The sequence below is a fragment of the Panthera onca genome, chromosome C2 (assembly GCF_046562875.1).
Source record: "Panthera onca isolate mPanOnc1 chromosome C2, mPanOnc1 haplotype 2, whole genome shotgun sequence".
Taxonomy (NCBI): Eukaryota; Metazoa; Chordata; class Mammalia; order Carnivora; family Felidae; genus Panthera; species Panthera onca.
This window is the reverse complement of record NC_138347.1, coordinates 108,834,241-108,904,590: the sequence shown is the minus strand read 5'-3', so window position 1 is coordinate 108,904,590 and position 70,350 is coordinate 108,834,241. Positions and strand designations below refer to the sequence as shown.

The window sequence follows — 70,350 nt, the reverse complement described above, 5'->3', positions numbered from 1 at the left end:
TCAGATCATAAAGCTTTTTCTGCTAAGGAAAGGAAAAAATATCCATCCGTCTGTAGAAAAGAAGCTCATGGGTTGAGTCATATATTAGAGAATTGTCAAATAAATATGTTGTACACCTGAAACTAATATAACATTGTATGTTAATTATACTTCAATAAAAAATTTTGATTAATGAGAAAAAAAGGAAAAGCTCATTGGATAAGTAAGAAGGAGGCTATGACATAGAATTCCTTCCAGAAGGGAAAGTTAGGTAGAAAATCCTTCTGGTGCTGTCAGAAGAAAGGAGCTGAGAAAGAGAGGAGAACCAGACAAGTTTCTTGGCTCTCCATATCCTCAGGGCTGAACAGGGGTGGGTGTGGTTAAGCATCTAAACAGGTTTGGGGCTGTCAGAGGGTATCCAGGCTGGGGAGACTATATGTTGTTGAGGGAAGCCTTGAGTTTGTTATGGCACCTTGTTCAACACAACGCCATGGCATGGGCTCAGTTTAGAAGTAATGTCAGGGAGGAGTCCCTAGGCAGCTCAGTTGGGTATGTGTCTGACTCTTGATTTCAGCTCAGGTCATGATCTCAGGGTTGTTGAGATTGAGCCCCATGTCAGTCTTTGCATCGACAGTATGGAACCTGCTTGGGACTCTCTCTTTTCCTCTCTCTCTGCCCCTCCCCTGCTCATGCATGCTCTCTCTCTCTCTCTCTCTCTCTCTCAATAAATAAATAAACTTAAAAAAAAAGTAATGTCGGAGAGAGGTGCTTTTATGGACCAGCCTGAAATAGTGTCCGTATTCCCCATGGCCTGTATCATGGCCACTGAAGAGTTAGAGTTTCTCCCCAGTCCTCTTCCAACTCTACGTCAATGGCTATCAGCAGAAATAGAGCCAGAGCAAGCTGGTGCAAGATGAGACCAGGTGAGCAGTAACTTCTTTTAAAAACAAACTGACCAGCATGACCCCTTCGGCACAAGAAATTCCTTTAGCTTTGAGCAGATGTCAGTGGGCAGTTTCTGGCTACATTTTCCTCTTCACTGGAAATCAGTGGAGTGGGAGACCAACTGGTGATGCCTCCTACTTTTTGTCTTTACAGACAAATGGGCAGCCGGGATATGTGTACTCTCATGGGCAGGTCATTGGCTAGAAAATTCATCCAAGCCACTCGGGACTTTTGTGACCTTGAGAATATTGCTTAACCTTTCTGAGCTTTAGATTCTGCATGTATAAAGTGGAAATGATAGTAAAATAACATTTTCTGTGTATCGTTTTTGTAAGGGTTGATGAACAGTGAGACAAATATACTGTGGAATATAACGCTATTATTATTAATACTATTATTGCCATTACTGTTATTAATTGATATATTTTGAGCTAACAATTGGAGGATCTTATATGTATAAAACAAGCACATGCAAAGCTACGTGTATGGTTTTGTGAAGCATTACAACATCATTCTTTTAAAATCCAAGCTGTATACCTTAACATGTTGTCGCTTATTGCCTCATTTTCTATTTTACTTAGTTTTGTTGATCCTCTCCATCTAAGTGATCGTTTCTAGGCAGGCACTATGTCTTATGGTGCATAAATAGTAGGGGTTTTAAGATGATATGTATAGTACTTACAAAAGCTATAAAAAGTGTGAACTGGAGATCAGAAATACTCATTTTCAACCAATTTACAAGACAGTAAAGTTCTTGAGAGCAATGCCGAACAAATAATACAGGAAAAGCTGGATGCATAGAAATTAGAAATTAAGAAATCCAATCCAATCAAGCTTTAAAAATTCCAAATCTTTTTTCTTTATTTTCTCATTTCTTTCATTTCTTAAGTTTATTTTATTGCCTTTTCTCCCTTATCTTTACAAAACTGATGCAGCCTTAGGCTCACTGCAGATAAAACAAAAACAAATAAAAGGATAAGCATAATGAATAATAATTATTCTATACACTTTAATAACTTGATAGATAGCCTTCCAGATAATTGTTAATTCATTTTTTAAAACGATCAAACCACACCTGTTCTTTCAAAAATTATCAGAGGCTATACAACCAATTCCATCCTGTGGACATTTAGGTTGTTTACATTTAGGTTGTTTCCAATTAACTCTCTTGGATATCCAGATTGTTTCCATGTGGTCCCTTTTGTTGGCTATTAGATCTTTTTTCCAACTCATTACTATTGTATTCTCTTGTATTACTTATTGCTGCTGTAACATATCACTACAAATTTAGTAGCTTAACACAACACAAACTTACTCTCTTACAGTTCTGGAGATCAGAAATCTGAATCAGTTTCATTGGGCTAAAGTCAAGATGCCAGCAGACCTGGTTCCCCCTGGAGGCTGTGAGTGGACAATTCATTTCCTTGCCTTTTCCAGCTTCTAGAGGCTGCCAGCATTCTAATCTCTGCTTTTGTCACATTGCCTTCTCTTTGGTATGGTATCTCCCCCTATTTTTCTCTTATGAGGACACTTGTGATTACATCCTTGGGCCTACCTGGATAATGCAGGCTACTCTCCCCATCTCAAGATCCTTAATCACATCTGCAAAGTCCCTTTTATGACATAATGTAACATATTCCTAGGTTTGGGGAATTAAAATATGCACATCTTGAGAGACCATTATTCAGCCAACGAAAGACAAACATTATAAACAATGTGAGCAGGTAAAATAGTCTGGGGAAAATTATAGGAAAAATCACCCTGAAAATTTTATGAAAAGTGATAACAATGTTTAAAGACATATGAGCGGTCATAAGCCTTGCAAAATTTCTAATACTGCCTAAAATAGGGATCAGTGGTGTCCATTTTAACCAAGACATTTCAACCAGTTTGAGGTCTTGACCAGCCTGTTTCCCACAAATTCCCCAAAGTCCATCATGTGAAGACAAAATAAGGTAGAGTGTGGGGGGTTGTGCATCTCACATATGAGTCTCAGAGGAAGTGAAAACTAAGCAGAGATATGAAGGAAAAGAAGTGGATCAGGTAATGTGGCCTAAGGAAGAAAGGTCCTGACATGGGGAATGTGGTGCATATGTGAGTGAGAGAAGACCTGGAGATGGGAGAGGGTCCTGTGTTTCAGGAATTGATGGCAGGATTATGTGGCTAGTAGTATATTTTGAGTTGGCAGTGGGAGGAGGATGCTGTAAAAGAGGAAGCTGGTTAGTTAACTAGGAGCTGGATCAAGATGGGCCTGTTGTGTATGGATTTTATCTTAAGGCAACTGCAGAGCCCTTGAAAATGACCTGGATCTTCTAATACATGAACTTAATATTGCTAATATGTCAACACTCCCCACACTGATCCATATTAGCCTCGCTGTCTTTTTAAGTTCGCTCTATGCCCAACGTGGGGCCTGAACTCATGATCTTGAGGTCAAGAGTTACATACTCTACCAACTGAGCCAGCCAGGCACCCTTCCACATTGATCTATCGACTTAACACAATCCCTATCAAGATTCCTCCTTTTTTTTTTTTTCCTAAAAATTAACGAGCTGATGATTCTAAAATGAAATGGAAAGGGCTCAGAATTGTTAAAACAATCTTGAAAAAGAACAAAAAGTTTGGAGGACTTAAAGTTCCTGATTTCAGAACTTATGTCAAAACTAGAGTAATGAAATCGCACAACAGTGGAATCAGGATAGCTAGACATAGAGACCAATGGAATAAAAGTCCTTGCATTCACAGTCAATTGAGTTTTGACAAGGGAGCCAAGATAATTCAATGGGGAAGTAAATAACCTAATGGTGTTGGGATAGTTGGTTATTTAAAATTTGAACAATGACAGCATGAACTTAGGCCTGACTATATATCATACATAAAAGTCAACCCAAAATGTGTCGTAAACCTAAATTTAAGAGTTAAAATTTGAAAATATCTAGAAGAAAATGTATAGTTTTCTTTGAGTCATTAGCTATTAGGGACACACAAATCAAAACCACAATGAGATACCACTTCATATCCACGTTATAACACCCACTAGTGGCTATGATAAAAGAAGGCTAATAGTAACAAGTAGTGGCAAAGATGTGATGTTGGGACTGTCATACGTTGCTGCGGGCATGGTTCAGCCACTTTAGAAAAGAGTGTGGCACTTTCTCAAAATGTTAAACACACAGTTTAACCATATGACTCAGCAATTCCACTTAGGTATCTACCCAAGAGAATTAAAAACGTATGTCCACACAAAGCCTAGTACAGCAATGTTTCCAGCAGCATTGTCCATAGCAGCCAAAGAGTGGAAAGACCCCAAATGTCTATCAATTGATGAATGGATAAATAAGATGTGGTGTATCGATACAATGGAATGTTATGAGTAATAAAAAGGAAATAATAAAAAAGAGTAAGTACTGATGCATGCTAAAAATGGATGAACCTTGAAAACAATGCTATATGAAAGAACCCAGTAAGAATGATCACATAGTGCATGATTCCATTTATATAAATATCCAGAGTAGGGAAACCTTTAGCAGTAGAAACGTAGATCAGTGATTGATTATATTAGGTTTGAGAGTAGAGGTTGGGGAAAGTGGGGAATAATTGCTAATGGTTGTGGGCTTCTTTTTGGGGCGATGAAAATGTTCTAAAATTAGATTGTGGTGATGGTTGCACAAGTCTGTAAATATGCTAAAAACTTGAATTGCACGCTCTAAGTAGGTGAATTTTATGGTATGTAAATTATATCTCAATAAAGATATATATATACTTTTTAAGAACGTCCTGGGGATTGACATAGTCAATTTCCATCAGTGTGGGAATGGATTAGAAGGAGGACAGGATTGGAGGCAGGCAGGCATGTTAAAATTTTCAGGTGCGAGTTACAGCTGGCCATGCTGTTTTAATTTCACATTTTATTAAAAATAGATGCTTATTCTCTAGAAGACTGTGATTATAACAGTTTCCCAGCTCTAGTCAATTGCTTACCGTCATCACAATCTTTGTTATAGCCACAGCACACCGTAGCTATGTCACATGTGATGCATCCAAGGAGAAAGGATGCTTTAGGTTTTATATGGTAAGAGTTTGCTGCTTAGCGAGTCAGCTGATTTAGAGGCAGGGGATTAATCAGGCTGTCAAATTGTTTCCCTGGAAATAGATGCAGCAGAAGAGATAGTAACCTGTGGCTTTCTCAATTCAGCAAGGCAGCTGTTTAAAATTTTTTATGCCTGCAGTATCTGAGTGTCTCTCTCCTTGACTATAATTGAGGGCTTTCTCTATGTAGGTGTACAGGAGGCTCTCTGTAACAAGTACTTAGTATTGGCATATTTAAAAAGAAATCCTGAAGCCTGCTTTTTATGTACCCCAAGGACACTCATCGATAACTAGCACTTCACATAATAATACACTTATGAAAACTAATTTATTTTTAGTCTTCCTTTCTTCTCATGATAAAAATACAGGCAAACCATAATTTCCTAATGTCGCAAAATTCAATACAAGTAGTAATTTTTTAACTGTATTTTTTTACATTAAAAAACACTAGTATATATTTCACAAAGCAAAAACAGCAATTTAAACAAATAGTGTTCATTTCTTGACTGTTCAGAAGGACAACTCTGGATGAGATATAAGAAAGTGAAGTAGGATTCATTCATCATGAATATCCATTCATCTGAAGGTACGGCATGGATATTATCTAGGATTCTAAATGATTATAATGCTAAGGGAAAGGCAGAGAGGAATATAAAAGCCAGATATTATCTGACAAACTGTATGTGACCAAGTGCCTGTAATCCAGCTGTGAGTTCACTGATTGTTATGATGCTTGGGCTTTTCAGAGGCACGCAGAAGTGTCATCTGCAGTTGGTTTGGGATTTGAGCTTTTCCTGTAAATCTCATAACAGCCTTTAAATACTCTTTTAGCCTTTTTAATAAGATGGTTCTCATAAACTTTAGAGGCTCAGGTGTTTTCCTTTGCTTGAAGCCAGAGACAAGTCTGGACAGAATGTGTTATTATTCCTGGTAGGGAGCCTGACCTTCACCAGTGCCCTTGGAGAATAGCTAGAATCAAACAAGTCCAGGGGTGGGTGGTAAAAACATACAGACTTAGATTTAGGAGTCTCTGGGTGTGGACACATGGCCATTTGCACAAACTTTCATCTGGTGCCTTTTGCTTTGATGGAGAGTTCTCGAAATCAGAGTCCTATGGAAGTGGTACTTAGGTTCAAAGTATTCTTGAAGGAACAATCTCATCTTGACAGTTAACAAAACAACTTGCTACTTCTTGCTCTGGCAGCATATTGTTAAGCTCTCATTGAATATGAGCCTTGGAAAGACTCACCCAGAACTAGAACATCACTGACTCCTTACAACTCATGGACTCTGAAAAACGCCATTGAGTCTAAAGCCCCCCTGTTTCAGGATGAGGCTGGTAGTCCAAAGAGATGAAGGGAGGGCTGGGTAGTGAAGAAGCTGGATCTAGGACCCACCCTTTTGGACTTGGTCTGTGTCCTCTCTACCACAAGGGCTTTGCTATCTGCATGCCATCATGTACTAGCTGTGAGAACTCACATTTCTCCATGTGTAAAATGAACAAAAGAAAGCCAGTCAAGTAGGATGTTATAAGGAAAAAATGAGGTGTTGAGCATCCATCACTGCATTTTAATAAAAAGCCTCTGTGCCAGAGCACTGATGTTGTTTTCCTAGTCTTTGCCTCATCTTTGATGAATTCTGCATTTGGAGAATGTAGTCATTGTGGCCCTGGTAAAATATACTATCACCCTGGGAATTATAAAAACATTGGAGACCAGATGCTGCTGCACAAATCAGAAGCCTCATCAACATTAAATCTTGTTCCTGACCTAGAGGAAGAATAATGTATGTGGAAACAATCTGCAAAATGTAACATGCTATAAAAATGCTAGTTTTTGTTATTAATGTAAATTAATCTATTTTAGTGATTTTTTTTTGGTTTTTTTTAGTGGTCCCTAGCACAGCTTTGCCCAGAGGATTAAGACAAATCAGCTTTGGTGATAAACATATCTTTGTGCAAGGGGTAGCCCTTGGCAACAAGAGGGGTAATTGCTTAGAAACAGCTGCCTTCTATCTGGTAAGAGAGAGAAAGAGCAAAAAGGAGTGAGGAATACTTCCAAATAGTTCCCAGAAAGGCCATGGACTAAACCTTTACGGCTCAAGAGGGGTATTCTCAGACTATTGGTGAGGAGTGGTCTGTCACCCAGGGGGCCAGTTTGTTTGGACGAAGCCAGACTCTGAAGCCTATCAGGGAAGAGAGTCCTCTGGAAATGTGTCTTTTTCCTTAAGTCTTTTCAGTATCCTTTTGAAAGAGGGTAGAACCCGTGGACCATCCACATTTTAGAAAGCTGAGACTAGTCAGACATTCAGCAGATGTCACTCAAAGGCCAGGGGTATGCTCACTTGTGAGGCTGTGGGGAGACTGAGGCATGGGAAGTAATAATAGGAGAAACTCTCTTTTGGGATTCCTTGGGTAGGGTAGAGATTACACTTAACCAACAAATATGTGCTGAAAATCCTTCAGTGGGTTGAGGTGAAGGAAATGACTTCTGTGTGGAAGTTGGTGGGACCCACGTGACTGATAATGCTAATGATATGAGGGTGGGGTGGGTGGGTGTGTGTGGCAGGGACGGTGTTAGAGTTGAATGTGCATGTGTGGAGGAGTTACAAAAAAGATGTGGGAGGGGTGTTTGGGTGGTTCAGTCCGTTAAGCGTCTGACTTCGTCTCAGGCCATGATCTCACAATTCGTGGGTTTGAGCCCCACGTCGGGCTCCGTGCTGACAGCTCAGATCCTGGAGCCTGCTTCGGATTCTGTGTCTCTCTCTCTCTGCCCCTCCTGTGACTGTGCTTTGTCTCTCTCTCTCGAAAATAAACAAACATAAAAAAATCTTTTAAAAAGATGTGGGTTTTTTTTGGTATTATTTCTTTGTTTATAAAAGAAATATAAGAGTATTGTTGGACATATGGGAAAATATAGAAAAATATAAAGAAGAAAATTAAAATCACCCACAATCTGCCACCAAAAAGTAATTAAAAGTTCTATACGGATGTCGATATGGACTGGAAATGCACACGAAAATATGACAACTATTGGTTTGTTAAAATAGTGAGGAAAGGGATTTTTTTTTGTCCTTTTTCCTTTTTTTGATTTCAGTTTGCAGTGTTTTTTTTTTTTCCTAGTGTTTTTAATGGGAATATATGGGTGAAAAGAACTATAATATATTGGTAAATTTTACAAATTTAGAACGTGGGCTCCTGGGTGGCTCAGTCGGTTAAACGTCCGACTTTGGGTCAGGTCATGATCTCACAGTTTGTGGGTTCGAGCCCCACATCAGGCTCTGTGCTGACAGCTCAGAGCCTGGAGCCTGCTTCAGATTCTGTGTTTCCCTCTCTCTCTGCACTTTCCCAGCTCGCACTCTGTCTCTCTCTCTCAGAAACAAATAAATATTTAAAAAAATTATAAATTTAGGACGTAACTGTATATTTCTATACAGAACTGTATACTCTATACTGTATAGAACTGATTTGTTTTCTGTTATCTTCACTTTTAGCATATTGTGAGCTTTTCCCTTGTGAGTAAATATTTTTTTTAAATATGATTTAAATAGCTCCTTTGTATTTCATTATGCAAATATAGATTATAATTGATCTTAGGAATTCTCTATTGTATATATATAGTTTCATCTTTTATAAATAAAGCTTTACTTAATATCCTTATACACAATGTTCGTGTGGATCTCTACTACTTCCCTGAGATAACTGTTTCAACGTAAAATCACATTATCAAAGGGAATACACATTTTTTATGCTCCTGATACATTTTATTGGGTTTTTCTCTGAAAATATTCTATGAATTTACACTCCAAAAGGAGATGTTTGAGAAGCATCAAAGGTGGAGGCTGGGGATCTATGATGAGTTGAGCTGAAGAAAGAAGAAATTGGGAGACATCTCTCAGAGGGGCCTAGCAAGAAAGTAGGAGAGGAGTTTCTCATGAAAGAACCCTGGTATTCTCAGGCATTTGTGTCTGAACCAGTGACAGAGTCAGCAAAGTGCACTGAGGGCCTTACTTCACCTTTAAGAGGGGGTTCAAGAAAATGATGTATGTGAAAAATGACCTCTTCCTTGAACTCTTATGGGCTTTACAAAATTGTTCTAGGGTAGCTTACCAGGAGTCACTGAGGAGGACCCGAGGCCCAGAAGTTAGGCGACTCTCCCACATCACACTAACGCAAGTGGCAGAATGCAGATTCAAAACAATGCCTTCCAAACCCACCATGGTTTTCCACTTGGCTTTTTCTACACCTCTAAGTAAAGAGGTTGGCCTGATGTCAACTTTTTTCTTTCTTTTTTAACGTTTATTCATTTTTGAGACAGAGAGAGACAGAGCATGAATGGGGGAAGGTCAGAGAGAGAGGGAGACACAGAATCCGAAACAGGCTCCAGGCTCCGAGCTGTCAGCACAGAGCCCGACGCGGGGCTCGAACTCACAGACCGAGGGATCGTGACCTGAGCCGAAGTTGGAAGCCCAACCGACTGAGCCACCCAGGCCCCCTGATGTCACCTTTTTTTAAAATACTTGGTGATGAAGCAGAATGCCCTTCCTCATCTTTGGGGCAAGAGCTGCTCCCACAGGGGTGGCTGAAGTGAGAGTGAATGAGGCTGACACATGACAAAAAGAAAGGGACAATTTTTACAAAATGAAATCACTCTTTCAAACTCAAAACCCACTATTTTGTCATTATATATTATTGCTAAGCATAGAAGAGATTTTTATGAGGCTCATTTCAAAGGGATTACTCAGTGTCTAGTCCAGATTGATAAATTGCAGGTGAGTATAAGGCCCGGTGATCGATTGAGGCCTGACGATTATGTAGCAAGTAGTGGTAAGCCGAGCCCACTGGGACATAGTATGCACACACTCACTGAAACACTCTATTAAAGTGCCTCCTTAAAGCTTCTAACACTGGTCATTTCTCCCAAACTCTCTTTATTAAAATGGACAGCAGAAAGAAATGCTTGGTTCTAGGATTTCTTGCTTTTTTATGGGCTGAATTAGGCATTGAAGGCAAAGAAGAGAAAGGAAGAACACACCTATCGTTTGCTGGGCAAGTTTGATCTGAATGGGTATGTAGATGCCAAAAACCATTCACCTGTCATTAGAGGACTGTTTCCTATTCACTATAGGGCCATCCTATCAAATGAGTCTGTTTTGGAGCCAGTATCAGCAAAATGTGAAGGGTAAGCTGCTTTTCTTGTCTTCTTTTTACATCAAGCACAGTGGTAGGGATGAAGGAATGTGGGGAAGGGGGGTGGAAGTCAGGGTCTGGAGCTGGCACCATGAAACCAGCCCTGACTCCGACACTATTTATTTGATACAGGAGAGGTACTATCTGTTTCTGTGCCTCAGTTTCTCCAGGGTGGACACTCTAGGATTGCTTAGAAACAAGAAAAGCTTGGTCTCTAGTGGGTCCTTTCCCACTTCCGTACCGCAGAAAGGACAACAACAGGTTTTGTGTAATGTAAAACGTTGCTTTTCAGAGGGTGGTCTGTGGACCAGCAGCAGCACCTAAAAGCTTGTTAAAAATGTGGAATCTCAGGCTGCATCCCACATCTGCTGAATCAGAATCAGCATTTTGCTAAGGCTTCCCGGGGATTCACGTACGGTACAGTTTGGGAAGCACTGATGCAGAGTTATGCAGTGTTATAGCTTTAATGTGAATTGTTAATTAGACTAAATTCTCCTCAAGTGAAAATACACAGTGTGGGATGCCAATTTTATATCGGAGCTAAAATTCATAGTAAGATTCCTTCCCCTGGAAGGTTTCTGCCCTACTCTCCTCATGCCGAAATTGCCATGTCAGGAAATGGGACCCATGATGGATAATCTGAATTTACTAATAATGCTTTGTAAGAAAGGCAAACAGGGCTTAGATTTGCATGCATGCATGTGAGCACGCACACACATACACACACTTTAGTTATGAAAAGTGCCAGAAATTGAAACAAAGGAAAACAACTATCCACTATATTACTACCATAACAAAGCAGTCCTTTCCCTATATTCTTTCTCAGCCCTTTTATACAAATGCAACTATAATTTTTGCATAGTTGTGACCATAGCATGACCACAATTCATTATATAGTAAGCATTTCTATGAGGCTGGATGGTAATTTCAATTATAAATGAATGCTATAAAAATTTTAGCAACTTCTTATACAATTAAATCTTTAATGATCACATCTCTTTTCCTTTGATCTTACTTCATGCTACACATTTGAAATATCATTAGAGGAGTAGATAAACAGTAATGTTGTTGGCAAAGGAAAGGATTGCAATCCATCCCTTCTTATCTCTTTCCTGGACCTTCTAATTCTTTTCCAGTCTTACAGCTAAGCAAAGGAAAGAGGGATGAGAAGGGCTTTTGCTGGCAGCTACATTGTTGTAGAGTCACTTCATTATTTATCACGGAAGTTTACACGTTCAATCCCTAAAATATAAAATGAAAACTAGAGTTTGTACACTAACTCTTGTTAGTAAATGGAATTTTGTAAATGGAATCACTTAATTTGTTCCTCACCTTTCATCAGAATTTTTGAAGGTTATCTTCCTAGCAAGGCTAACTAGAAAAAAAGCCAATATAGAAGTTTTTAGTAAAAATCTACCCCTTTCATTAAAAAAATAATTTGGCATGTCCAATGTGGTTGAAACAGTGGTGAGAAGTATGTCCCATTTACAAAGTAATTCACTATGTCAGGGATATTTTGATTTTCCTATGTAGTGCACGTGTTCTTATTTTTTTAAGTGTTTATTTTTTGGTGGGGGCGTGGGGCCGAGAGGGAGGACAGAGGATCCAAAGTGGGCTCTGCGATGACAGCAGAAAGCCCAATGCGGGGCACAAACTGTGAGATCATGATCTGAGCTGAAGTCGGATGCTTAACTGACTGAGCCACCCAGGCACTCCCCCTTCCTGTTCTTATGTAAGTTTCAGAGTAGTCTAATAGTTGCTTTATATGTTCTGTCCAGCAGTTTTAATTGTAATCAGTGGAAGAGATAAGGTGTGTATTTATTCCCTCTTTAACTCAAACCTGAGGAGTCTCTGAAAGGATTTCTTCAGTCATTTTCTGGCTCTCAGTGTTGCTGCTGAGAAGTCTGTGACACTTTGATTCACGACATTGTGTGTGAAGCTTCTTTCATGTGATGCAGGGCCTCTAAAAAGACAGTTTCTCATCCTGAATGTGACTCAGCAATGCAAGGCATCGTTATGAGTGTTCAGCTGGTCTCCCCGTCTCATTTGACTGAAACCCATATTGCTCATCTTTATGCTATACAAAGCTAAAACTTTCCTTAGCACCTTAGTCCATCTTGAAAATACCTATATATTTTGGATATCAAAATTCCATATTTTTAAAATTGACATATGTTCTTCAAGATTATAATTCATTTTCACCCACACCACCAGCAGTTTCTTCCAATCTCCGTCCAACACCAGTGTTCTCCAAGACTCTTAACACTCCTTCTTGTGATGCGACTTTCCCTTTCAGTGGGACAGTCGCATTGAGACTGGCCTGGCCTGGGACGTGCTCAGGGGCCAAGCCAGGCCTAATCTGGTAGTACTTTGATTTTAGCATCATCAACCCACCTATACCTGATCTAGAAATTCAAGTTGGGGTTTGGAGAAGTCTCATGCTCTAATGTTACCAAGATACTAGTTTTGCTTGGCCATCAGCTTAGGCATACAGAAGAGGAAGACTTTTCTGTTACTTTGAAAATGTCGTTCAGGGAAGACAATGGCAGTGAAATGGGAGGTGAAAGTGTATTTTAATTCTTGTTTTGGTTGATCTAAATGAGGTTAGGATTTAGAGAAATTTTCTGGGGGGGAAAGGTATATGTTGCACAACAGTACTTGAATATCATAATGGAAATCAGAGAATGAAAGAAAAATCATCCCAAATCTCACCCTTCCAGTAATTATTCTGTGTTCATTTAAAATATTTCCCTGTTGAGGAGCATCTGGGTGGCTCAGTTGGTTAAGCGTCTGATTTCAGCTCAGGTCATGATCTCACTGTTTGTGAATTTGAGCCCTGTATCAGGCTCTGTGCTGACAGCTCAGAGCCTGGAGCCTGCTTCAGATTCTGTGTCTCCCTCTCCCTGCCCCTCCCTTGCTCACACTCTGTATCTCTCTCTCTCTCAAAAATAAATAAGCATTAAAAAAATTTAAAAATTTCTCTGTTGATACTTAACCAAATGTTCACATAATTTGTATGTACGTTTTAATTATAGTATGGAAGTAACATTGCATATGGCCTGTTTTACTTAATATTATATACATGCTACTGTGTAATCTAATTATAGTTTTTTAATGATGGAAAATATTCCCATCAAGTCACTATACCATAATTTCTTATCAGTGAACATGTAAGTTCTGGTGTTTCAATATTATAGATAATTCAGTAATGAATACTTTGGGGGTATACGTACCTTTTTCCTTCAGGAAGAACAATTTGATCAGAAAACTTCTCAGGGGTAGAATTATTGATTCAAACTAGGTAAACGTTTTCCTAGCTCTTGAAATAAATTGCTCTGTTCCCTTAAAGAAGATATTGCTACAGATACTGGGTGGCTCAGTCAGTTAAGTGTCTGACTCTTGATTTTGGCTCAGGTCACTATCTCGTGGTTCACGGGATTGAGCCCCACATCGGGCTCCGCGATGACAGTATGGAGCCTGCTTGGGATTCTCTCTCTCCCTGTTTTTCTGCCCCTCCCCCATTCTCTTGTTCTCTGTCTCTCAAATTGAATAACTAAATATTAAAGACAGATATTGCTATATTTATTTCAAAAACATGTATGCCAACTTACATTGCTCCCATGTAGATTTGGAAGCCAACTATCTTAGGATGATGAAGACTTTCATGTTCTGGCACCTCTGGTTGTCCAGTTTCCATTTCCCTGTGCCATACCCACTTCCACTTTTATCCTTCGAATGTACTGATCTTTCCATCCCTAGAACGTATTAGGTTCTCTTCTTGAGAACATGCTTTCACACACACCATTCCCTCCATCTGCAGCTTTCATCCCTGTTTTTATGTCATTCTTCAAGCCTCATCTTGGCCATTATGTCCTCCAGGGTGAGGTGTCCATCTTCAGGGCCCCTATGTGTATCTCTGTCACTATTTTTATAATTTGGTGCATGAGTTGGCTATTTTTCTGTGTCTTCACCTGTGCACTGCAGTTCCTATCTGGTTCTGTGTTATACCTATAAGGTCTAGCACCGGTGGAACACCCAGTAACTATTTATTAAACAAATAAAAACAAAGTTAGCCTTAACTAAAAAACCCAACTAAAGAAATACTCATCTGCTAGCAGGGCTATTTGCTATTAGACGTTTAATCAAAAACATTTATTGAGTAGAAGATACAGAGTTAGGTACTATATAGGTGAGAAGATATTAAGACAAAAATTCTTGAGATACTTTTAAATAGGTTAAAGTTTAGCTAAAACTGGGGAGAACAAGAGTTGGGAATAGAATAGATATTTTTCAGTGGAGAAGACCCTGAAAAAAAAAATGTGGTGATGGATTATAAGAGAAATATTTTTCCCTTTAGTGGCTGGGGGATGAAGGGGGAAATATCTGAATCATGGTTTTATGTGAGAATGGTGGGAAGGAGACAGTTTTCAATTAAAAAAATTTTCAGCATTAACCATCAAATCATGGCAGAAAAAAATGATTAAATTGGAGTCATAGGATATATGGGGTACATAAACTTTATATTCCTCTTTGATATACTTTTATCACATTTTCATATATTTACATCATTTTTATTATAATTAATAGGAAAGTAAAGAGGAGGGAAAGGAGAGTCATATGGCATCAAGGACTTCCAATGAATGGCGAAAATGTATTGACGGGTTATTTAGTGCCCTGTGTGGTAGAGAGAATTGAGAATATGAAGATAATTTTGTGAAAAGACATAATCAGCAGTTTGGGGAGATTATATCATATGAAAGATATATAGAGCTAGAAAATGTCCCAAAAAGGTACTTCTCAGCCCAAACCAGTCAACAGTGAATACAATTCATATGTGAACCCTTGAACTTTGCTCTATCATTCATGCAATATTCACATGCTCACGCAAGTGAGGTGCCTGCTGATATTCTGGCAAAATGCTCTCGGTACCACCCTCAGCTAAAGGTTGCTCTCCCGGACCCCGAAGTTCCACCCACTGACTAAAGCCTTACAAAAGCTGTTTCTTTTTCAGGTTTAACTTTTGGGGGTTCCGCTGGATGAAAACCATGATCCACGCAATCAAGGAGATTAACAAGAGGAAAGATATTTTGCCCAACATCACTTTGGGCTATCAGATTTTTGATACCTGTCTCACCACCTCCAAATCTGTAGAAGAAGTGTTGGGATTCCTTACAGGGCGGGAAGAAAACAAGCCCAATTTTAGAAACAGTACCGGAGCTTTTCTGGCAGGAATTGTTGGAGTATGCGGATCGTCCTTATCATCTGCTGTGTCAAGAATTCTAGGGTTGTATTATTTACCACAGGTAATACTCAGGTAGCTCAGAATACTGTGCTGGGTACTAATTTATAAGCAAACACAAGCTGTGTTTGTGGAAACTGCAGTAAATAGTAAGGTACTCAGATGAGGCCGAGGTAAATTGCAGAGACAAACAGGGATGATGGTGAAGTTACTGCCCCTAATTACTCTGTCCAGTCTAGCCTCAGCAGGTATGACTTGGTGACCATGTAGAGGTGATTTCAGACTCTTCTATACCCTTCAGGATACTACTTTAATTTTTGGCTTGAGGCTGTGAGTTATTGATTTCTTTTTTTTTTTTTTTTTTAAATTTTTTTTTTTTCAACGTTTTTTATTTTTTTTGGGACAGAGAGAGACAGAGCATGAACAGGGGAGGGGCAGAGAGAGAGGGAGACACAGAATCGGAAACAGGCTCCAGGCTCCGAGCCATCAGCCCAGAGCCTGACACGGGGCTCGAACTCACGGACCGCGAGATCGTGACCTGGCTGAAGTCGGATGCTTAACCGACTGCGCCACCCAGGCGCCCCTGTGAGTTATTGATTTCTAAGTTAACATCTCACTAGGCACAACACAGAGGCACAGAGTAGGTGATGGAGAAATACTAATTGGTTGGTTGTTTGCTAGATGGTATAACGAATTCATTTTGTTTCTTGCCTGTATTAAATATTCATGACTCTTTTTGTTCCATACACTAACATAGTGAAATGAGCCTGGGAATTTCATAAGATAGCTAGAGTTTTGGGATGCTAATTTTATGGATTATTTTATTTTTGACTTAAAAAACTTTTTTTACTTTAAGTTTTTATTTTAATTCCAGTTAGTTAATGTAATAGTGTTCCCTTAGTTCCAGGTGTACAACAGAGTAATTTAACAGTTCCACGCCTCACTCTGTCCTGATCACAGAGTGTGATCCTTAATCCCCATCACCTATTTTATATATCCCCCCACCCACCTCCCCTTTGGTAACCATTAGATTATTTTAACTTCAGAGACAGATGATATGTTTCTACTTAAGAATAAGATGACATAAGGGAGAATGGATTATTAAGAAAATATAAATAAAACTCTAATGATTTCTAAGGATGGGTGATTGAAGTATAGTCAGGATTTATTAATGTGAATGATGATTAAGCCTATTTGTGTTACTAAAGTAATGGGAAATTTGAAATAATCATAAAAAATAACATTTACATGGTATTTCTTATAAAGTTACAAATGAAGGAGGAACAGAAAAATACTGAGAAACAGGCCAAGTGGGTGGGGGTGGGTGGGTGACACAGCTAACGCCTTAGCCGTGGGCTTCATGTAGCTCAGTTGAACGGTTACTGTGAACTCTATTTTCTACCAAAACCCAGCTGCAGTCCAGGCACTGGCTAGACACCTCTAGATTGATTTTCTTGTTTAAATCTTTGCAGTAAATATGCAAAGAAGGTAAAAGTAATCTTCTATATGACACTTTCACATTGGCTGTTTCATTTAATATACTGATCATATTAAAATTTTTATATTATATATTAACATGTATGATATGTATGTTATTCATTATATTATACTGAGTATATATTAGGTGTACTTAATGTACTTAAGATGTAGATACCATTACCCTGATTTTGTTCATGAGGAAACCGAGGTTCAGAGGGTTTAAGTAAATTGTCCACAGTCTTACACTAATTATGTAGCCAGAATTAAAAATCAGGTGTCTCTGCTTCTTAAATGAGATTCTTTCCTACATATGACTTCCATGGTGCTGCTGCCAATGAGTTTCCAAAGACGAATGTAAACTTTAGCTAAGAGTATAAGAATAGGACAAATGGTATAGAAAAGAGAAAATAGGAATATTTTGTCACTCACAAAGGCATTGACAGTCATGGAGCTATGGAATTATAATATAGGGGGTCCTACTGAAGGTGACATATTAATAACAAGAGATGGGTTGGGCAAGAATGTAGCGTATGTTCCTCATTGCAGAGTCAGTGAGGCTGGGGATAAGGTACAGCAGAAATGCATGTAAGATTGTCAGGAATTCATGGTACTGATGGAAATATACACGAGGATCACTGGCAAAATGAAAAAAAAAAAGTACTGTTTAATTTATCTGGACAAGTACCTATAAAATGAGGCCTTCTAGAACTTTGTGCAGGTGCTGTAGAGCTTCCTACAACCTTCCTCCAGTAAGTCTCAGAACCTAAATGCTCACAAGTCCTGGCAGAGAGAAACAAGGTAAGAGAAGAGAAAGAGGGAAAGGAGTGGTGGTAGAAAGACACACACACACACACACACACACACACACACACACACACACACATGAGGGGCAGAGGGAAGGAGGGAGAACAAGAGAGAACTGAGCCTTCCAAATAGACTGTGAGTCCACTCACTCCATCATCTGTGTGGATGAGAAAGCAGAGCTGAGGAAGGACCTTGACCCTCACACCCAGTGTCATGAGAACATAGATGAAATGTCAGGTGACCTGTTTTTCAGTGTTGTGACCCCAGCTCTGAAAAGTGGTGCGTTGAATGTCATTATCTTGATAATTGGCTTTTCTGACTCCCCTGGGGTGGAGTGAGGAAAGGGTGCACAGGGAGGCCAGTGTTCCCTTGCATGGTCCCCACCCATGAGATAGGGAGCGGAGTACAAGGTTTTATCGTGGAAGGATGTGAGAATGAAGGGAGAACTGATCAGTCCCTTCTTTCTCCAATAAAAATATTCAGAGGTTGTGTAATTTGAATTTTTTCTATTGCTTTCTAATAACTGCACGCACATTTTCAATTGTAGGTGAGTTACACCTCTACCTGCTTGATTCTTATGACAAACACCAGTTTCCGTCTTACCTTCACACGGTAGGCAGTGATAAGATCCAGTCGGAAGCCATGGTATGACTTATCCACCACTTTGATTGGATCTGGATAGGCACAATAGCAACTGATGATGATTATGGAAAATATGGAGTGAAAAATTTTAAGGAAAGAATGGAGAATGCCAACCTGTATTGCAACACTGAGTGCCAACAGTACAACCTGTATTGCATTCTCTGAAATTATTCCCAAAGCCTCTTCCAATGAGAAAATGCAGAAAACTGTTGATGCGGTTGAGTTCCACTGCCAGAGTTGTGCTTTAAGCATCTGATACTGACCTCAGTCCTTTTGTGCTGGAAATGGTTCACCATAACATAACTGACAGAACATGGATAGCCAGTGAAGCCTGGATTACCTCTGCCCTCATCGCAAAGCCTGAATATTTCCCATATTTTGGTGGAAGTATTGGATTTGCAATTCCAAGAGCTGATATACCAGGACTCAAAGAATTTCTTTATGATGTACATCCTGGCAAGGATCCAAATGATGTCCTGACTGTTGAATTCTGGCAAATGGCTTTTAACTGTACTTAGCTGGATAGCAGTGTTCCTTACAACATTGACCATAGAGTGAATTTGACTGGTAAGGAGGACAGATTACATGCCATGTCTGATGAATTCTGTATTGGAGAGGAGAAGTTGGAAGATCTTAAAAATACCTATCTGGATGTGTCTCAGCTAAGAATCACAAACAATGTCAAACAAGCTGTATATTCTCTGACTTATGCCTTGGATGGTCTAAGTAGATGTGAAGAAGGACATGGGCCATATATGCCAGGAAACACCTGTGCATATATACCTGACTTTGAGCCTGGTAAGTTATTGGTTTGTTTCTTTTACTTCATGACAGAGTTTGACATTAAAAGAATTCATACAAATAAAACCTTTGACTTGCTTTTGTATTTAATAGATACAATTGTATCACATGTCTACCTAAGAGAAGAGCTTGCTTGTGTGACCTAAATGAGCATTTTTAAGTTCCTATTTGGTGGGATTTTTGAAGCCTTTAAATTTTTTCTATTTTTTAATTAAAATTTTTTTTCCTTTCAAATTTTTATTTAAATTCTAGTTAGTTAACATGCAGTGCAATATTGGTTTCAGGAGTAGAATTCAGTGATTTATCACTTACATACAACACCTAGTTTGTTAACAGAATTCTTATTAGGTTTGTTTTGAATGGTAGAAAATCCTCCCTAAACAGTACCTTATGCAAAATAGGTTTTGTTTTTCTTTTTCTTCATGTAAGTGAAGTTTAGAGATTAACATTCTGGGACTGAAAGACTGACTTAGGGATCCAGATTCCTTCTACCTTGTTTCACTGTTCTCAATATGTGGGTTCACTTCATAATCTCAAATGTCTACTTGGACTTCAACCATCATGTCCATACTGTAACCAGCAGGAAGGAGAAAGGGCAATGATGTGTACATCCCTCCATTTAAGGATATTTCCTGGAAATTACGTACAATTCTCCTTACATGCCATTAGCCAGAATTTAGTTAACATGGTCATAGCTAGCTGGGAGGGAAACTTTAGCCTTTATGCAGTGTGGGAGGGGCCATGCAAAGGCATGAACACTAGAAGAAGACTAATGGGGGTCATCCTGAGGATATGATTCTCCTCTTTCCTGTCTCAACTCTGATGTCCAAGAAATTCATGTTGGGACACAGTAGCCCGAATGATCTCAGCAGGATGCACGCCTAATCAGAGTGCTCCTTTGCTTACAGCCTTCAGCCCCTCCCCTCTTACCTGTAAAGGACAAAGCATGACATCTGTGGTCTGGCGCTATCAGTATCTTTGATTTTATCGTTCTTTCCATGACTCTCAGCACTTTATTCTCTAGCAACACCAAATTGCCTGTCACTGCCAACAGAGTCCACAGTAGTCTGAACCACCACATCTTTATTTTTATTTTCAAATTGATCCCACAATGCATTTTGATCTGTGTCTACTTAGTCTCCTCCAGTATGTGGTAGTTCTCCATTCCTCCTTGTTTTTCATGACTTTGATATTTTTTATAAGTACTGGCCAGTTATTTTTAAAATGTCTTAAATTTAGGGGCACCTGGGTGGCTCAGTCGGTTAAGCTTCCCACTCTTGGTTTGGCTCAGGTCATGAACCTTATGGTTTGTAGGATCGAGCCCCACGTGAGGCTCTGCACTGAGAGTGCCTGCTAGGGATTCTCTCTCCCTCTCTGTCTGCCCCTCCCCTGCTCATACTCTCTTCTCTCTCAAAATAAATAAATAAACTAAAAAAAAAGAATGTTTTACAATTTTGGTTTTTCTATTTTTTTTCTCATGGATACATTGAGGGTATGCATTTTGGCAAAAATATCATATGTTTTTGATATGATTTATCCTTTTAAAAATTTCTTTTTTAAAGTTTATTTATTTTGAGAGAGAGAGGGAGGGAGGGAGTGTGAGTAGGGAGGGGTGGAGAGAGGGAGGGAGAATCCTAAGCAGGCTCCTTGCTGTCAGTGCAGAACTGGATGCAGGGCTCGATCTCTCCAACCATGAGATCTTGACCAGACCAGAAACCAGGAGTCAGACGTTTGACTGACTGAACCACCCACGCACCTTGATGTATCCTTTTTATGTCTCATATCAGGAGGTACATGATGTCATTATGTCTTATTATTATTGTTGACATTAATTTTCATCAGTAATAGTGATGTCACCTTTTCTACTGTAAAGTGTGTTTCCCTTTGTAATTATCTTGTGGGGACAGTATTCTGAGGATCTGAAAATAATGTTTCTCATCATGCCTTTGCCCACAAATTTTAACATCCATTGATGATGGGTTTTGCTTGAAACAACCATTATTGTCTTGTTTAAAAAATGGTCATTTTCTGTTTCCTTCATTTCTTCTACACTTATTAACCAGAATTCTACTCTTCCCCCTCTGATTTAATTATATCAATATGGATGCAAGAATATTTATTTCCATCCTATGAGTGGAATAATCCACAACTATCATTATTTATTCTGCTGCTCAAAATTTCCCAGATTTGGCTGTTGGGAGCCACTTTGAGCTAGCTCTTTTTTCTTTGACACATCTTTATCATCTCTAAGTACTTCCTTGTTTTCTGGAACCCCAAGATGTTCTGGGCTCATCTTGTACTTTCTCTGCGTCAGGTCAGTAGTCAAGTCAGCCATTTCTGTAAAGACTCCTATTTCCATTTATTGGAGAATGGAATTTGTAAAGCAAGATCTGAGTGCAAGGTGTATTCCTTGGTACTGGGGAAATTGTGGTAAATTCAGAATAAGAAATTAAGTTATATTTTAAAGGCTTAGGGCAGTTCCTTTATTTTAAAAGAAATCCTTTGGGTACTTGTTTTGTAATAGAAAGGATACTATATGGTAAATAACAACCCTCTAATTCATTATTTGAATATTTCAATATTACAATTTAAATTTGCTCAGAGAACAACAAACATGTATTAGAATTGCAGAGAAGAGACTTTAGTGAAGATCAAAGGTCAACATAGTGTCAGGGTGAATGTTGGTGGGATAGTCCATGACAGGATTCATGCTCCTTGACACATACCCCATATGATGTCAGTAAGTTAAACCTGAAAAGCAGGACCTTACCCGAGAGATGGTTAAGAGGCTTATTGAGAATGCTTCATAAATGTATTGAAGTAAAAATTTTAAATTTATTTAAAACTAAAATGACAATGTACTCCATACTCATTCTTCTCAGCTTATCCCGTTAGCAGACTTGATCAGAATATGTATATTTGGTAAAACCCTTTTACTCTTGTGGTTTATTTGGACATATCTCTAAATTCTTTTGTATAGCTGGGTGATAGGGAACTGTATCCTACCATCCAATGGTGACAAACAGATGGAATTATGGCAACATTGTTCTAGAGAATGGTCAGGGACTGGTATTCTTTGAACATTTCCTTTCTTAACTCTTCTGAACATTGGAAAGGGAAAAAAAAATGCCTCTTCCCAATGGACTTGCCAGGGAAAGTCACCATGTTGTGAACTCTGATGTAGATTTTATGTTGTTTGAGAACAGCATGTGGTAAAAGGAAGGAGAGATAAAAGGGCAGGGGACCTGGAGTGGCCCTACTCCAGAGTGGATGGTGATTATTATAATACTTAACTTGGTATATTGACTTACTAAAGGCTGAAAGTTTTATTAATTTCTATGACAGAGATAGGGCAGGAATAATTTCCTTCTTTTAACAGACCAGGAAGCTAGTGCTTACAAGATATATGACTTGCCCAAGGTCATGACATTTGAAATAACCAAAATATGATGTCAGCTCATCAGACATCATAATTCAGGCTGTTTCCACCAAGTTGTTTGGCCTCTTTGGTTTGTGGAGGGACCTTTGTCCACATGTTATTCTCTTGGCTTAGAATCTCCTTGCACCAATGTTTGTCAGGTGAATTCTTACTAATTTTTTAAAACTCAGCTCAGATAGCCACTTCCTGGGGAAACCTCCTAAATTTTCCTAAGACAGTTAGCCACCCCCTTTCCCATGCCTTTTCAACACTTTCCACAACAGCAACATAGAGGCACATTGAATGTTACTATTTGTACCTGTTTATTTGTTTAACCTCTCTACTGGATTGTGAGGTTTTCAAGGTAGGGAGTGGATCTGGTTGATCTTCATGTCTCTACCACCCGACATGTAGGAAAGGGAATGGTTGGGGAGGTAGACTGGTATCCATAAGTGGAAGAAATCTGGGAGGGAAGGAAGATTCCCTAGATATGGAGATATTATTAGGCACCCTTACGCCTAATCTGTATGAGCCACACAGGTAATTTAAAATTTTCTAGTAACTAAATTAAAAAATAAAAAGAAACAGATAGAATTAAATTTAGTAAGTTTTATTTGATCTGGAATAGTATTTTAACATGAAGTCATAATCATGATAATATAATAGTAATATTATAAATATAAAGTAATAAATAATATTTATTTATTATTATAAATATTATACATATAAAGAAATAAATAAAAGTAATATAAAATTATTAATGATGGTTTACATATTTTTAAACTAAGTCTTTGCAAACCAGTGTGTATTGTATACTTAAAGCTCATCTCAATTTGGCCAGCCACTTTCAACTTTTCAATTGTCTCATGTGGCCAGAAGTTGTTGTATTGGACAGCAGAGGTATCAGGGAAAAGGAAAAAGTCCAATCACATGAATTAGATATGAGTTCTGAGATTCTTTTCTTTATAAACCCTGTTCTCTAGGCAACCAAATATTTACGAATTGCTTTTTTTCCTCCTCTTTTTCTAGTTAATGTACTATTTGAAGGGACTTAAGTTTACCACCCATAATGGAGAGAGAATAGAAATTGATGAAAATGGAGATGTGACTATGACATTCTAAACTGGCGATTAGGTGATAATGGAGAGGTTGCTTTTGTGAAGGTTGGAGAATATATATTCACAAACTCTAAGTTTGATCTCGTGATGAAAAAGAACAATGCAACCATATTTTGGAACAATGAATCATCAAAGGTTAGTTACTCTGACATCTTATTTTGTTTATATACACAGAGAATTATATGCCTATATTGTTTCAGGCACTGTGGAATATCAGACATCTAGAGTTAGCTATTCCAAGTCAATTTTTTCAAATATAGTACATATCTTTTCTATGTACAGATTCCAGTCTTTTGTTTTTGGAACATTCTCTTGGACTGTAGTTTTAAATATTAGTTCTATCATTTGGTTTTTCTTCTTCAAGCACTCCAGTCAAAGAGTTTGACTTCCTTGGTCTGTCTTCTGTTTTATCTATTTTCTCTCATTTTTGCTTTTTTTCTTTATTTCCTCCTTATTCTTTTGGTTATTTTCCTGCCTTTTCGATGTCCCTTATTAAATTTACACTCAGGTATATTTGTTTTTGAGTACCTTGTAACTTTTATCTTAATTTCTGAACTGATATTGTTTTGTCTTTAGTTTCTTTCCTGAACCAAAAAATGAAATTGTTTTCATTCTTTCCAGTTTTATATTTATTTAGGTTTTTAATTTTTAAATATCTGAATCAACATATTTTTGCACATCTCCAAGTGCTTTTTTGAGAGTATTTAATTGTAGTGCTAGAATATGTATTTAAAATACTATGTTACACAGGACACCTGGATGGCTCAGTTGGTTAAGCATCTGACTCTTGATCTTGGCTCGACTCAAGTCTTGATCTCAGGGTCATGAGTTCAAGCCCCATGTTGGGCTCCACACTGGGCATGAAGACTTCTTTAAAAAATTAAGAAATAAAATAAAATGCTGTTACATTATTTTTCTGGTTAATGGTTATGTGTTTATGTGTGTTGATGGGAATTTTAATCTGCTGGAATATTTTTTTTCTATTGGAATGTTTTGATTTTCATTGCCTGTTTTCTTCTTATAGTAAACTTACATCAAGGCACTCTTCCATTTTTGTTCATAGACAAGGATAAGGGTTTTTGGTGTTTTATAAATTTCAATTTCAGGACTGCCTTCTTCTGTTACTAAAGAATAGTACATTTGAGATAATGACTTTCTGTGGTAAGAGAAAGCTTGATGTGTCTCTTGGTTTTATGATTCACTCTTGTTTCTGTAGGACTCTTAATTTTCCCTTCTTCTTTCCTTTTCTATCATATCTCAAAAGGGCACTTCTCCGTCTTCATACACCTTCTAGTCCCATACAAGTGGTGCTGTCCTGAGACTGGCACCTTGAGTCCCACTTTCAAGACCTTTCTCTAGCCGGTGCTGTCTCTACATGGTTTTGGACCTGTTTCAATGCAGACTGGGACATTTTCTTTCTAGGAGTGTCTCGTCTGCTCTCCATCAACCTTAGATTCTCTGTTCCCCCTTACTCTTTCCTGCATAGTTTCTTAAGTGTCATTTCCCACATACCCAGAGATGAGGGAGGAACTCTAGAGATGGCATTGCTGGAATCTAGTGACATTTCTCTACACACAAGTACTTTGAAGTTCATAGTATTCTCAGGTCCTTTATGATGCTACAATAGTTGTCATGTATGGTTTTATTTTATTTTGTTTTGTTTTGTTTTTAAAGTTTGTGTGGTGTTTTGGATAGGATGTGTGGAAAGTCACAGTTTAGCAGCTACCATTATCCTCAGGCCACCCAGAAGTCCTTCTTTCTCTTTCGGGTGGTAGTTCTAGAGGGACTTAATCTCTTCCTCCTTTTTTTCTCATTTATTCTCAGGGCCAAAGTGTGGGAGGGAGGATTTACAAATTCATAATATGATTTGGGGTAGGGAACGCTAGCTACTCATATAGTATGCGTATGTGTGCACATGTATGTCAACAAGCTTTGATGTATCATTCAATAAACCTTTTACTGAGAAGATTATAGGAGAGAAAGATGAGTTTCCAAAATACTGCCTTCAAAATTGTTTTGAGAGGCAATAGAAATAAGGTTTGAGGATTAAATGCGTTATGTTTAGAAGTAATGTTTACTACACAATAAAAACTGTTATTTTCCTTTTATTTCCTATTGTCATTATTTATTGATTGTGAATTATTGTTATTTGTGTCATTATTTATTTTATTTATTATTATAATTTTTATTTCTCTTCCTCCTATAGCAACAGGAGGGCTTTGATATGCAGGACTGAGAAGTGGTTGGTGAGCTAGAGACTGGGCCCCCCTGGGTACATGAGGTAAAGACAGTACCTGGAGAAGTAACAGAGGAAGTTAGGGGAAACCTCATCACTTACCAGAAGTTATGAAGAAACCCCATTACTTACCAGATAGCTGAACTTTTTATCCTTCATGAAATATTAGTTCTAGGAGAGTAGGACTCTATGGCCTTCGATATTCTAGTTCAGTGTTTACTACATGGTGACCTGCTGTGTCACAGTAAAATGGTCAGGTGGAGGAAAAGCACTGGCAATTTAATCTTCCAAGGGGATCTCAGGATGAAGGACCTAGCAGGAGTGAGAGAGTGGAATGTGGGAGTCCATGCAGCCAGTGGTTTTTCTTTAATGGTGCAGACTTCTTTCAGGGGTGTGGGGTCTGTTTTCATCTTGTTTCTTGTTCATGTATCTTCCCTCTTCTTGTGTGGCCCTTTAGACCTGAGATCTGAGATACCCAAACGGTCTTCCAAATCCTGCTGGGGAAAGATCTAAGAATAAAGTGACAAGGAAATTAAGATTTTTGGGATCCTGTCCTATGCCAGACACCTAGAAGATCTTGTGTGTTTTTTTTTTAATCTCTTTTCATCTCTTTTGTTTTCTTTTTTTGCTCTCTGCTTTTCATGGATGGCAGTAAACATTTATAAACTCATACAGACTCGCAAAAGCACACACACTTACACACAAGTTCCTCCCTTTCTTGGCCCATCCTTAGGCAGCACTCAAACATTATGACAGGATATAAAAATAAAACCACTGTACCACTGGAGGGGCCACAGCTCTCTTCTGCATTGTATTTCTTTGACCTAGAGCTGTTCTGTCCAAATAAGTAGCCCCTGTTCACATGTAGCTTATAAAGTGTAAATTAATTAAAACTAAATAAAATTAAAAATTCAGTTCCTTAGTCACATTGGCCACATTTCAAGTGTTCAACAGCCACCTGTGACTAGGAGTACCGTACTAGACGTGTAACACTTCTATGTCCCTAGGCCTAGAGTATAAACTATCTCCTGTAGTCTAGAGCTCTCTCCCTCAATGAGGCCTGAGACTTTTCACTTTGTAGTCCTACTACTAGGCATATAGCAGGTACTTAATATAATTATTGTGCATGAAAAAAGAGATGTTACTGCTTGTATAGGTTCATAGAACACTCATTCTGCTGAAATTTGATGAAAGAACAATAAAATGTAGTAGTTGGTTTTTATTTTAATGTTTCATTAGAACATAATAATTTTATTTTTCTTCTTTATTAAATTGGGGTTATATTTGAATAATGAAATTGGTACAAATGAATTCGATACACATTTACTTAACATCTACTATGAGTTCACCTCTTGTTAAGCACTGCAAAAAACCACTGCCCTGAATTCCAGTCCAAGATGGCATCATAGGAGGACCCTGAACTCACCTCCTCCACGGACACACCAAATGTACACCTGTTTATAGAGCAGTTCCTCCTGAAGAAGAACTGAGGGCTGGTTGAACAGCTTCTGCACGACAAAAGATAGCGACCACACTGAGAATGACAGGGGAGATGGAGACTTGGTAACAAAAGGAACCCCCACCCCCAATACTGGGAACTGCAATGAGGAGGGATAGTACCCTGAGATGACCTTGAGCAGGTTTGTCTGCCCAAGGGCACAGGAAAAAAAAAGCTGAGATTTGAAAGAGCAACTAGAATATGAGGGGACTGGCCCTAGAACTTCGCCTAAAGGTGGGGAGATGCTGGAACTCTCTCTGGGTCAGAGGGGCTAGTGAGTGCCGGGGTTTATGTTCCCCCTCCACCTTGACAGTGTGAACAGGAACAGGATCTGTGTACCCTACTGGCCTGCTGCTCCAGTGTTTCCTGGGTTCCTAGCTCACACCAGCTCCACCCATCCCACCAAGGAGGTCACAGGGCAGTGCACACCAGGACATCCCTAGTCAGTGCTCACTATGGCTCCAGCTATCAGACCAAGATGACACAGGAACACAGCACCCTGGAACACTCCAGGCCCAAGTCACTTCAGCTCCAGATGGCTTGCTAGGGCACCCCTGATACAGAGCTGTTTGAGACCTCCTGGCTATGCCTGCTTTAGCTCCAGCTATCCTGCCAAAGTGCCCCTTGTGCAGAGTGGCTTGGGAATGCCTGGCCCGTGCCTGCCTCAATTGTAGCCACCCAACCAGGGCACCCTGGGACCTCCCAGCCCACACTCCACCTTGGTTCCTGCTGCCCCATCAGGGCAACCCCTGTGCTCAGCACCCTGGGACACCCTGGATTATACTCACTTCAGCTTCAGCTGTCCTGCCAAGGCACCCTCTCTGTGGAGAGTCCCGGGACTACTCCAGCCCCAGAACCCACTTCAGCTCTGGCCATGTTACCAGGGTAGCTCCATTGCAGAATACTCTGGCCACACCAGACACCGCTCTAGCCAGCCAGCCAAAGTCACAAGGCACAGTCCACACAGGGGCCAACCATGCATAAGACTATTCCTTCAAGTGTAAGAGAAGTAGCTGTTTTGCCTAATTTATAGAAACAAACACATAAAGTCAAGAAAAATGGGGAGACAAGAATATGCCCCAAATGAAAGATCAAGAGAAAACCTCAGAAGAAGAACTAAATGAAATTAAGCAATATGCCTGATGAAGAGTTTAAAGTAATGGCCATAAAGGTGTTCATGGGACCGAGAGAAAAGTAGAAGAACTCAGTGAGAGCTTCAACAAAGAGATAGAAAATGTAAAAAAAAAGAACCAGAGTTGAAGAATATAATAACTGAAATGAAAAATACACTAAAGGGAATCAAGAGTAGATTGGAAGATGCCGAAGAATGAATCAGACATCTAGAAAATAAGGTAAGGGAAAGCACCCCAGCAAAATAGCGAAAAGAAAAAAAGTATTAAAATTAAAAAAAAAATGTTTATGTATTTTAGACAGACAGAGATAGAGTGTGAGTGGGGGAGAGAGAGAGAGAGAGAGAGAGAGAGAGAGAGAGAGAGAGACACCCAGAATCTGAAGCACACTCCAGGCTCCAAGCTGTCAGCACAGAGTCTGACGCTGGGCTTGAACCCATGAACCGTGAAATCATGACCTGAGCTGAAGTTGGACGCTTAACCAACTGAGCAACCCTGTCACCCCAGAAAAAAAAGTATTTAAAAAAAGGAAGATAGGTGAGGAGAACTCTTGTAAAAATCTTCAACAAAATATTAGCAAACCATAGTCAACAATGCATTAAAAGGATCATTCACCACAATCAAGTGGGATTTATTCTGGGGATGCAAGGATAGTCAATATTCACAAATCAGTCAACATGAAACACCATATAAACAAAATGAAGGATAAAAATCATGATCATCTCAATAGATGCAGAAACAGCATTTGTCAAAGTACAACATTCATCATGATAAAAACTCTCAACAAAGTTGATTTAGAGGGAGCATACCTTAATATAATAAAGACCATATATGAAAAAACCTCAGCTAACATACTCAATGGTGAAAAACTGAGAGCTTTTCCTCTAAGATCAGGAGCAAGACAAGGACGTCCATGCTTACTACTTTTATTCAACATAGTGAAAATTCTAGCCACAACAATCAGAAAAGAAAAAGAAATAAAAGCATCCAAATCGGTAAGAAAGAAGTTCAACTGTCATGATTTGCAGATTATATGATACTAATCACAGAAAACTCTGAAGACTCCACCAAAAAAAACTATTAGAAGTAATCAATGAATTTGCTGAAATTACAGGATACAAAATTAATACACAGAAATTGGTTGTGTTTTTATACACTAGTAACAAAGTAGCAGAAAGAGGAATGTAGAAAATAGTCCCATTTATAATTGAACCAAAAAGAATTAAATACCCAGGAATAAACGTGATCAAGGACATGAAAGACCTATACTCTGAAAACTATAAGACGCTCATAAAAAAATTGAAGACAGCTTAACAAATGGAAAGATATTCCATGTTCATGGATTGGGAAGAAATAATATTATTAAAATGTCCATAATAGCCAAAGCAATCTACAGATACAATGCAATCCCTATTAAATACCAGCCACATTTTTCTTAGAACTAAAACAAATAATACTAAAATTTGTATGGAACCACAAAATATCCTGAATAGTCAAAGCAATTGTGAGAAAGAAGAACAAAGTTGGAGGTATCACAATTCCAGATTTCAAGATATACTACAAAGCTATAGGAATCAAAAGAATGTGGTATTAGCACAAAAATAGATACACAGAATCAATAGAACAGAATATAAAGCCCAGAAATAAACCCATGATTATATGGTCAATCTATGGCAAAGGAAGCAAGAATATACAATGGAGAAAATATAGTCTCTTCAATAAATGGTACTATGAAAACTGGACATGCAAAAGAATGAAACTGGACCACTTTCTTACACTATATACAAAAATAAACTCAAAATGGATTAAAGACCTAAATGTGAGACCTGAAACCATAAAACTCCTAGAAGAAAACTTTGGCAGTAATTTCTTTGACATCAACCTTAGCAACACTTTACTAGATATGTCTCCTCAGACAAGAGAAACAATCAAAAAAAAAAAAAAAAAAAAAAGCTTTTGCACAACAAAGGAACCCGTCAACAAAATGAAAAGGCAACATACTGAATGGGAGAAGATACTGCAAATGACATATCTGATAAGGGGCTAGGATCCAAAATATATAAATAATTTATACAACTTAAGCACCAAAAAACAAGTAATCCAACTAAAAAAATGGGCAAAGGACTTAAATAGACATCTTGCAAAAAAAAAAAAAAAAAAAAAGACATACAGGTGGCAAACAGACACATGAAAAGATTCTCAAAATTACTAATCATCAGGGAAATGCAAATGAAAACTGTAGTGAGATATTGCCTCATATCTGTCAGAATGGTTAGAATCAAAAAGATAAAAAATAATAATAAGTGTTGGCAAGTATGTGGAGAAAAGGGAACATTTGTGTACTGTTGTGTACTCTTGGTGGGAACGTAAATTGGTGCAGCCACTGTGGAGAATAGTACTGATTTTTCTAAAAAAATTAAATAGAAATATCAAATGACTCAATAATTCTGCTATTGGGTATTTATCCAAAGAAAATTTAAAAAACCCCACTAATTCAAAAAGATGTATGCTCCTCTATGTTTATTGCAGAATTATTTACAATAGCCAAGATATGGAAGCAACACAAGTGTCCATCCATAGATGAAGAAGTGGTGTGTATATGTATATAATGGGATATTACTCAGACATAAAAAAAACGAGATCTTGTCATTTGTGATAACACAGATGGAACTAGAAAGTGTTAAGCTAGGTGAAATAAGAGAGAGAGGCAAACAAATTGATGATTGCCAGAGAGAAAGGGGGTGAGGGGGATGGACAAAATGAGTGAAGGGGAGTGGGAGGTACAGGTTTCCAGTTATGGAATAAATAAGTCGTGGGGAATGAAAGGTAGAGCATAGGGAATATAGTCAACGGTACTGTAATAATGTATGGTGACAGATGGTACATATACTTGTGGTGAGCACAGGGTAACGTATAGACTTATGGAATCACTATGTTGTACATGTGAAACTAACATAACATTGTCAATTATACTTTAAAAAAGAAAAAAAGAATGCGGGAGAAAAGCAGGAGTTCTCCCTGGTCAAAAATTGGACAACTTGAGCATCAAGAAGGAAAATAAATGCAGTAAAATAAAACACATTTTAAAATCCATAAGTTCATAATGATAGTCTCTCTCCTCCTTCCAAAATTGATCAGCTTTGGAAGATTCTTTGGAACCAACCTGTTATTTCACAGACTACTAAATAAAGGAAAAGAAGTAAAAAACAAAAGCAAGCAAACACACACACACACACACACACACACACACACACACACACACAACCCAAAATACTGCCTTCACAGCACTTACAGTGAAATCAATTAATTAATTGAGCCAATATTTGTTGAGCACAATATTATAGATGCTAGACACTATCTTATGAACCGGGAATACATCAGTGTACAAAACAGAACAAATCTTTGACTAATGGAACATTTCGGTGGGAGGAAATAGGCAATAAAGAAGACAAATAAGTAAATTATGTTATCTTAAAGGGTGATAGTGCTGTAGAGAAAAAGTTATAAGGATTAAGATAGGGAATGATGGAGTCAAGGTTGTAATTTTACATAATGTAGTCAGGGAAGGCCTCACCGGGGTGACATTTGAACAAAACTTAAAGGGAAGTGAATCCATGCATTATCTAGGGGAGGAGCATTTTGGACAGAGGGAATGGCAACTTCTAAGCTCTGAGGCAGGGGTGTGGTTGGCATTTTGGAGAAACAGCAAAGAGGTCAGTGTGGCTATTAGGAGGGAGGGAGAAGGAAGGAAGAGAGGTGAGAGAGTAGATCACATAGGACCTTATTGGGTATTTCAGGACTTTGACTTTAACACTGAGTGAAAAGGGGAGCCACAGAAGAGTCTTGAGAGAGGAGAGTCATGGTCTGACTTAGGGTTTAAAGGATCATCTGTCTGCCATGTTGCAAATAGTCCTAAGGAGTGGGCTGGGGTGGGGAACAAGAGTAGAAAAAGATAAACCAATTAGAAGACCAATAAAATAATCCAAAATAATGTGGGTGCTTGAACTAAGATAGATGCGATGGAAGTGACACATAATAGTCAACATTCTGGATGTCTTACAGTTAGAAGCCACTGGACTTGCAAGTGTTCTGCCCCAAGTAATTAGTGGACAGTACCAGGTATGATTTAACTCATGATGGCAAGCTGAATCTGGAGGTTGGGGAGCAGACAGGCCTGAGTGAAGGAGAGGGTGTATATATGCATGCAAGTAATGCAAGATAAAGATATGGATGAGAATGGTGGTGTTGGTGACAGAAATGGGGAATTTGGGAGGAGGAATAGGCTTAATGGGAATAGTTTTGACATGTTGACTTGGAGGTGATGGTAGAAACTAAAAGTAGGGACACGTTGGAAGTTTAGGATATGGAATTAGAAGTCAGGTGGGATAGGTTGGCAGAGATCAGGATTTGGGAGTCCTTATATAGAGCTGCTGGTTGAAAAAAAAGAGTGAATGAGCTGCTTTATGTGAAGAGATTAAAGCAGAGGATTAAGGAGCAAACCTAAGAAAATGCCCACAGTGATGAGGAAGGTGGAGGAGGTAGAGCTGACAAAGTAAATAAAAGGCCCAATGGAAGCCAAGGACGCCTGAATCTCAAGGAAGGATTGATCAAGAGTGCCAAATATTGAAGAAAAACACCAGAGAATTTAGCTAGAGGAAAAGCTAGCAGACACGGCAAGAAACATTTTAGTGAGATGAGTGGGTTAGAAGCTAGGTTACAGGGGTTAAGACAGAAAGGGATACTTAGAAATGGAGCAAAAAGGCATCAGTTCATTGTTCATGATGATTTTATTTTATTTTTTTAATGTTTTTATTTATTTTTGAGAGAGAGACAGAGTGTGAACGGGGGAGGAGAAGAGAGAGGGAGACACAGAATCTGAAGAAGCCTCCAGGCCCTGAGCTGTTCAGCACAGAGGCCTACACGGGGCTCCAACTCACGAACCCTGAGATCATGACCTGACCCAAAGTCAGATGCTTAACCGACTGAGCCACCCAGGCGCCTGATTCATGATGATTTTCAAAGAAAGGTATATAAAGAGCTCTTTTCAAAAGACTAGGTCTAGAGAGAGGAAATCCAGTTCATTCTGTGATATCACGCACACACACACACACACACACACACACACACACACACCTTTTAAGAAGGCTGTCTATTGTGTATAGCAATACATACTTCAGTAATGTTACATACCATAACTGATCTCCCAGATATCTAATATTTTTTATTGTTATCTAATTCAGATTTCACCTGTAAAACTCAACATAGGAAAATTCTGATTTCCAAAATAAATATAAATATGATTGTTCATTTTCCAAAATAACTCTTTCCTTAATGGAAACCACATTTTATCTCCCTTTTAAATAGGAAGCTCTTTATTTACATTAAGATATAAACTGATTGACAAACATTGCATTTGTACTAGGTTTGAAAGTGTACATCCATGTAGAATATAAAGGGAGACCTGCATTTACTATTGAGCTTTCAAAATTCCTTTTTGTGAGAAAATATTCCAGTGTTATGCCTTGTCCATGTTTCCTTTTTTGCCCTGCCAATTTTTCCCATGGAAAAGATCTTTTGTTTTTCTTTTCTACTGACTCTCTTTAACTTTCAGACTATGTTGGGATGACCTTGTGAGAAGAAATCTTTTTCAGGCTCTCAAGATAATTCTTGGGATCACAGGACCCCCACAAGCAGAAACAGAGTTGGCAAATTGTCCCTTCCCCAGAGTATCATGGAAATGGAGGTTGGTCTGAGGCCCCAAAGTTGGAAAGAGCTAGCTTTAAGATGAGCTCTGGATTTCTAGAATCAGCCATAAGATGACTTTTAGCAAAATTCCTCTCTAGGCTCTCCAGGTGTCATTCATTCTCTTTGTCATCCATGCCTAGCTATCTTGGGTTTCCTGAGATATCACAAACCCCCTAGAAATCCAGATGTAAACTCTTTCTGTCCTCCCCTGGTCCCCCAGTGGAGACAAAAGGCTTTGTTACATGCATTGATTGTGTTTGTCTTTGCTAGCTTTTCCATTTGGTGTGTACTGATCTATGTCGTCCTGGGACCCGGAAGGGGATTCATCAGGGGGAACCAATATGCTGTTTTGACCTCATCGCATGTGCTGATGGACACGTGTCATGGGAACCAGGTAGAGATGATCATATTTTTCATTGATACTGAAATGCAATTAGAGTAAGCATTCTTTGGTAAACAGGGCTTTAGGAGTGATCTTTATAAATAGGTGTAAACAACTTATAACAAAAATCATTACAATCCTTCAAACTGTTGGATATTCTGTGTAGTTTGAAAAAAACCCATAATATTGGGTTTCAGTTCTAAAGCTGCTACAGTTGGGAATTTAAGAGAAAGAATTTAAGAGAAGAAAAATTTTAAAAATGAAATGTGAAATGTGAATAAATGGAATCATAAAAAGTACTTAAAATTATTTCAGTTTATAAAGTACATTAAACATCAGTTATGTAAGAAATAGTGAATAATTGGAGAAACAGGTGAATTACTGTTCTGTATTCTACTGAATTATCTCTAGTTTGGAACTGTAAGATATAGAATTCCATCCCTAAAGACAGTGGACTTAAGGCCATAATTGCTCAAGGTTTGTAGGATGAATTTTACAGATGAATTCTTTATTGCTCCATGAATTCTTCTCTACAACCTGATGAATTTCTGCTCTTCATGACCAGGAATTTACCTGGGTTTGGTGTGCGTAGCCTTATGAATCATGTTGGAGCAGGTATACTTTTATCTCTGCTTATCTCTATCTTTAAAGATAACTCAAAAGCTGTACTTGTCCTTTGCCCAAAGGCCCTCCATAACAATTTATTTCAAGAAGAATTTTAAAAAATGTAAAAGTTCCCCAAATAGAAAATAAGCACAATGAACAACTCCCTGAGCCCCACGTGACTCATTCTCTGAAGAGTTTTATCAAGAGAAGTCCAATCCAACAGTGAGAAGTGGTTAAAAGGGATTTCCAATCATTACCTGTACATTTCAAAGAACATTAAAGTGATCCATTTGATAATTTACCATAAATTCATCTCAAATACCTTTTTCCTATGTTGTAACACACTCCCATGGAGCTTTGTCAACACTGTTGTTTTTGTTTCCCTTGTTTTTAAAAAAACTTTTTTTAATGCTTATTTACTTGTGTGGTGTGTGTGTGTGTGTGTGTGTGTGTGTGTGTGTGTGTGAAAGAGAAAGAGAAAGAGAGGGTGGGGGAGGGAGAGGGGCAGAGAGAGAGGGAGACACAGAATCTGAAGCAGGCTCCAGGCTCTGAGCTGTCAGCACAGAGCCCAACATGGGACTCAAACCCACAAATCACGGGAACATGACCTGAGTCAAAGTCAGAAGCTTAGCCAACTGAGACACCCAGGGACCCTTGTTTCCCTTCTTATTCTCAGTCCTTCTCTGCCTGTTCTCTGGAATCTGCATCTGGAGGGTGGGGAGGAGAAAGCTGAAGGAGCAAAGACAAGATTCCCCTCAGTAGGTGGCAGTAATGTTGAATGGAAGACTGAAAACACTTGTATTTTAATCAAATTTCTCACAGTAATTCTCTTGATTGTTTCACCTGAGTAGCTTTAATTTTCCCATCCCTGGCAAACCATTTGTGGGTTGTTCTTAGGTTTATGAGGATACACACCTCTCTTCTCAACGGGATAATAGGAAGAGAAGGAAAGAGGCATCTTACTGGAAAAGGCCCATATAGGAAAGGCTGAAACCATGAAGGCAGTCCAAATTTCCACAACTAAAAATAATTCTCAATTTGTAATATTGGTTGCAGACTCTAAGACCATTGTATTGCTGCTTTTTTCTTCTTTCTTTCTTTTTTTCTTTCTTTTTTTTTTTTTAGATTTTGTATATTCTGTATAAAGGGATTTCAGTGAGTCCTGCCCTGGGTCTTTGGCTGCTCCGAGCTATTCACAGCTAAAGGGGACAATTAATTTTCTTGCAGTTAATCCTCTGTTTGTTCATTAGGTCAAAGGGAGTGTGAACAATGTGGTGAAGACTATTGGTCAAGTGCACAAAAGAGCGAGTGCATACTGAGAGAGGTGGAATTCCTTGCTTACAATGAGGCCCTGGGATTCCTGCTTGTCATTCTCTCCATCTTTGGGGTGCTTGTGGTCGTGGCAGTCACAATTGTGTATGTGTTATGCAGGCATACTCCACTTGTGAATGCCAATGACAGGGATCTGGGCTTTCTTATTCAGGTTTCTCTTGTCATCATACGGCTGTCTTCCAGGCTTTTCATTGGCAAGCCATACAACTGGTCCTGTATGACCCGCCATGTCACTTTGGCAGTGGGTTTTTCTCTTTGCCTGTCTTGTATTCTTGGAAAGACTATTTCACTGTGTTTAGCCTACAGAAGTTCTAAATCCAGAGCCTGACTCCTATCCATCCACTCCCTTTATCGAAAAATCATTGTGCTAATCTCTGTTCTAGTTGAGATTGGCATATGCACAACCTACTTAGAATTGGAGCCTCCAAGAGTGTGCAAGAACATGGAATCTTGAAACATAAAGATCATTTTGGAATGTGTTGAAGGTTCTATAGAATTTTTATGCTCTATGTTTGGGATTGATGTCTATCTGGCCTTGCTATGTTTTCTTACAACCTTGGTTGCTTTCCAGTTGCCAGATAATTACTATGAAGGAAAATGCCTCACCTTTGTGATGCTGGTCTTTTTCATCATCTGGATCTTTTTTGTCCCTGCTTACTTGAGCACCAAAGGCAAGTTCAAAGTAGCTGTGGAAATGTTTGCAATCTTGGCATCCAGCTATGGTTTGTTGGGTTGTATATTTGCTCCCGAGTGTTTCATTATTCTGCTGAGGCCAGTGAGGAATACTGATGAAATTGTCGGTGGAAGAGTTCCCACTATAAATAAAAGCATCCAACTGACTTTAGCTTTTGTGAGCAGTAGAAGTAGAACACTGTGTCAAGTGTTCTGGATGACTAGGGTTGTGAGTTACATGTGTCTTTCAAAGCTGCAATGGTGACATGGTTCAATGTTCCCTCTCAGGTTGCTCCTGCAGCAGCTGCCTGATGCTCTGGGGAAATATTGAGGACTTGGGCTCTGGTAGTATGGTCCTAGCATGAGATATGAAATCTCATACTGTAAGATACCATTCAGCATGAATTAGAATACCTGTTACTCCTGAAACTGTAAACCACTACATTCAAACATCTCAATACTTGCGTATAAGGAGTGTATAGCAGAGGGTACAAGTAATCTAAAATAATGGGTAAAAAATTGGCTCATGAATATATTCTTTTTTATATCATGGGTGTCTGATCTAGAAATTTACATTAAACAAAGTCACCTTGTGGGGACCAACAAAGACATCTTGTTAATGCATCTATTGATAGCTTTTCTCTAACTGAGGTCAGAACTATAGCTCATAAACTCTCCCTTGGAGCAGGGCATTTGGTAAGAGAATTTATGTTTCAAAGGACTCTGCAGCATACAGATGATATTGGAGGAACTGAGATGTGAACAAAGCTCAGGTCCTTCTTGAATTCATAATGGGAATAGACAAGTTTCTTCCAGAGGGAAAGCAAGGCCTACTTCCTCCAGATTTTCCTAGATAATAGTAGTAAAATATTTGAGTTCCTATAGAATGCAAGATTTTTTAGAATAAATTAAATGATAGATATTTACTCTCTGGTCATCCAGAGTTAACTAAAATGCTATAAAAATATTTTGAATCTTCTTCCAGTTATGAAACTTAAAAGTGATCTACATATATTTATGTGCATATGAATTAAATGTGTGGAAAAACAGAATTTGTAGAAATGCTGATAAACCAAATAGCTGTGTGCATACTTGACTCTAGGAAACCAGTAGGATCAGAAACTCTCTTTTCAAGAGAAGTTATGAAGTCTTGTGAATATCAATTGGCCAAACTAGGCAGAGAGGTTCATACAGGCTTTGGAGCAGAAAGTGAAACCATGATGACTAGTTTAGCAGGACAGGTCTGTCAGGAATTTATTAATTTTTATAGAAAGATAATTCCAGACCAGATGAAGAGGATAAGCTTCCTGTAATTTAAATAGGAAGTTTACACCACAGTTCAGCAAAGCCCCAAAGTGAGCTCATTTCTTGGAGGGCTAATGGTATCCCAGTGCTTTCTGGGCTGGCATCTATTCACCCACCCATCTCCCAAAACTTGTACAGTGCTTTGCATCATGGCCCTAGGACTCTGAGAGAAGAGCCTATATCACGGTGTGACGCATGGGAGATTGCTTTCTTTGTCCCTATACTTGATCCAGGAATGGACTTTGGAAAAGAGAGGGTTGTTTGTCAAGGTATCAAATAATACGAAAATGAGAATCCGAGTCAATTTCTTGCTCAATAATGCATGCAGCTTGAGTCTTCTCAGTGATCCATTTTGGAATTTTAAAAAATGCTGAAAGATGACTCAAGTCTAGTGATTTGCCTTACTTTTATATTCAAAATATTTCAATCTCAAAGTAGTTTTTCCTGAAATGTTGACTGCTGAATATGTATCTAAAAAGGTAATTCCAGAAGTCCACCTGGGCAATATCGAAGACTTCACTATCTCCTTTCATACCAGATGGCTCAGTAATACTGTCTTATTGGACTTGTGTTCCTTGCAATTATTTATTTTTCTGATCAGCAATAGGTTTGGGAAAGTAGAGAGAATAAATATTATTAAAACAAAGTATCAACTGAACTTGCATGCTTAACTTTAATGTTTACTTGTAAAGTTTTATAATTTTAAGATACAACTTTCATCTAAAATGATCTGAAGTTATCACTTGTTGACTTGGTACACATACATTGTCATAAAGACTGGCTTATGGCAGATAAATTGAATAATATGTGTTGTCAAAGATGATGGTCTAATTTTTAATATTGATCTATTCAATTACTTATCAAGTATTAAGATGGTCCTTACTGCGTTAAAAGATAATTTTTCTCCTTGGGCGAATGGGTTATTTGTTTATTTCATTTAATTTAAATTACATTTAGCTAACATATGGTGTAATATTAGTTTCAGGTGTACAAGTTTAGTGATTCAACACAGGCATGCAACACCCAGCGCTCATCACAATGAGTCCACTCCTTAATCCCCTTCACCTATTTCACCCATGCCCCCACCCACTTTTTCTCTGGTAAGAGTCAGTTTGTTCTCTATAATTAAGAGTCTGTTTCTTGGTTTTCCTCTCTCTTCACCTCCCGCCCATGCCTATGACCTTTCGTTTTGCTTCTTTTTATTAATGTTTATTCATTCAGAGAGAGAGAGAGAGAGAGAGAGAGAGAGAGAGAGAGAGTGCAGGAGGGCCAGAGAGCAAGGGACAGAGAGAATCCCAAGCAGACTCGATGGTGTCAGCACAGACTGGGGGCTCAATCTCACAAACCATTAAATTATGACCTGAGCCGAAATCAAGTGCCTGAGACTCAACTGACTGGGCCACCCAGGCACCCTTATTTCTTAAATTCAACATATGAGTGAAATTGTATGTTATCTTTCTCTGACTGACTTATTTTGCTTAGCATAATACTCTCTAGTTCCACCCATGTCGTTGCAAATGGCAAGATTTCATTCAAACGTGTCATTTTAAAATGATTTCTAGTAAAAAAAAAAAATTACTAGAATCTCTATCAGCAAATGTTGTCTCATAAGAGAATCTCACATAGAAGTCATTCGTGACGCTCCCTGCTGGGGGTGAGCATTTTCTGGTAACCACATGCTGGGTCTTGGGGAATAGTTCAGAATTAATTTCGGGGTGTTGCATCAAAATAATGCAGTTGCTGGCTTGGGGAGTAGCATAAAGACTAATTGAAAGAAAAAAAAAGTAGAAAACAACACTTTATTAGAGGCTGACCTAGACATATGCAGGTTTGAGCTCTTTTAGAAAAAGAAATGTTTATCAGAGCTGCTCAAACCCACAATGTAAGATTGATTTGTTTGGGTTAAGGCAAAGAAAATTCTTGATAGAAAGTGAATATATTATCAAAAAGGGAAAGATACTCCAACAGCCAGATTAATTTCCTTAAAACACAAATTGATCTCATCTCTTCCCTGCTCATCAGCTCCCAGTGTTTCCTCAGTTCTCTGCAGCATGAGTCCAGCTGCCTTAGCCAAATATTTGAGACCTTACGAACTGTTTTCCATTTTCTATTTTCAACGTTTGTCACCTGCCACCTGCCACCTTCCTACCCACATCCTTGTAACACAATCCAACTGGATGCCTGAAATTCCTAGAATTACCTTATTTCCTTTTTCCTCTAATGTGCTAATAGTACTCCATCCATCTATCCATCCATCCATCCATCCATCCATCCATCCATCCCTGAAGGGATGGTGTGCATCAGATTCAGAGGGAGGCATAGAAGATGCACAAAGACAAGGCTTGTCCCCCACGTACAGGTAATTGCCGTCATTTGAAATGAAAGATAATAAACTGACAATGATCCTAGGATGTGATCAAGCTGTGATTGTGGGAGCATGGAGGTCAAGGAGGCAACACTTGAATACCTTCCTTAAGGACAAGAAGGAATTAGCCATAAGCAAGAAAGATAAACTAATGTGTGCATTCTCCCTAGCCTAGTGGTGGGGCATGGTAGGTACCACTTTCCCTTTCCTTTTTTCTAAAGTCCTGTAGGACTTTATCTATGCCTCTTTTGTGTCATTGACCATTCTCCGCCTCATACTAGGGTTATCTGCTTCCAAATCTTTTCTCTGTTGCTGCATTATAACTTATTAAGGGACCCCTTATATGTATATAAGTAATCTTATAAAGACTATAAGTCTTAACATCACAGAATATAACTTGCATTTAAGTGGTGCCCAATGATTTTTTTAAATGAATGGATGGATGAATAAAGTTATTAAGATAGTTAATCAGTAACCTAGAAAGGCTCAGGGGTGATGTTTCCATGTAAACTGAGGAGGCCTGGAGCATAGCAGGGATGGAGGAGGTGGAAAGAGGCTGTTAGGGAAACCTGGTGGGTAGGGGCCAGTTTGAGAGCAACAAGCACTTCACTGGGAAGAGAAGGGAAACCAGGGCTAAGAGGAAGGAGGTGAGTTGAAATGGGAGTGAGCGGTCTTAAAAAGAATTTTTCAATGGTATTCATTTTACTATTTTACCATGGTATTTTCTCCTTCATATAGTCTTATTTTTTGAAGAAATGCTGTGTTTTAACCCTCCTGCAATTTCTTCCCTTTTGAGCTGTCATTGGGAAGCAGCTCTTCGGAACATCTAAAGGCAGAGTAGTTATTCATAATCTCAAGGTAGAATTATTAACAATTTATATAAAAAAATCTTTGTGAAATTTACTCATTTACATTTTTAGAAGATTACACATTTCCCCTGATAGTTTTGGGAAAACAATTTAAATATAAAAGACATAATGTGAAATGCAAATAAACCAGATACATTATTAGGGTAGGTTAACTGTGGACCGAACAATCCCTAAATCTCAGGGGTTTAACAGATTAATACTTAACACACACTTGAGATGAATGTATGTCCTATTGGTCAGACTGCTGTCTTGGACAGCCCTCTTTCAGGGGGTGATTCAAAGATGCTGCTAGATAATCTATGTTTGCCCCACCACACACCCATTTGCTGCCTTCCCCACTCTGCTCTGTGCTCCTATAGTCTCCATCACACACATTCCCTTGTCCTGTGGCTTCCAGTAGGTTCTGTCAGTGAGAGGCACCAATGGGACACTGGACAGCAAGGAGAGAGATCAGGGTCACTGGACAGCAAGGAGAGAGGTCAGGGTCTTTGCTCTTTCAGCCATGGCTCATTCCTTTCCTGTGGCCCCTCCCCCTCCTCTCCTGTGACTACAGCTCTCACCAAGTGCCACATTTGCTGATCTATCCTTTCAGACCTGAGTGTAAAAACAACTTTTCATTGTTCCTAGTCCCAGGGGGTTCACTATCCTTTGTTAGATCCCTTAACTTTGTCTGCTCATGTCTATAGTCCTTTGTTTTTTTTCTAATTTTTATTTAAATTCCACTTAGTTAACATACAGTGTAATATTTGTTTCAGGTGTACAATTTAGTGATTCAACATTTCGATACAATACTCGGTGCTCATCACAACAAGGGCCCTCCGTAGTACCTATCACCTGTTTAACACCCACCCCCCCACCTCCCCTCTGGTAACCATCAGTTTGTTCTCTATAGTTAAGGGTCTGTTTCTTGGTTTTCTTCTCTCTCTTTTTTTCCCACCCTATGTTCATTTGTTTTGTACTTTAACTCTCTTCTCTTCTGAGCGTACCAGCATTTCCTGTTGGTACCCTGACTCATCCAGTGACCCAAGTTCCTTTTGCTTCACGATGCCAGTGTTTGCCAGGGCAAGCTGGAAGTATACTTCATAGGCTCTAATTCATGGATGAGTGTAAATAGACTGTGGGAAGGTCTGATGGCGGCTAGTCTGGGGTCTGGGACTTAGGAACTCTTGAAACCATTAAATAAGAATACCTCTCAAAGACAAAGCCTCCACCGAAGAGGAAAGAGTAGGAGGAAGATCCAAACTGATCAGGACAAAGACAGCAGGGGCAAAGAGAGAAAGGGTTCAAATCCATATAATCAAAGTAAATCTTACTTAAATCCATGTCATTTTGAAACATAAATAGACCTGGACATGAATGAGAACAGAGGTTTTAGATGCTTTAGGATAATGATCATGGTCAGTTATTTTTGCTAACGGGGTGAAGCAATGGCAAAGATAATCTCAAATTACTCATAAGCTATTACTGTCATATGACTGATTGTATCAATAAACATTCCAGGACTGTTTCATGTGTTTGCTACAAAATGATGTGGTATGTGGCTGCCCATTTTGCCAGCAATGCACCATCACTCAGAACAATTTGCCTCATGGAAATGCCTTAGGAGTTTGGAACATACTCTTTTGAATATCCTCAATTATGAAGAATCTTTACTTTTCCAGAATAGAATTTTTAAAATTCTTATTTATTGCTAAACATTGAAAGAAAATGTAAGGGGAAAACAAGATCTGTAAAAGGCTGAATAGAATACGGAGAAAGGTAAAGCAAAACAAAACCACAATGTTGATTAGCATGTTAGAAAACTATTTTCAGCATCTACTGAAAAGGAACATATATATACCCATGACCCAGCAAATCCATTCCCAGGAATACACTAACTAAACTATGTCTGTATGCTTATCAAAAAGATGAATTGGGTAGTTGTGATGAGTCAACCACCCAAATGCCCATCAGCAGGAGAAGAAATAAATAAATCAAGATAAACCCACACAGTGGGATACCGTGCGGCAGTGAGAACGAACAGGCTGCTTTGTGGGGGAAAAGACTGTAGGGCTTTATGGTTGAGAGCTGGGAGACCAATTTAGAAGTGATTACTGTCATCTGGGCAAGAGATCAAGAGACCATCTTGGACCAAGAGCAGAGCTCTCAACAATTTGTGGCTAGCTGGACATTGTCACATCAGATTTCCTGACGTAATTTAGACATTTGGCAGTTGCATCTCAAAGTAAATATTCAAAAGAAAAGGGGGACGCGTCAGAAGGCTACAGTTTAAGCACTTAGCACCAACTCCAAAGATAATCCCATTATTTTGAGCTGGCTTTTACTGCCTTTTGAAATTCTGATTAATAAGGGGATCATTTAAGCTGATAAAGCCACCTGGGTGGAAAATGATTTTCTCAGAGTGGCTGCCAGAGCTCACCAGTAATTGAAAAACATGAATGAAAAGTTTCCTGTTTCCTTTTTCCCATTTTAAAGTTAAAATCTCACTGAGTAAACACTTTTTCTCCTTTCTGTAAGGATTCAGAGTGACAGCCTAACCAGCAAACACCTTTCTCCTTCCTCCTAAAGACACTAAACTTCATTTCTGCCTTTCTCTTTGAAGCTTTTCTCCACGGTGTCCCATTTTTTGGAGCTGGAGTATGTTGATTTATAGGTCAAGCATAAGGGTTTCTCAGGCGTAGTGCAAATTACTACTTCCTTCTCAGGTTGTTTTTATGTTTTTGTTTTTTTCTCTATCAGCTGCAGTTTCATAGTAAATCTTCCCACAGTGTTAGTCAGACTGATGGAGTGGCCAGCATCCTCAGTGAGGGCCTTGATCAGGGAAGACAAAGCACAATGATTTACTTTGGTGCCCTAGCCTCAGAACTGGTTGGGCGTGATAGAGCAAAATGACTAAAAGCAAAGAGTTTAGAATAACATGGTTTGGGACCAATGTTACAATTTCTTGCTGTTTAATCCTAGGCACGTTCTTTTACTTCTCTAAGCACAAAGCCTGGCATATAGTAAACACTCAGTAACTGTTAGTGTCTTTGTCTGTTCAGGCTGCTGTAACAAAATGCCACCGAATGGGTGGCTTATAAGCAAAAACCATTTCTTTCTCATAGTGCTGGAGCCTGGAAAGTCTGGAGATTATGGCACTGGCAGAGTCAGTGTCTGGTGAAGGTTTGCTTCCACATGGTGGAAGGGATCTCTCTGGGGCCTCTTCTATGTGGTCGCTAATTCCTAACAAGCTAACGTCCCAAAGGCTCCACATCCTAATATCATCACCTTGGGGGTTGGTATTTCAACTTATGAATTTTGAAGGGGGAACAAACATTCAGACTGTAGCAGCTAGTTATACAAGTTATTTAATGAACTACTGGTAATATTATTATTAGCTTGTTGGCTCCAATGTCTCTTTAGTCCCAGCCCCGTGCACTGAGTATTTTAAACTCCAGGGGGCGCAGTGGGCCCTGCTCTAGCTCCTGTGATAGTGGCACTTTCAGGCCACAGTTTCTGAAATCAGAAACTTGGGGATCATTATCAACATTTTCTTTTTCTTCAGCTGCCTCCTCCATCCCCCTTCTAAGCCCCATGTATGCCACAATTGTCTACCAATTTCTGTCAACTCCAAAATCAATATGGTTCTCAGATCAGTCCTTTCCTCTTTGTTTACCCAAGCCATTAGACACTCTTGGCCTAGGTACTTTTTGGCACTCTTACTTTGCCTCTCTCTGCAGCAAGAGTCCTCTAAAATGTGTGTTTAATTTTGTCACTTTTTGGCTAAAATCCTTCACCATTATATTCTTGTTCTCTGTTTATTTCTCCTACTTGAAACTCCTTCTTCCTTGACCTTTTGGGGCTTCCCTTCCCTCTAGCTAGATTATTTATAATACCCTGAATTCATCTTCTCTGAGAAAAGGTAACTCCTTCTTTCTGAATATTCCTTCCTTCTCTGTCGTTCTTTTGCCAAACATCTTTCTCCAATCCATGAAGACTCAGGTATCACGTCACTTCTCTGTGGAAGCTTTCTGAGCAGGCTCTCTCCGCTAAGTTGGCATGGGGGAACTTCTCATGCTTTGTAACACTCCACACCTGCTTTGATCATGGCACTTAGCATCTTGTGTTGTAATGACTTTTGGAAGAGACCTTGCACCATGAGCTCAGGGAGCTCTGTACTGCTCATCTCTTTATTCCTTGGTCCTTGTAGAGGGCCTGATTCATGATAGGTGCTTAATGAATGCATTCTGAATATCCTTGGCGGCTGCTATACTGGGAGACTGGCATTTTGCATCAGTGTAATCAAGATACAAATGGAACTATACATATGTTTTTGTTCATTTTTAAAGTCCCTAGGCATTACTGGCATCAAGTTGTATTTTATGTTAGTTCATGGTTGTGGCTGCATGAAACCTTTCTCAAACAAGGCCCTGCTCTGTAAGAAATGCCATGCTAAAGGGTACTTAAAACACCGTTACAGAATCTGAGATGATTTGCCTCTGGAGAAACAGTCTTTAGCCTGTGGACAAAGCCACTACAAGCAATAGTCACCCATCAAGGTCAACAAAGCATGCTTCCAGCTTAGAGCCTTCCATCCACTGGCCTGGGCCACAGCAGCTAAAGATGGTTTAATATAAACTGCATTAAACCACGAAGATAAAAATGCCTTGCCTACCCACTGAAGTTCAAGGCTCTCAACTATATTTCCTGGCCCTACCAAAAGCCTCTCTGCATGAGTATTTGTCTTCCCCAGCTCCATACTTTTGCTTAATTTTTAGTGTGGGAATTTTCATTTCCCAGCCCATGAAATGTTGCGGTCATTGACAATGCACCAAAGTATAGCCTCCTTTCTGGGTTTATAACAAATTAAGATAAAAGTTAAACAGTAGCAAATGAGAGGTCAAATGCCATCTTTTTTTAGGATAAACACTGGGTTGAGGATGACTTTCTTAAGAGTCAAATGGATTTCCTAAATTTGATCCCAAGAAATAAGGTGACTGGGGGTGTCTGGGTGGCTCAGTCAGTTAAGTGTCTGACTTCAGCTCAGGTCATGATCTCATGGTCCATGAGTTCAAGCCCTGTATTGGGCTCTGTGCTGACAGCTCGGAGCCTGGAGCCTGCTTTGGATTCTGTGTCTCCCTCTTTCTCTGCTCTTCCCCCACTCACGCTCTTTCTCTCAAAAAATCAATAAACACTAAAAAAAATAGAAAAAAAAAGAATTAAGGTGACTGACCCCTCTAGTCACTGGCAATGCAGGACTGAGCCCAACCCCCCCCCATGAGAAGCTTTCTAGGGAAGACTTGGGTCATAGAAAACAAGGATATATTCCCACACCCTGTGGGCATTTCATTCCCAAAGAAAATGATAGATAAGGTGTTTGAGCTCAGCTGTGTCACTCCACTTCCCCTCAAGGGTGAGTGAGCTGTGGAGAGATGCCAAGGGTGATAAACTAGTTGAACTTCCTCAATGCAGCAGGAGTCAGGAGTAGGGAAGAAGTGTTCCCATTCAACACCAGCGGAGATAGGGGCTCAAATAACTTTTGTGGTTTAATCAGTAAAAACATATATTAGGTGCTATTACTCAACCTCAGTATTTTTTCCTTTTAGTTCTTGTGTTTGCCTGCTGTACTGGATGATGTATGGATCAATACATAGTAATTTTGCAGAGATGATGGGATAAAGCATTTATAGGTGGCTTACCATGAACTCTAATGGTGCTCACATAAAATGTATGCCATATATCGTGCCTGTATTTTAATCCTACTAATTAAGACTCAGACTGAAAATGTTTCTAAACCTTAAAGCTTGAGAAAAAAAATAATGGCCTTTTTTAAATGATCTTTTTGCATTGTTTTCTACTCAAAGGGAGTAAAATATCCATAAAAACAACTCAATTTATTTTCAAACTGTAACTTCCTTTCAGACTTCCAATTTAAAGGCCAGTAAATGGATACCTAGCATTGACCTTAACACATTAATGTTGCATTTTAAAAGCAGGGTAATATAGGGCCAGGTGATGTTTCTCAGATTTAGAAGTCTGATCACTTAATAATATCACTGTCCCTATCACTGGGCAGTATCAAGTGCCTGCTGACCTGGAGGCTGGTGTTTGGGGTGAGTGTAACCAAGATACAGAGGGAACTGGTGAGGCTAGCTGACCCTTTAGAAAGTCTTAGGACCTATGATATAAAACTTTGCCAACTGGCAGGTTTCTCCACCCAGGATGCCCACAGAAAGGGGTGGTGAAAAAGAAGTGGTATGCCTCTAATTGCCCATTGATGGTCAGCCGCCATTTTGCTGGTAGAGTGGGCTATAGGATCTGGGTTGCAGTAGGTGACTTCTAATTTTTTTTTTTTTTTTATAGTAGTTAATGACAAGAGTTAGGATTCCGTTGGTCACCTTGAAAACTCACCAAGGTTTTGCTCATTTCTTGTGGTGGTCCCAGCAGGGAAGTCCATTGGCCAGTGAAGGGAAAGGAGGAAGGTGGAGAGATGAGCTGTGGAAGAATGAACACGCGAGCATTGCCTTCGGGACTTACATTCCAGCCAGGGAAACAAGCAGGTGTACACAGTCATTTGAAGAGTGCCAGAAGTTTGGTCATTTGAAAGAGACAATTTAAGGGCCCGTAAAATACTTTGGTCACATCACTTGCTATCCCTGAGACTTTTATCCTTTCTGTGTCTAAATTCCTTCATCTGTCGTAAGGGTGTCCTAATAGTACCTATCTCTTAGAATTGAGAAGATTATATGAGATGATGCTTATCAGGTGCTTGCGATGTCAGCTTTAAAACACTACATGCTAGACTGGTGGCTAGGTGGCCACCTGTCTAATATCCATTAAAATATTGTAAAGCATTGTGCCTGGATCGTGTTTTCTCGGGTTCCTGCAGGAGAAGTTTATTGAGTTCATATTCTCAGTGTAAAATGCAAAGTGAGGTTTTTCATACTAATGTAGGTGGAAATTGGTTCCAACTTTCTGGAAAGGAACTCGAGGACATGTATCAAATCGTCTTAAGATTTTTCCTGGTTCTATTCTAACTGAATAATTCCACTTACAGAAATTTATCCATAGGAAATAGTTATGGGTATATGAGAGGATTTATCTTCAGCATTGCTCTTATTTGCTGTATTCTCCCAAAAAACATCCTTAAACTACAATAACAGGAAGTTAGTTAAATAAATTATGATATAGAAATACAGTGAAATATGAAATACAGCTATTTCAAGGGCTATTTAATGGGGAAACGCTTTCATATTGTAGCATTGTATGAAAAAAGTACAGGGTGTTCAAGATTTTATTGAAAGTTTGTACTAAAAAATGACATTCATAATTATCATGATTCCAGTTATGTGGTTCATGATATATTATGTAGTTAAGGAAAATAGGTTACAAAACAATATTATGGTACAATTCTAATTTTATATAAAAATATATTTCTAGGGGCGTCTGGGTGGCTCAGTCAGTTAAACCTCCAACACTGGCTCAGGTCACGATCTCACAGTCCCTGAGTTTGAGCCCCGTGTTGGGCTCTGTGCTGACAGCTCAGAGCCTGGAGCCTGCTTCAGATTCTGTGTCTCCCTCTTTCTCTCTGCCACTCCCCCACTTGCACTCTGTGTGTGTCTCTCTCTCTCAAAAATAAAAATAAACATAAAAAAAATTTTTTTAAATGTATATTTCTAGATGACATTGGAACACTAAAAATCAGATGTGAACAATGATTATTTCTGGAAGCTGAGATCATGTATGATTTTTTTTTTTAACGTTTATTTATTTTTGAGACAGAGAGAGACAGAGCATGAATGGGGGAGGGTCAGAGAGAGGGAGACACAGAATCTGAAACAGGCTCCAGGCTCTGAGCTGTCAGCACAGAGCCCGACGTGGGGCTCGAACTCACGGACCGCGAAATCATGACCTGAGCCGAAGTCGGCCACTCAACCGACTGAGCCACCCAGGCGCCCCAGATCATGTATGATTTTAATCTCATCATTTATGTTTTCCCGTATTTACTGATTTTCTTTTAAAATGTAAAATTAAGAAAAATTAAAATTTAGTTTTAATTATACAAGTGATAACACACATATATTCTCTGTAATAAAGCATTCAAACAATGTAGAAGTATAGAGTAAAAAGTGGGAAGTTTGTTTTTCATTGTGTTACCTCCAAGTGCCACAAATACCGATTGACGCTTACTAGTTACATTTTTGGGGAATCTCTTCATAACCCTTTCTGGGGGGTTCAGGAACACCACACTGCATTCTCTACACCCTTCTACAGATTGCAAGCCGGAGTGGCTGCTTTCAGCCATTTTTTTCTGGGCTCTTCTGGATGCAGTGTTCGGATGAATGTGAGGCTCCTCTGAGGCTTTTGCAGTCCCCTGGCTGAGCCAAGGAAATAGGATCTCCCTGGGAATTCCTTATGACCCTCCCTTCCACTCTTCTGACCCCAAGGGCATCTGATATTGTGTCCTTTTCTTCTTTCTTCCTCCTCCTCTTCTCTCAATCAAAAATGTTCTCACTTCCTCCTTAGGTGGGTATTAACTGTTGAATTTTCTGTATGTTTGGATTTTGAAATTTTTAGGCTCAGCTGGCCAAGCCTTGGTTTATAAGGGAATCTTTGGAATGATATTCATTCTCAATATATTTTGGCTTTCAAGACTTTGTCCTTTCCTTCTCTTCCCTCACTCCCTTCTTTCCTCTCTTTCTGCTATGGACAAAAACTTTCTCATTTATAAATCCCCTGCCTAACACTGAATCATTTTTTTCATTTTGTATTTTTGCTGAAACAATCCTCAGTCTCTTGTTGAACTGGAAGAAATTCACATACAAGGAAGGGGGGAAAAAGAGCACAGAAACATATTTAAAAAATTTTTCCTTCTAAAGCATAGAATTAAAAAAGGTTGTATTGTACAGATAGATTTTTTTAGGTCAGATTTACAGGTAGTAAATTCACCCTTTTTAGGTGTGCAATCAATGGTCTTTGTCAAAGTCATACAAAATAGTGTAACCAAGACCACAACCAAGATGTGGAACGTTTTCATCACTCCCAACAGTTTCTTCGTGTCCCTTTGTAGTCAACTTCTTCCCCCAACCTCAGCCTCTGGCAGCCATTGATGTGATTTATAGTTTTGCCTTTTCTATAATGTGATATAAATTACAGTAGGTAATGGCTTCTTTCACTTAGCATAATGCTTTTGAGATTCATCAGTGTTGTACATGAGTAGTTCAATCTTTTATTGCAAGGTAGCATTACATTGTATGGATATAGAATAATTTGTTTATCCATTTATCAACTGATCATTTAAGTTGTTTCTAGTTTTTTGACAATTATGGACAAAGCTACTATATAAACATTCACAAAAAGTTCTTTCTGTGGACATATATTTTCGTTTCCCTTCATTAAATATCTAGAAGTGGGGTTGCTGGGTAGTATGCATATATGGTTAACTTTAAAAGAAATGTGAGAATGTTTTCCAAAGTGACTATGCCATTTTGCATTATCACCAGCAAAGTTTGAGAGTTCCAATTACTCCACATCTGTAATAATACTTGGTATTGTCAGGTGTTTTTCTTCTTTTTCTTTTTTTTAAATCTTAGCTTTTCTAGTAGGTATGTAGTAGAATCTCACTGTGGCCTCAGTTTGTGGTTCCCTAATTTTTAATGATGTTTAGCATTATTTTGGGTATTTATCTAACACTGGTATCTCTTCTTTGGTGAAGCACCTATTTAAACAATTTGCCCACTTTAAAAAAATTGTTTTTTTTTTCATTATTGAATTGAAAGCGTTCTTTATATATTTTGAGTACAAGACTTTTATCACATATGTGTTTTGTGAATATTTTCTTCCAGTTTGTGGTTTGTGTTTTCATTTACTTAGTAATGTCTTTCAACGAACACTAGTTCTTAATTTTGTTGAGGTCCAGTTTATTGATTTTTCCCTTATACAGCTCGTGTTTTTTGTGTAACACCTAAGAAATCTTTGTGTAACCCAAGATTGCGAATAATTTTTTCTGTGTTTTCTTATAGAAGTTTTATGGTTTTAGGTTTTACGTTTAGGTGTATGATATATTTTGAGTAAATTTCTTGTACATGGTGTATGTTAAGGTTTATACTTTTACATATGGAGAACCAAACGTTCCAGCACCATTAATTGAAAAGACTATCCTTTCTTCATTGTATTACCTTGATACCTTTGTCAGAAATCATTTGACCATATACGTATAAGCTTACTTCTGGACTTTATTCTGTTCTGTTAATCTATATGTCTTTCATTATGCCAACACCATACTCTCTTGATTTGTAGTTTTATAGGATGTCTTGAAATAAAGTAGTGTAAATTCTCCAGCTTTGTTTCTCCAAAATTATTTTGGCTATTCTAAGTCCTTTGCTTTTCTGTGTAAAGATAAATATCCGGCTAGTCAATTTCTACAAAAAGAAGTAGGCTGGAATTTTTATTGGGATTGCATTTAATTGATAGATCATATTGGGAAGAATTAATAGTTTAGCAATATGGAGTCTTCCCATCTATGAAAACCGTACATATGTTTATTCATTTAGGTCTTTTTTTGATCTATCTCATCGTTTTATAGTTTTAGCATACAGATTGGGCACATGTGTTGTTAGATCTATCCGTAAATATTTTATGATTTTTGATGCTATTTTAAATGGAAACTTTTTATTTAAGATTTCAGTTTTCAATTTTTTCACTGCTAATTTATAGAGATGAAATTGACTTCTGTATATTGGCCTTGTATTTTGCAGCTTTGGTAAACCCGCTTATATTCTATTAGCATTTTTGTAAATTTTTGAGACTTGCCTTGTAGAGAGTTTTATTTCTTTATTTCCAGTTTTCTTATGTTACATTGTTTTTGCTGTTTCACACAGGCCAAACCCTCCAGTAAAATATTTTAAAAAAAAATTTTTTTTAACGTTTTATTTATTTTTGAGACAGAGAGAGATAGAGCATGAACGGGGGAGGGGCAGAGAGAGAGGGAGACACAGAATCGGAAGCAGGCTCCAGGCTCTGAGCCATCAGCCCAGAGCCCGACGCGGGGCTTGAACTCACGGACCGCGAGATCGTGACCTGAGCTGAAGTTGGCCGCTTAACCGACTGAGCCACCCAGGCGCCCCTCCAGTAAAATATTTAATAGAGTAGTAAAAGTAGACATCCTTGATATGAATATTTTCAATCTTTTGAATTATTGTCAGTTTACAGATGGATATGGTGTGTCATTTTTAAAATTTTCATTTCCTTACTACTAGTGAAGTTGAATGTCTTTTAATATATTTATTGACTTCAATTTTTTTTTTTTTTAGAATTGCCTCCGTATATCCTTTGTAAAATTTCCCTTCACTTGTTTAGCTTCTCTTATTTGATTTGTACATACTTCTGATGCATTCTGGTTATTAGTCTTGTGCACATTGCAACTATTAAGATGTTGCTCAATTTAATATGGTCAGCTTTGGGATGTAGAAGTTTTAAATGGTATGGAGTCAGAAGTGTCAGGCTTCTGATCCTTTTATGATTTCTGAGTTTGTAGCTTGCTCACAAGGGCTTTTCCATTCCAAGACAATACAAATATTATTTTATAATTTATTCTGACACTTTTATAGTTTTACGTTTTTTCTTTTTTTAAATTTAATTTTTAATTTTTAAAAAATTTACATCCTAATTAGTTAGCATATAGTGCAACAATGATTTCAGGAGTGGATTCCTTAGTGCCCCTTACCCATTTAGCCCATCCCCCTTCCCACAACCCCTCCAGTAACCCTCAGTTTGTTCTCCATATTTATGAGTCTCTTCTGTTTTGTCCCCCTCCCTGTTTTTATATTATTTTTGTTTCCCTTCCATTATGTTCATCTGTTTTGTCTCTTCAAGTCCTCATATGAGTGAAGTCATATGATTTTTGTCTTTCTCTGACTAATTTCACTTATCATAATACCCTCCAGTTCCATCCACGTAGTTGCAAATGGCAAGATTTCATTCTTTTTCATTGCTGAGTAGTATTCCATTGTCTATATTTACCACATCTTCTTTATCCATTCATCCATCGATGGACATTTGGGCTCTTTCCATACTTCGGCTATTGTTGATAGAGCTGCTATAAACATGGGGGTGCATGTCTCCCTTCGAAACAGCACACCTATATCCCTTTGATAAAGGCCTAGTAGTGCAATATAGTTTTACTTTTTAACATTTAGCTCTTTATAGTCCATCTGGATTTTTTTCTTTCTGTGTGGTGTCAGAAGGATGTAGCTTTATAGTTGTGTAAATGATTAACCAGTTGTCTCAACTCTCATTCAATTGAATATCTTATATTTTCTCCACCACCTTGAAATGCCACATTTATCTTAAAAATTTTTTTAAATATTTATTTATTTATTAAAAAAAATCTTTAATGTTTATTTAATTTTGAGAGAGAGAGAGAGAGAAGCAGAGAGAGGGAGACACAGAGTCCAAAGCAGACTCCAGGCTCTGAACTGTCAGCACAGGGCCTGATGTGGGGCTCAAATTCACCAACCATGAGATCATGACCTGAGCCGAAGTCAGATGCTTAACCGACTGAGCCACCCAGGGGCCTCAATGTTTAATAATTTTTGAGAGAGAGAGAGCAGGAGCGGGAGAGGGGCAGAGAAAGAGGGAGACACAGAATCTGAAGCAGGCTCCTGGCTCTGAGCTGTCAGCACAGAGCCTGACGTGGGGCCTGAACCTATGAACCATTAGATCATGACCTGAGCCAAATTTGGACGCTTTACCGACTGAGCCACTGAGGCACTCCTCCATATTTATCTTTTACTAAGTATGTTCATATCAACGAAGTTCATATATTAATGAGTGTCTTTCTGGATTCGGATTTTTGTCCCTTTGCCCTATTTTTCTACATTTTTGCTAGTACCATATGATTTATTGTTTGGTTGATTTTTGAGAGAGAGCATAAGTGAGCAAGGGGCAGAGAGAGAGAGGGATGGAGAGAGGGAAAGAGAGTCTCTGGAGCCTGAAGTGGGGCTCGAGCCCACCAACCGTGAGATCATGACATGCGCGGAAGTTGGATGCTTAACCAGCTGCTCCACCCAGGTGTCCCTAGTACCATATGATTTTTACTTCTAGAGAATTTCCTATGTTTTGCCATCTCATAGAGGAATTCTGTGGCAGTCCTGTGGAGAGGCTTGACTCAACTTCCATTCCGATCTTTTCCAAAAGTATTGGCTAAAGGTCACATTGCCTAGGTTTTCTTGCAGTTGCAGTTCTGTTTGAAATTTAGTTTTTACTTTATTTTTTAAAAGTGTTTGTTTACTTTTGAGAGACACAGAGAGTGAGTAGGGAAGGGGCAGAGAGACAGAGGGAGACACAGAATCCCAAGCAGGCTCCACACTGTCGGTACAGAGCCCATCATGGGGCTAAACCCATGAACTGTGAGATCATGACCTGAGCCGAAATCAAGAGTCGGATGCTTAACTGATGGAGCCACCAAGCACCTCTGAAGTTTACTATTTAGAAGGCAAAAGCGGAATACAGTATTTTGGAGGCTGTTCTTTACCATCTGTGCTGGTGAGCACAGAGGGAGACACATTTGGTTTTTCTACAGTGATTATAACAGTGGTGCCATTCTCTAGCTCCCACAGTCTGGTGTAGATTGTGTCGAATGGGGGGCATTACGCAGTTAGTAACTTTATGACTCTGTGAGGCAGCTGCTCCATTGGTGGCCTAATTCTGTATTGAGCCCTTGGGAGGTGTCCCTGGAAATTCAGCCTAGGTTCTGTTTTGTTCACCTTCCCAGTGGATCTGGTACGGCACTTAAGATCTGGAATGATTCTCCTTGTGCTAATTGGATGGATTTTGTTTTCTGAAATGAGTCCTGACACAATACAACTGCCATCACATTTATTCTTTTATCATTTGGGAGGTAGGGTGCAAGGAAGACCTAATTATAATAATGTTCTTTGTCGTTTTTGCCTTTTGTACCAATGTATGCATTCCTACCACTGCTAAAATCCAAGTTCACAAACCTTGTGAGGGATGCACATTGTATTGTAGATTTTGTAGGGAGGTGGATCAGACTAGTGTTTGCATACCTCTTGGTAAAACTTAGGAAAAATTCTGTATAGAGACCTCAGTTTTCCTACCAAAGTTCATCTAAGTTGTTATTTTACAAAATTTTTTCCGGTTCTTCCCCTATAAGTCTCTCTTGCCTTCTGAATCCTTCATTCCCACGTGTCATTTGGTTAAGTTTACTGCAATATTAACATACTTCAGGAAAAACAAACTCACAGTGAGATGTTTCCTTGAAAGAAAGAAAAGAAATCACACAGGTGTGCACTGTTTTGAGTAACTGATTTCACAGCATGAGGTTTAAAATTCTTTGCAGTAGTTGGCAAGCGTTCTTTTCAAATTTGCAAAGACCTTTAGATTCCTCAGGATTAGATTCTTCAGGATGTATCTGTGTCAGTTATTAAAATATTGTCCTTACGATCCAAACCTACCCTTGATACTTTGCTTTGTGATGTTGGGGCTGGGACCGCAAACCGCGTTTCTGCTTTGCCAGTCGCTCTCCGCTAGATTCTGTCGGTAGGGGGCACTAGAGGGAGCCTGGACGGTGCAGGCGGGAGAAGGACTTTAGGCTTGCCTTCTGATTCTGAGAGCACCATCCCAGCAGTTTCTTTACACTGGCAGCGGCAGTTATTCCCTTAGTGGCAGCTGAGTCCATTTTGTACTTACTCTAACACGTGTAAAACCATCTTCATCGTGTGTCCCCTCAGAGATCCTGGCTGATGCCCCCAGGGTATTGTCCATCCTGTTCGCTATTGTATCTCCAGCCTCTAGAACAATGCTCAGTTACAGAAAGTGCCTAATAAATATTTTATGAATGAATGAATAAATTTAGACAGACCAGAAATACGGTAGATTTCAAATGTCAAAAAAATTCTCTCCTCAGCTCCTCTAAGTCCAGACACTGTCATAGGGGCTTTGCATTAATCTTACTAGAGTAGGCATTCATTGCTCCATTTTTAGATGAGGAAATTGAGGTTCAAAGGCTTAAGTAGATCAAATAACCAGCTCTACTATCTTATACACAACAGAATTGGGGCTCAAACACTGCATCCCATCTGAGTCCTAAACCTGGGCTCTTCCCCCATCCGCTATAATAATTGTGATATTTTAAGGACCCATGGGGAGAATCATTGACAAATTATATATATTCTGCTGTTACACATATACACATTGAATATGTAACAATGGGGAGAAACATTTGTTAGGAATAACACTATTATAATTTTCATGTATCTAATGAAAACTCATGGAAATTGGTAATAAAAGAGGCTTTATAAAGTGTGAGAATGAGTCACAGCATACATTCTGGGGAGTCAGGAGATGTGGGTTCTATTTCTGGCTCTGAGGCTGATTAGCTCTTTGACCTTGGGTGTGTCTGAGGACCTCCTTGTGTCTCACTTCTCTCATCTACAAGGTGAGGGAGCCGGTCTCTAGGACTTCTGATGCATATACTGCTTACCCTTCTAACTTGGTAATTCTCTCCGTGATATACAAATGAAGGAGCTTATCCCGTGTAGGCAATGGGAACCCTCCAACTGCACGTCAGGTTATAAATAAATAAAAACTTAGACCCACTGTTCTTCCTTTAAAATGTTTGTGTTGCCACTCAGAAAATCTATTCTTAAAATTTCTGACTCTGCTCTAAAAGGAATTCGCAAAAACATTAAGTAATGTAACATTTTTTTAAAAGCTAGATTGAGGCTAAAATGATTTCTTAAGGTCTGTATTGCTTAGAAACTGTCTATTTTTCACATTGAAAAATTGAATGGAAGATTCTGTTTTCTGTTACTGGCATCATGGAAGGATCTACTGAGAAGTTTATTCAGTTAGGTGAATGAAGTAAGGCTTTTTGTTTATTTGTCCTTGAATTATTTCTAAAAGGAGGCACTCAAATATTTTGAATAAATTCCCTCCTCTTTGTGGCTTTGTAACTCAGTTATTATTTGGGGGATCCATCAAAGGTTTTTAAAAATGACTCAATCTGAGGCTCCGGGGTGGCTCAGTCCGTTGAGCGTTCAACTTCGGCTCAGGTCATGATCTCATGGTTCGTAGGTTCAGGCCCCCACGTCAGGTTTGTCTCCTCTCTCTCTCTTTTTAATGTTTATTTATTTTTGAGAGACAGAGACCGAGCACAAGCAGGGGAGGAGCAGAGAGAGAGGGAGACAGAATCTGAAACAGGCTCCAGGCTCTGAGCTGTCAGCACAGAGCCCCACGTGGGGCCCGAACTCATGAGCCATGAGATCATGACCAGAGCCGAAGTCGGATGCCCAACTGACTGATCCACCCAGGCACTCCTGCTTGCACTCTCTTGAAAATAAATAAAACATTAAAAAAATGACTCGATCAATTAAAAAGAATAGTTGCATCACAAATTAAAATCAGTGAAATCTCTGTCCATTAGTTGAGTATGTGGGGCGGGGGGCCCTTGACATTCTCATGGATTTAGGGATCTCTGGAAACTGTGAGCACGGTAGTGTATGGGTAAATAAAGATGCTGTCTCCTTTCCCCCAAAGGTGCCATTTCTCTCTCCCACCTACAGGGGAGACAGTGAAAGAGAGGAGGGCAGAATGTCAGTACAAAGAGCCCTGGACTGGGACTCGGCAGACCTGAGTTCTAGTTCCACCTTGGTCAGGGCTTTGTTGTTACTTCGGGCAAGTGACCATGTTTCTCAGGACCTCGCCTGTGAAAGGAAGATGGGACGAAAACTATGCCTGAGACCCTTTCTGGGTCTACTAATATATGACTTTAGAACTGAATTTTGGAAACAGTTGTAGTCCAAAGGAGACTGGACGAAGGGAGGCTAGTTGAAGAACTTGATTCAACAGAGGGCTCTTATGAATAAGGAACACTTGAAACTGAATAGACAGCCCCCTATAGCCATGTGCTTCCAGCAGATAGGCCATGGCACACGGCTTCCTTTGGCTGGCATCACGTTCCAGATAGGTAAGGCTGTCCCGGGTGATTTTAACGGAGGCCTAACTAGGCTTTTCCAGAGGAGTCAGGAGAGGGTTTTAATCTGGTACAGGCTGTTTGACTAATTGGCTTTGCACAGCTTGTCCTGGGAGTAGCAGAACAAGAGCCAGTTCTCCCAGGAGGAGAAATACTATTTGTTCGAGCAGTTATATTTAATAACCTAAGACCTCCCGGGACAGAGGCTGATATGAGAAAATGTTATTTATTCTCCTTTCACAATCCAAAGTGTCACATTCTTCTAGGTCAAAGTTGTGTCTTTCTTTTCCACCTGATTTGAACGCAGATAATTTCTATCTTAGTAACCTCCAAGAATCCTATCCAACAAGGACAGAAAGAGAAAAAAAAGGGCTATAGAAAAAATGCCTTAGGTTACACATTTTCAAATCACATGTTTATTGAGGTGTTGATGCAGTAAAACCAGTGTCCAGATAATGGTTTCATTCATTCTAGACTTTCAATCTATTTGTTGTATTATAGTTAGTGATATTGAAGAGTCCTGAGCCTAAGGGGCCTTTAGAGACATTCCTGAATATTCTCAATTGATAGGTATGCTGAGGAATGTGGAGATGATGTGATTTATTAATGGGGGACATCTAAGGGACTGATTCGATTTAAGCAGTAAGCAGCTTTTAAGAGAGGGCTGCAGGAAAATACAGGACCTGAATACAGTTGAAACGAAAGCTGAAGACTAAGCAAGCATGAGTTGCTGTGCCTAAATCTGTTAAATACCACCTTAGAATAGTGGGCAGCTAAATGGAGCCAAACTGTCCACAAACATATGTCAGTATATGTAATACATGTATCTGTATTTAACATGATGAAGGTGGTATCCCAATCAGTGGGAAAGGAGGTATATATATATATGAGTTACATATTATATATACTTAAAATATATTAATATTTATTATATATTTATATGTATATTTATATTCTCTATGTTTCTAGGATTATAATATTCACATTATAATATTAATATGGCCCATGAGCCCCTGTTTTCTCTGAGAGTGTTAAACTTAATCTGGCTAATTCTCGGTAACTCAGTCACTTCTCCAAGAACTCAGTCTCTCAGGGCTTTTCTTTCCTCTGTCTTTCCTGCGCACCGGGCCCACCTAGTTCCTCCACGGGGTCAGGCATGGCCTTAGCGTGGGAATTCAGTCTCAGAAGTGAATCCTTCTGCTAGCCCTACCAAGGCGAGGCTTGTCAGGTGGTTGGCTTCTCTGTCCACTGTGTCTACTCCGAATGTCCCTGGCTGAGGAGCTCTCTCCCTCCTGACTCCGGGCAGCCTCACTGCCGCTTCTCGGGCTCCACTGCTCACGCCACAGCCCTGCCCCAATCTGCCCTTGCCGCGGCCAGGCCCACCTTCCATTTTCTGTTACTTTCCTCAGGTCTTTTTTTTTTGGGGGGGGGGGGTGGCCGGCTACGGAAAGCACCCAGATCTATCACTCTCTCGGGCCCTCGTGGGGAGCTCTGTTCTTAAACCCACGGTGCTGCCATTTTTACTCTAATGTGGCTGCTCCAAGTGGCTCTGGGCACCTGAATGCTGAATCCTTGGAGTGTTTGTCCTTCACAAACTCATCTGGGTTTCCATCCTGGGGCTCTTGTGTTTGGCTCCTAGCTCCTCCCAGTCCAGAAGGGATTCTTACTTCCGTTCTTATAGGTCTCACTCGTGCTTCTGTACCCTCTGCTTACTAGTTTAAAATCTGTGCTTCTGATCTTCCAGGGTTTTTTTTTTTTTTTACCTCTTGAAATGAGAAGCTCTTGAAAGATCAAAAGGACTTTGTCTTCAAGAATGCTTTTTCTACTTTGGATTTGAAAAGGCTATTTTTATACTCAAAGCCAAGAATTTGAATATATGTACATATATATGTGTGTGTGTATATATATATATATACATATACACACACACATATATATGTGTATATATATGTATTCAAATATATTAAAAATATTTTATGTAAATACGTGTGTGTGTGTATGTATGTATGTATTTATCATTTTGCTTGTTTGTTTTGGAGTTCCCCCCTCCCTCTCTGGTGCAATAAGCCAATGTGAATTTTAGGTAATTATAAAAAGAATGACACTAAAGATCATATAGATAAATATAAATGTTTGGTCTCAGGATAAAAATAAATTTTTTCCTAAACTTAAAAGTAACAGAAGAAATTACAAGAAAAATGCTAGTGGTTTGGATCACATCAAGATTAAAAGTACGACATCAAAAAAAGCATGCAATACTAAAGGAAAAAAAAATAGTCTGGAATGTTCTTTACCCAAATGTTAGAGATAAGTGATGAATAACCTTTATATATAAAGAATCCATACATATGAATTAAAACACTGAGACACCATAAAAATAAATGAGCAGAGCATAGAAGTAAGAGGAGGTATTAGTGACTAATAAAATCACATATCAAATATATGGAAATTAAAAGGATACACATTAAAACCAAGCATACTTAGTTCTGGTTAGTGTATTCCAATCAGTGCATCCTCATATTGCTAAAAGGTGTGAAAATTCATATGGCTTTTTTTTTTTTTTTTTAATCTGGTACCAAACTGAGACCAGGACATTTTTGGTAGCAAATTGAAATTCAGACCCTTTGGTTCCACTTCTAGGAATTTAGAAAAAAAAAAAAAGGGTGGATGCAAAAGAAAAATGAAAATTGTTGGTGGGATAATAGTTCATAAATTATGAAACATTCATTTGCAGGAATCTTATGTAGCCATTAAAATATTTCTAGGGTTTTTAATGACTTTGTTGTATAATATAGAAAAGAAGAAGCAAGAGCTGGGTCTATGGTATAATCTCAACAATATATAATATTTTTTATAACAAAGAAAAGATTGGATGAAATGTGACATCGGGGGGTTATTTTAGGAGAGTGGCATTATGATGGTTGTTACTGTCTTCCTTACTTTTTTAAATCTTTCATAATGATCATATATTGCTTTTATAGTTAGTAAAAAAAAAAAGTATTCTTAGGATAAGTGTAGACAATTATACTCTCTTTTGGGCAAACGCTGAAAAGGCTTCTATAAAATGCCACTTTCTTTTAACATCCTACTCATCAGTCTATTTGTTTAGTCTCCATCAGTAAGAGAAATTTTATGACCTGTAAGCATAAAGTAATATAAAATAGGAACAACAAAAATTAAAATTACATGGATGAGAGGATTTCCAAAAATGTTAAAAATGAATACCTTTTAGAAGACAGATGTCTTTGACATTCTGAAAAAAGTCTCAAATCTTTGGCAAGCTATCAAGTGACATCAGCTATTTGTGAAACTGAGCAGCCTTGCGATTGTACTTTACCCTTTACAATGCACATGCACACGCATTGTCTCACTTCTTTGTTAATCCTCACAACACTCTGGGACAGGAACAATTACCATCATTTCCAACTTAACCACTGGAAAGCCAATGCAGGGCTTTTAGGTGGTAGGAACATACGTCAAATCTAGATCTTCTCATGAGAAATCCCAGGCTTACTCCATTGTACTGCACCATTTCTCTAATGTTCTCAAGGAATCCAGGAGAGTCCTGAGAACAAAAAAGAAATGTAAAATAAATTTTTGTTGCAAGATATTTTAGATGTGAAGCTCTCTTTTAATTTTTGAGAATGTGATGCCATCTGGAAGCGGTATCCCATTTTAAAGCTCAGATGGTGAGTCATGATTTCCTGACCCATATATATTGTGTACTAGTTTTGTTTCTTCTTTTTCCTAAGATTCTCTCTACCAGACAGGAGACAGATGGCTGAAACATTGTGACATCCAGGGCTGTTGTATTGCACAACTGCAGGGAGCACCATTCATATCATAGTCTATGTGAATGGCACCTTCTGGAATTGTGCAGTGCCCAGCCTGTCCAGCTGTACATGGCCCTAGTGAAACTAGGATAATTCCTACCTTTCATTAGTACTCAGTTCAGGTAGAGTTAGTCCTGAGGATGATGGCCAGCAAGGGGTCTAAATCTTTGCATTTTGAATTTTGCCACATCTACTATGGACATTGCACTCTCCCTAAATCCATGGTGATATATGTAGCACAGAGGACACTCTAAGAAATAAAATGTTTTATTGCTAGCTAAGCTACACTTTCCTTAACTTCACTCAATGGTTCTCAACCCTGGGCACACTGGCAATGTCTGGAGACATTTTTGATTGTGACAACTAAATATTTAGTGCTGTTGGTATCTGGTGAGTGGAGAGTCCAGGGATGCTACTAAAATATCCAAAAGAGCATAGGACTTTCCCTCACAGCAAGAATTGACTGGTTCCAAATCTCAACAGCGCAGACATCCCAGCTGTATTCCCTTCTTGATCAGCTGGGCCCATTTATGAACCTTGAAAAATTTCTTGTTTGGTTTTTTTTTTTTTTTTTTTTTTTTTCTACCTCCAGTAGAAGGTTAGGAGGCCTCTTTCCCTAGATTTACACCCTGTGGTTTCCTCTTGGGGATTCTTTATTTCCACTTAGAAAGAAGCAAAAGTTCTTCTTGAGGAGAGTTTTCCTGAACTACTTATCCATGGCCCTATTTCCCCGTAAGTTTTGGTGCCATAGTGGTGTGAAAGATTTCTTTTGGTGGGAGGAAGTACGTGGTTGGAAAATCCCTCACAGTGCAAGAAGGCATGGATTATGAGCACCCCCTGAGAGCTCTTACTGCTTTGATCCTTGGATCCTTATAAGTGGAAAAGAAAGAATGCACACCTCTAAGGGAATGAAGGACTTAGCCTGAAGCTGACCATTGATATACTTTTGAATTCTCTCATTTTGTCTTAAAAATACATGTAAATATTTTTCTACTCTTAATATCCATATTAATTTTTATATATTTTAATTTTTTTTTAACATTTATTTATTTTTGAGACAGAGAGACAGAGCATGAATGGGGGAGGGGCAGACAGAGAGGGAGACACAGAATGGGAAGCAGGCTCCAGGCTCTGAGCCATCAGCCCAGAGCCCGACTCGGGGCTCGAACCCACGGACCGCAAGATCGTGACCTGAGCTGAAGTCGGACGCTCAACCGACTGAGCCACCCAGGAGCCCCTTTATACAGTTGTTTTAAATGATCAGACACCTCACTTTGTTTCTCCATGTCTTTGAATAAAATCGAAACTCCATGAACATGCATGTGCTTACCCAGTTGCTTTGCCGATATGGCCATGTAGAATTTTCCTCCATTGCCCCCCTTCACGGGGCTTGTAGATAATCACCCCATAAGGAGAGAATACCTGATTGCTTTTGGTTGGGCCAGTGTTAGAGATGTTGAACTGTGCTGTGGCGTCCAGTGCATCTGAATCGAAAGGAGTGGTCATCATGGTATCTGAACTCTTAGGAGGGAGGTGTTGAATACACCACTGGATCCATCGTGAATGACAAAAGGGTTCTGAATACTTTCAGAAGGGGAGGAATGAAAGGAAAATAGCTGTAGTCTTGGGACTAGATTTTCAGCAAGAAACACTGTGACAGTGTTTCAGCCAGAAAGTGGGGGACTCTGCCTTGCTAGGTAAGGTACCAGACTGGTTTCTGCAGAGAATTCCAGGAGGAGATGCCAGAAGGCCAACCTTTGGAGAGAGGTACATGTCCTGAATCGTCAGTTATCAAAGGGATATGGCAAAGTTGGTCAAATGACTCAAGCAGCACTGGATCTGTGGACTCTAGTTGGACCCTGGCCAGATGGCCTTGAACCGACAGGAAGACAAGCAGTGTGACCTGTGTTCATGTTACCAGGCAATCAAAAACAAAGATTTTATGGCACGTGGGAACCTCAGATAAGGTGTCCATAGAGGGTAGAACATATTAAGAAAATATTACAAGAATGAAATGTCTCAGAGACAGACTACATGTGGGTTATAGGTTATGGAGAATTTTAAGACTCCGTCCACAAGAGGTCACATATTTAAGATCCAAACCCACTCTTTGTAGTGCCTTACTTAGGCTGGTTTAAAGCAAATTATTGGGATGGTAGGAAGTACAGCAGCATTTTTATCACCTAGAAGAGACAGGATGAAGTTTTCTGGTTAATGATGACATGAGGGAAATTATCCTGATAGGCAGTGGAGAAGGGGCCGTGGAACATGTAATGGACTGGATGTGTCACCACAAGGTGACATCCACTTGTGGGGATTCTCTTTTCCAGCTGCAGAATTGGTCTGAGGATCCTGAAAATTCTATCTTTTGTCACAGTTAATGAAGTGTGTTGGGGGGAAATGGGGAAAGTTGAGGCAACAGAGAACCGTAAGGAGAGTTTGGGGGGTCAGAATATGCCACTGCAAATATGGCACTTTGGCATAAGGATTATTTTGAGCTGAAGATAATTGAGAAACAGTTGCCAAAAAAGTTCTGTACCTTTCCTACCATTGCTTAAAATCGGAGATAGAGTCTTAATCATTAGAGACAACTCTAGACTCTTAACAGCGCAGAGATGGCACTGAGATGAATCTACCCAACAAACCTTACAGACTTGAACCTTATCTTCTATTAGTTTCCCTCCATATACTTATCTTCTCAAAGTTTGCTAACTCTAGAAGCCTGCACCCTTTTCCTTTGTCTTGTCATTTCTCTACAAACTTCTTGTTCTTTGTTTAGATGCTATATAAGCCCAAGTTCTAGACCATCTCTTTGAGTTACTCATCACTGAGTTTCCTTTGCATGTGTATGTACTGTACTTGTTAATAAACTCTGTTTTTATCTCGTTAACCTGTCTTTTGTCAGTTTATTTAACAGGGTCCCCAGCCGCTGAACCTAAGAGTTAGAGGGAAAATTTTTTCTCACCTACAGGAGGAACCCACAGGATGTATCCTGACCTGTGCTCAGACATGGAAACCAGGGGTGACACAGCCCTGAAGAGGCAGGCAGGCCAAATGTTGGCTGTTCACTTGGGGCAGTGGAGTATCTAGCACCTCTAAGCCTCTTAGCTGAGATCGCCAAAGTGGAAAAGATGTACAGATGCCAGAGGTGGTCACAAAATGAGCTTGGACTCCCACACTGGAGCCAACTGGCTCCCTATGGCACCAGGCTCCTTTCCTGTGGCCACTCCAGACCCCTCTCACGGAAGGGCTACTCAGCATTTCTACTCTTCCTTACCACACTTCCCTCCCACTCTGTCTCCAGACCAGTGGGATAGTACATTGTATGAGTCAGCATCTAACCAGGAAAACAGAGTCCTCATTGGATAGTTCAATAGAGGGAATTTAGTGTGGGGAAGTGGTTATAAAAGTTTTTAGAAAAGTGGTATGGCTAAACAGACAGTGAGGCAGCCCAGAGATGTTGTTCAAAGGGTACAAAGGTTGTTGTACAGGATGAATTCGTTCTGGGGATGTAAGGCACAGCATGATGACTTTAGTTAATGATACTGCATTGTGTTATTGAAATGTGCTATGAGAGTAGATCATAAGTTTTCTCACCACACGTACACATAAATGGCAAGTATATGAGGTGATGATGTGTTAATTAGCTTGACTGTGGTAATCATTTCACAATGTATTAATATATCAAAACATCACACCTTAAATATATACAATTTTTCTTTGTCAATTATAGCTCATTAAATCTGGAAATAAAATTAAAAAAAACATTTAAAAAGAGCTTTACATGAAACACTGGAGTCTATGTAATTATGCCCTTTGCCTCACAGACATGGGCCACATGCTGTCCTCACTGTGGTTCTGTTAAGAAATAACTTCAAAAAAAGTAGCTTCTGAGTCATATGAACCACAAGCTTTGCAATCTGCCCAGCACTGCAGACTTTCTAGAATGTATTTGGTAATGTCTCTTAAGATACTTTCCCCATCACTTGGGGGTTATGATTGTCAGATCTTCTCTCTGACATCTCAGTTGGAGACCAACACTTTGATGACATATGTTGGGTGGGCTCATTGCTGTCATTTAAGAAAATGCCTCTATTCAAATCCAGATGACTAGATCCATTTTCCCAAAACATCTGTCTGGCTTATGTAAAGGGAGCTGGATGGTATTCGCAATCAAAGCTTAGAAATCTGCATGGGTCTGCAGCCTTCTCTCTTTCCAGAAAAATTAGAGGAAATGAATTCAGATTTATGTAAAGTTTTAAATCAGTCTGTCCTCATACTGTTGGGGGGTGGGTAAGTCATTTGCTCACAGGTAATCAGTGTAAAATGGTTTTCCAACAGAACACCAAGCAATTACTTCTTGGTCAAGTAAATTTTCCCACAGTTCTTATAAATGGGCAGGCTCTTCTATTTAAACATTTATCTCTCTTCTAATAATCAGGATGCAGACGAGTCTTACATCCTTTAATTAATAACATGCCCTTTGAGGTTAATGATTATACAGAATGTTGTTTCATTGTACCAAGTTTCCAGCCTGGAGTGGAGATCATGGAGTCAATGAGAAATCACATCAGCATTCATTTCAGTTATTTTTCACTAAAACCCAGTTTGGAATGAACCAAAAGGGCTTATCTGAAATTATAAATGACTATGAATACATTAAAGGGATAAAACAAGCCACCTCTTTGGAAAAAGGCAAAGGATAAATTATAAAGAATTATTAAAATATCAGTGAAGAGATTTTACAAATATTGTGCTTCTTCTTTCCTTTGCTCTTTTTTTTTCAGGTTTTGTGATCCTTTAATATATTTTCAGCTTTAGTTGCTCAGGATTAAAGGAATTACTTTTTGTGTAGTGTATTCTGATTCTTTGATAGGTCTTCCTTCAGAGACTCAGTTTAATCTTTTTCCAAACTTAACTTTCTATTAAGTCCAGCCTCCAAAATCTAATCTTGGCCTAGGAAGTCTGAAACTTATAAGAATTGTGTCAACTCCACATGTACAAACCCTCCCTCCCTCCTTTCTTCCTTCCTTCCTTCCTTCCTTCCTCCCTCCCTCCCTCCCTCCCTCCCTCCCTCCCTCCCTTCTTCCTTCCTTCCTTCCTTCCTTCCTTCCTTCCTTCCTTCCTTCCTATTCTTTCCTCTGAGGAACATCCACTTCAAGTTTCCAGGAGTGGATAGTAGCAGTTGCCTGATTACTAGAGCACGATTCAAGTCCAGCTTATTCATTACCTTTCTTCTGCATTTCCAAATTCTTCCCTGTCTTTCTCTGGACTTGTCCAAGCCATTATTGTCTGTCCCATGTCTTAGGCTTCAAACCTTTTATAGTTGGAAACACTGGCTTCTACTTTCCCCTTTTCCTTCCAATCCAATTAGCCACAAAGCCCAATTCCACCTGTGAAATATTTTTCTAAATAACAGTTTTGTTTGAGTCACTCTTCTGAACAAAAAGATTCAATGTTCTGTATTTCTTACAAAATAAAGATTAAATTCCTCAACCTGGTGTTATAGAATCTCCTTGTCTTTATTCCAGCTTAGTTTTGGCCTTATGTCTAATTTACCCATTTGTCTATTTTATGTTCATGAGAAGCCAAGTTTATAGAGGTTTCCTAATTACATCTGGTGCTAAATCAAGCTAATTTCTACCATTATTTCACTTTAATTTAAAAAATTCCACATAGTAGTGCATGGTGATTTTAGAAAACATAGAATATACAGATAAGCAAAATAAAAAAAATCTAAATTCAAACTCTCAGATATAATTACTTCCAAAATTTTGCTGCATTTTCCTTCAGAGTGTTTTCTGCCATATGTAAACTTATAAAATGGAATTTTACTGGATTATAATCTAATTGCTTCAATAACTATATCATTGAATATAACTCCATTTCTATATTTCCATCTCTTGGCTATCAAATTTATGGATGTTTAATTATCTGATCTCTTCGTTTGGTCACTTAAGTGTTTTCATTTTTTTTAATGATTAAAAAAATGTCCTTACAAACTATATTGTAGCAAATATTTTGTGCAAGTTCTTAGTTAATTTCTTATGGTTAATTTCTATAAGTGAAATTGGTTCTTGAACATCTTTAATGTTTTCCTATAATTTCTATTTTCCAAATCTTAATAATGATTATTTTTCTTCTTTTGATCCAATTCAACTTGTTTATATTTTTATTAAAATGTGAAGATTAAACTCAGAACTATTAATCTAAGACCAGATCAGACCGGAGCTATGGACAAGATAGAGATGATTCTCTGGCTCTTATAGTTTATAAGTCTTGTTAATTCCAACAAGAATTACATGAGCTGTGAACCTAACAAAACTTACTCCCAAAATGGTTTATGTTCATGTGGCGCCCCTATTCCTCTCATCTCTGAATCAGCTCAGTCACTCACCTCCGTGCTGTTGATGAAGTTGGAGTTTTGTTATTGTGATATAAACTTTGTAAGTTAAGGTGTGCCTGGCAGCTACCAGAGGCTGTTTTTTCAAGGGCACTTGGTCCATCATTTAAGAATCCACCACTGAATGGTTGTTCATTTTATTCTGCCCTACTTAATTGAAAAAAACATTTATTGAGTCCCTTTGGTAGGTGACTCTATGTGAGGCTCTGAGGCACAGTGATGAGTAGGGCAGTCTCCCCCAAGTTGCTCAAGGTCCAGTAGGGGAGGCTGACGTGTAAATACCTAGATTCCCTCACTGTAGCCTGTGCAGCCACAGAAGCGTGTACAAGGTAGAAGAGATGGCAACTCTTTATGGAGGGTCAGGGAAGGCTTCTTAAAAGAGGTGACAGGTGAAATGTATTTTGGAGGATAAATAGGAGTTCCACATGTGGTTGTGTCATGAGGCGAGAAAAGAGAGAGCAATGTTTCTAAACACAAAGGGGCCTAAAACAATATGGTGTGTTTAGAAAACCATACATATGGTGGTATTATTGGGGAAAAATGCTATGGAAAGAGGAAAGTGTGTGTTATGAGGCTTGAGGGGACAATGGCCAGAACGTGAATGGCCTTGTGCTATCATGTGCTTGGTCCGGACTCTAGAGGCACTGGTGACTTGGTGAAATTGTTGTTTGAGAAAGATGTGCCAGATTCTAACACGGTACCTGGATTTCAGATGAAAGGTACTGGAAACAAGAAAACCATTTAGGAGAGGATTATAATTATCCACAAAAGAAACGAGGGAAGTATTGGGACAGGAGCGTGATCATGGTAGAAAAGCAAGAGGCCAAGGGTTCTGGACCAAGCCAGGGCCTAGGAGGCTTGAATGGGTATCACACTTAGGACTTTAAAGACAGGGAAGAGTGGTTGACTGATTCAGGAGGCTTCAGTGGGGAAACCAAAATTGGGAGCCACTCATTCTAAAAGAGGAATCAGCAGGAAAAGTTTGGGTAGAGAGAAGAAGCCAATTGAGATACAACAGTTTGGGCTCTGGGAAAACCAGAAGATATCCCAGAGTGTAAAATCAATGGATTCTCTAAGCAGAACAAGCAAAAATCATCAACAAGGATATCCATAAATAGACCACAAAGTAAACTTTTCCTCCACCCCAAAAGTCTGTAAAATACCAGCAAAAGAGAAGTCTTTGGGGGAAAAAATCCCGAATTGATTTCACAGTAATTTTGATCTGAATATGAAAATCTCATTTAGAATAAAATATTCAAATGTCGTGGGCAACTCTAATAGGTATCAATACTTACCT

At 39.0% G+C, this 70,350-nt stretch overlaps 1 protein-coding gene across 1 annotated transcript; it reads left to right on the top strand.

The window, feature by feature from the left end:
* The first annotated feature begins 9,950 nt into the window (after window positions 1–9,950).
* Window positions 9,951–44,734, top strand: LOC132683289 (vomeronasal type-2 receptor 1-like). Its single transcript, XM_078432575.2, is given in 12 exon segments — window positions 9,951–10,034; window positions 10,036–10,193; window positions 15,213–15,504; window positions 18,271–18,298; window positions 18,301–18,481; window positions 18,513–18,584; window positions 18,586–19,174; window positions 23,614–23,689; window positions 23,692–23,837; window positions 34,582–34,705; window positions 36,550–37,532; window positions 44,582–44,734. Coding segments are annotated over 12 exon segments (2,886 nt in total).
* The last annotated feature ends 25,616 nt before the right edge of the window (window positions 44,735–70,350 follow it).